This window comes from Lolium rigidum, chromosome 7 (genome assembly GCF_022539505.1).
Source record: "Lolium rigidum isolate FL_2022 chromosome 7, APGP_CSIRO_Lrig_0.1, whole genome shotgun sequence".
NCBI lineage: Eukaryota > Viridiplantae > Streptophyta > Magnoliopsida > Poales > Poaceae > Lolium > Lolium rigidum.
Genome location: NC_061514.1, coordinates 284,903,697 through 284,975,785, shown reverse-complemented (window position 1 = coordinate 284,975,785; position 72,089 = coordinate 284,903,697). Strand labels below are relative to the sequence as shown.

Genomic DNA, 72,089 nt, shown 5'->3' with positions numbered 1-72,089 from the left:
GCACCATTTTTTCCGAAACTGGTTGATTTTTTGTCAAAGAAGAGTCACACGCCTTCTGAATGTGACAAAAAACCGTTAATGGAGTTGAGGATTTTTAGAATCTACTGAGATTAGCCAAATGAAAATGTAGCCGTAGATTTTCCATGCATGCATGCAAAGTCATCATTCCGCATTTTTTTGCAAATCTTTACTTTTTTTTTGTTGAGAAAAGGTAGCTCTCTTTATTACTTAATAAGCATGGGTACAATGTGTGTATCAGACTATCAGGTGGATTCAGCAGCCACAAACAGCGACCCTGATACAAATCCAAAGAGCTACGAGCTAGATCATGGGCATGCCCATTAGACACTCTTTTTCATGAATAAAACTAACCTCCATAAACTCACTACTAGAGATCCTATTTCATTCAAAACATTACTAAAACTGGGGCGGTAATTGTTCTTCAAAGCTGTAATCACTTCAAGGCAGTCTGAAGCGATCACATATTTAGAAACCTGAAGATCATTTGCCAACGCTAATGCCTCACGACATGCAATTGATTCAAGAATTGCAAGTTCAGAAATTCCTGGTCAAGCAAGGACTGAGGCTCTCATATAATGTGGATCAGGACTGCGGCAAATTGCCGCCACCACTCCACGATTTTTCGTCCGGGCAACTGCAGCATCAACGTTAATTTTAACTTGATCACCTGGCGGAGGTATCCACTTAGGGGCTGAGGAACGAGCAGACCAATCAGGCATCGTAGATCGAACTTTTGCACCCGAAAAATTCAGGTCACATATAAACTTCTGGATGAATTTGAAAATTGCAAAAGGACTTTGGTAAATCTCCACGTGGATGGCCTTTCTCCTTGTAGTACAAATGGACCAGACTGCAACAAAAGCTTTCACGAACTGACTATGGTTTAGTGATTCTATTAGGAAGAATATCCACTCTTTGGCACTTCTACATTGATTGACAGAAATGTGTTCAACGGGCTCTTCATCCAATAATACCCAGACACTGCGTGTCATGGAGCAATCAAGCAGAGAATGCCTCCAGTCATCTTCCAATGCGTGACAGAAACAACATTCAGAAGTAACTGCCATATTCCGGTGAAAACGAACTGAACGAGTGGGAATAGATTGGTGAGCTAGTCTCCAAAGGAACACCCGTAATTAGGTTTGGAACCTTCACCTTCCACATCTTGCACCACACCTTCTGTTCTGAAGATGATGAGGAGCTGGATTGTATACCTTCAAGCCAATCTTCTAGAGTCTTTTTTTCGTTCACTAAAGGTCTAAAGCTCTATGCGCAGATAGGACAGAGAAAATTCCAGTCTTCTCAAAATGCCAAGCCCATGAGTCTTCTTGAGAAGTTGTACATATCGGTATTGATTCAATCACCACAATATCCATTGGTAGAAAATATTGCTGCAACATATCCGATTTCCAAGTACCTAAGGCGTGATCTATTAAATCTGAAACCAGAATAGGTGGCTGGTTTTTTAGCGCAACAAAAGGCCGTAGCCTAGTACTTCTTGGAAACCAATCTTCTTGCCAGATTCTTGTACTTGAGCCATTACATGTCCTCTTAATCAGCCCCAGATTCAGTTGCAAATCTTTACTGATAAGGATAATGAAAAGGTTGGACAGAGCAATCCATTGCAAGTGTGCAAGTTCAGTGAACCGCCTCACCGGCCACGGAATCTAAGAGCATCCCCACTCGTTTGGGCTCCCCACGTCCAAATCCGGCGAAATTTTCGTCCGGATTGGAGGAAGATTTGGCGTGGGGAGGCCCATTTTCCCAGCCGCGAGCCCAGGATGGATGCAACGTAATACGACGAATTCAGACAAAATAGGCGAATTCGTTCAAACATAAGCGAAATTTAATGATATTTAACATATAGAGGCGAGTTCGTACATAAATAGGCCGAATTCGTACATATATTTGAATTTGGCGATTGGCAAACTAATACTAAAACTAAAAGCGGCCTCCTACATGCCGAAATGGCGGTAGAAGGTCGTGTAGTCGCCGCCGTCGTCGTCGTCGCTGGAGCCGGCGTCGTCCTGGGGCAGCGGCGCCTCGTACCAGCGGCTCGTGCCCTGGCCAGCGTCGCCGGCCGGTAGATGTCGTCGTCGCTGCTCTCCTCGAGCTTGATCACCTCCCTGGGCGCGGCGTTCCGCGAGGACGACGGTGCGGCGGCTGAAAGGACACGGATATCGCCTAGAGGGGGGGTGAATAGGCGGTTTAAAACTTTTACGAGATTGGCTTAACAAATGCGGAATAAAACTAGCGTTTACTTTGTCAAGCCCAAAGCCTATATACTATGGTTCACCTATGTGCACCAACAACTTATGCTAAGCAATACAAGCAACTATGTGATAGCAAGATATATAACTTCAAGCACGATGGCTATCACAAGGTAAAGTGCATAAGTAAAGAGCTCGGGTATAGAGATAACCGAGGCACGCGGGAGACGAAGATTTATCCCGAAGTTCACACTCTTGCGAGTGCTAATCTCCGTTGGAGAGGTGCGGTGGCTTAGTTCTCCCGAACGCCACAAGAGGCTCACCTTGAGGTGTGGTTGCTCGATGCACACCAACGCCACAAAGGCCTCACCCCAAGATGCGGTACTCACACCACACACCGAACGCCACGAAGGCGCCTCACCTAAATCTCCGGTGACCCTCGCCACAAAGGCCTAGGTCACGGTTCCACTAAGGGATTTCCTTCGAGGCGGAAACCGGGCCTTACACAAAGATTGGGGCACACATCCACAACTTAATTGGAGGCTCCCAACAAATCACCACAAAGGTCTAGAATCCGTCTAGGGTTCCAAGAACCCAAGAGTAACAACTATCTTGCTTTCACCTCGACGAATCACCGTGGAGAACTCAAACCAATGCACCAAATGCAATGGAAAGAACACCACAAAGATGCTCAAGTCCTTCTCTCTCAAATTCCAACAAAGCTACAAAAGCTATTGGGGGAATAAAAGAGGAATTCACAAAGAACACCAAGATCAAGATCTAGAGAGTTCCACTCACAAAGAGATGGATTTGATTGGTAGAAATGTAGATCTAGATCTCCTCTTCCTTTTCCCTCAAATGGATTCAAGAATCATTGGAGGAGTAGAGGGATGTGGAAAGCTCTCAAGGTCAGCAATGGTGGAGAGCCAAAAAAGGAAGAAGAAGTGGGGAGAAAGAGGAGGAAGAAGGCCTTAAATATGGGTCTTAGATTTCTGCCCGTTGGGGCCAAAATCGCGACAGGCCGGCAGTGCCGGCCTTGTTCCACCGGCAGTGCCGGGGTGGCCGGCAGTGCTGGCCTTTTTCCACCGGCAGTGCCGGCCCGGCGGCAGTGCCGGGGTGTTCCCGGCGGCAGTTCCGGCCCCCCTGTTTTTTCCCAAACACCCGATACGAAAACCTCAAGAACTTTTGCATCCGGACTCCGATTTTGATGATCTTGGGCTCGTTTCGAAGCTAGTAACAAGCTCTACAAGATCATGCAGGGAACCATCATAGTCCAGTAAGGTAGGATATAAATAAAAGACGAAAGGTTTGACCTATCTAAAAAGGACATACCGGTAAAACCTCCAACCTCGAAAATGCAACAAGTTGAGTTAGGAAACTTGGATTTAGGTGAAACCAATTTTGTTGTAAAGAGGATGAAAAAGGCGACCCCACAAAGAGTGAAAATCTTAAGAACAAGTGGGGTAGGTTTTTCTATGTATTTTAGAGTGAAACCTCTCAATACGAAAAACCGAGAAAAACTCCAATATCGAAAACGCAACAAGTGATTCATGCGGAATCCGTTTTCGATGAACTAGAGTTTGCTATGGAAATAACCACAAGCACTAAATCACCTCATGGATAAGATCCAAATAACAACTAAGAAAGATGATGATGAACCAAACTCGAAAACGCAACAAGTGATCTATGCGAAATCCATTTTCGATGAACTAGAGCTTGTCATGAGAATAAGCATAAGCTCCAAAACATCACATGGATAAGGTCCAAATAACAACCAAGAAAGATGATGCAAGAATGCAAAGGTTTGATCTCTCTCCGAACGATACGATGGAGTTACTCACTCGAGAGCCCTCTTGATAGTACGGCAACTAAACTATAAACCGGTCTCCAACTACACTATGAGACCGGTGAGAAAGAAACTCTATCAAGAGCAAACCTTATACTTGCGCATTCCACTTGAGCTCGATGACGACGATCTTGACCTCAACAAGATGGAACGCCTTTCTTGCTTGTGCTTGCTTGACGAAGTCTTGTGGGTTGCTCCCCCATAATCCACCATGGGAGAGCTTCTTCTTCGGCGCATCTTCACATAACCATGATCACCATATGGATGGCAAGACTCAAGCAAAGGATCTCTTCGAGATGGCTCATCTTGAACTTGCACTTCATTTCTCCATGGCAAGCTTCAAGCTTATGAACTCTTCGAGTTGGCTCATCTTGAACTTGCACTTCATTCTTCATTCTTCATCATATTGATGTCTTGAAGTAACTTGAGGGCTCACTTCATATTCATCTTCAAGACATACTTGACACTTGATATCCTTCATCAAATTCTTATTATTGCAACCTTGAAGCCAACATATGGTTCAGGAATAGCCTATGGACAACTCCTACAAATATAACTCAAATGCAAACATTAGTCCATAGGGATTGTCATTAATTACCAAAACTACACATGGGGGCTCAATGCACTTTCAATCTCCCCCATTTTGGTAATTGATGACAATCTCTTTGAGAGGGTTTATATAAGGAATTTAAGAAACAAATAAGTTGAATATATAGAGCAAACTCCCCCATAATATATGCATGTGTGAATGATCTTGACTTTCATTGCATATATTGGCATTCAAAGCCTAGTGGAGTTTCCTCTAAATATTCAACTATGCAAAGCAACAAGATGCAATGCAATAAAGGAACATGCTTAAGCATAAAGCAAAGACATAAACCAAATTCCCTTAAACCCTCCAAACTTCTCCCCCATTGGCACCAATTGCCGAAATGGGTGAAAAATTTAGAAGGCCAATATAGTGAGAGTTCCTCCATAGCGTGTGCATTTCTCATAATTTGAGTGGAATCAAATGCACATATCCAGTGACGAATATTCGGAAGGAATCACACTATAAATAGGATCAAAGATTGCAAAAAGATAACAAAGTCAAGAAGCTTCAACAAATGAAGCAAGCAACCAAATGAACCACAAAGAAGATACCAAAAGAAAGATAGATATTTTGATAAGATCAAGAAGATTGCTCTAAATAATATGAGGAAGCTTCCCAAGGTTTGTGCACAAAACTAGACAATTTGCATTGGAGTATAAAGTGCACAAACATGGAATCATCACTCCCATAATATCATTAAAAAAACAAAAGATACCAAGTGAATCAAACTCTAATGATCACCAAAAGATAGTGCTCTAAATCAAATGAGGAAGCTCCCCAAAGTACATGCATAAAAAAATGTTGTATTTGAATACAATATGCATAACATGGAATCCTCACTTCCTCATTTAAAACACAAACATTTGTAATAGATCATAGATAGAAAAATAAGCTAAACACTTGCAACAAACAAATAGTTGAGCAACAAGTAAGAGGCACCATAATAAAAAGGCTCAACCAAGAGGATATGTGAAAGGCATGATAAAGCATATTATAAGACTATTTACAAGGATGAGCAAAAAGCATCATCATAGTCTTCAATGAATTATATTGCTTAGCATGACCAATCAACACGCAATAAATAAATAAGATATCAAAAGGAGATGTATCATCTCTTATGTGTATAAGTTTCTCTAAGTGGGCAATATCACAAAGATATTTATCCACAAAGAAACATGCACACACAAAATAGATACGCAAGAAAAATAGTATGATATCCAAGACGAAGTCATGCAATATACCAATAAGAATTTTTGCTTAATAGCATGGCCAAAGGCTCAATTTTATCTTATTGTACATTCATGAACTTCAACCACGAATAACTAAAATACATCACGAATATCAACAAGGGATAGAAGATAGTTGGGATGCATTTGAGAAAGGCAACAAGTATCACAAACGAGAATACCAAAAGAAGTAACTAAATTTGCACTTTCATCTATATTGCACATGTGAGAGCCTTGAGGAATTGATATGCAACAAAATTGCTAGATACGCATAGTTGGGATGGATGGATCATGAGCATGATTTAAAATACTTCCCAACAAATGCACTCATCTCAAATTACTCACATTCACAATAAAGAGGTTTCATTAAGACTTTTGCAAGAAGCACAACATTTGCAAATCAAGAGATTCATGCCAAGATGCAACCATAAGGTTGGATACAAGAAAATTATGCATGAGAAGATACTTGTTACCAAGATAGCATTGGTGTGGATGTAGTAGATATGTGTTCGTTGACCATCCTAGCTTGCCTCAAGTTACCATTGAGTCACCACTTCTTTCCAAGTGTGAGACAAGCATCCAATGCATATCCATTGTACCTAACACAAAGGTAAGTACAAAATGGTCCCCAAACTAGGGTCCGAAGTAGTTAGACACACTACAACATATAGGACAAACTCCACAATACTATGTGCATATAGATATGAAATTGAATTTCATGCACATCTTAGCCAAATTAGGATTTGATGGAGTTTACCCAATATATTGGATCAAAGAAAGTAACTCATGCCATAAGATATACATATACTAAATATGCATGCACAATACTTTCAAGAACCAAAGGAAGATACAATTTGGACAAAACACCAAATAAATCAAGAGACAATGGTTGCCCAAATTATATCAAAGAATCAAATCAACACAAGATTGACTCCAAAGAATTATCTCATTATAAGAAGCTAATTAAACCTAAACACAAAGGAATGAGATAACCAACTCCCAAGAGAGCAAGGTTCCAACAAATAAACCAAACCCTCGAATTTTTTTATGATGGCACAAAGTACCAAAAAGAAAATTTATGTCTCCCAAAACCAAATTTTTGATAATGATCAAGAGAAGTTTAAGCATTATAACAAATATAGGAGAGCTCCCCCAAGATTAGTGCATTATCTAGGATTTATAATATCGATACAAAATGCACAAAACTAGGATCATCACGCTAGCTATATCTACTAAAAATGCTAAGAAAGTTTGAATAGACAAATTAGATCCATGAGATGCAAGGAAGACACATGGGAGTCAAAGCACAACAAATTCACGGCAATAAATAAGGCAATTTTAAACACAAGAGCCAATGTAGATATGATCAATAAATATCTACCTCATCATTGATTACCAATGTTCCTAGGACAAGAGGTATTAGGAAATATTTCCCGGTGGTAGTTTGTAAGAATTCATGAGATCATATTTACAACGAATAAAGCATATGGTAAAAGATAAGAGTTAACCATCATGCAAAGATAGTTTCTTGATAGCTTCATTTAGTCATACCAACATGCAAGGAAATTAATAGTATTCATACCAACATGCAAAGCAATTAATAGTATTCATACCAACATGCAAAGCAATTAATAGTATGACTTGAAGCACATGGTTATCCAAAAATGTATTGAGGGACACGTTGTGAAAAACCATGCCAAGAAAAACTTTCACACATAAGATCCACAAAGATATTAGCAATGAAGCCATTTAAGCAAATTGGAGCTTGTTTGAGCAAACATGCCACATAGGAGAGAGATAAATTACGGTATCAATTCTATGTGACACAACCTCAAATGTTCACATTTTCTAGGCTTGTAATATGCACAAAGCTTATTACTCCCCCATAATGTGATAAGGAATTTATTTTCACAAGAGTCAAATAAGATCCAACTAGAGATATTAATGGACATTAGAATTTGAATTTCTCATGAAGATGACATACCACATAGCGACTAGATAATCTCGCAATATCAATTCTAAGTGATATTTCTCATGTACACACATTGTTTAGGATCATGAAATTCCCAAAGGAATATCACTCCCCCAAAATGGGATAGTCCATTAATGGCTCATAAGAGCCATATAAGATACAACAAGATGCAAAGAGGCTCCAACACAAACACAAATACATGGTGTGCAACCCAACATGCATAGAATTGATTTCTCAAGCAAAACAAGTAGGAAGCACAACATATACAAACACATGTTGGTAACAAAACTAACACATGCAAAGGGGCGAGTAACTTTCAATATAAATGAGTTGAGAACATGTCACCGCAAGGAGGAACATTGAATATATGATAGAAGCAAGATAACCAAAAGACTTGGCTTGAGATAATATAAATGATGAAGATCCCTTAATTCTTCATGATGTAGCCAAGTCTCCAATGCCCTCCAACAAGCACCTATTGATCAAGTTTTGGATTGTTGGTCCCCAACTAGGTTGGGTCCTAAGAGGTTTGTCACAATAGGCTTGGCAACCCAAATGGTTCTTTTCTTGACACCACTTTGAGCACCAACAAATTTGGCAAACACATTGCCACCCTCATCCTTACGAAGAGAATAAACATCATCAATGGTGATAGAGTTGGATGAGGTACCAATAGTGCAAAAGGAGGAGATGTGGCCCTTCTCGCGGCATATGTAGCAAGTTCTTTTTTTCTCCTTCTTCTCACTAGATTTCTCCACAATGGGAGCATTGGCTTGATTATTCTTGGGAAGTGGCATTTCTTCAACTTGAGGTTTAATATGAGTTTGAGCTTGAGGCCGCTTCCCTTTTTGCTTCTTCTTCAAAGGGCAAGATCTAACATGGTGCCCTTCAATTTTGCACTTGAAGCAAACAATCTTGGCCGGGTCTTTGACTTGTACTTGGCCCTTCTTGTTGTTGTTGTTGTTGTTGTTCTTGGACTTGTTCTTGTTGTTGGATTTGAATCCAAGTCCACTCTTGTCATTGGGGGATTGTTGCACACTTAACATCGTGTCAAGTTTGCATTTCCCTTCATGACTCTTTACCAAGTCGGTCTTCAAAGAAGTGACTTGGGCCTTGAGCTCTTTGATTTTCTCTACATGGTTAGTAACAACACAAGTACTAGAGGAAGTAGAACCTTCATTGTTAGAGCAACAAGGCAAGGAAGATAATTCATCACAAGATTTAGCAATACTATGAGTGGATGAATTACTAGGACTAGCACATGGCAATATAGCATTTTGGGTAGTAGTGCTAGTATCCACATGAGGCTCACAAGGTGTTGCCTTTGATATGATAGCCTCATGAGGTAACTTTAGCCTATCATGAGAGGCTAGAAGATCCTCATGGGAGCTAGAAAGCTTTCCATGATTTTCTTCCAATTTCCCATAATTGCTAGTTAGCAATTCAAGTTGAGCCCTTAGCTCAACATTCTCCTTCAAGATAGACGCTTCACAAGAAGTAGAGTTAGTAGCACAAGCATCATCACAAGACATATTAAGAAGAGAGGGTAACATAGCATGCTCTTTTAAATAGGTAGCTTGAAGTTGCTCATGGGACTTGGTGAGGATAGAGTGTTCGCTCTCCAAGACCTTGTGGGCCTTGTCTAGATCATCTAGATCCTTAACAAGTTTATCATGACCAACACCAACTTTGGGATTTTCCTTTTTAAGCATTTTTACTTGAGCTTTAGCATGGTCTCTTTCCTTAGTGAGTTTAGAAACTATTTCATTTTGAGACACTTCAAGGGTTTCAAGTTGCTCTTCAAGAGAGGCTATGGTCTCTTGTTCTTCTTCAAGATCATTCTTTAGGGATGCTACATCATTGGCATACTCTCGTTCAAGAGCACCCTTTTTATCAATGGTGTTCTCATGCATCCAAATAAGTTTTTGGCTCTCAATAGCGGTAGTCAAGATTTCAAAGAAGTGAGTGCTAGCAATTTTATCTTTGCAAATAACCTTGAATACGCTCTTACCCTTATCGCGTAGAGAGACAACCCAATCCTCTTCTTCATATCCATCCTCATCCTTATCACCACGAGACATATTAGGTTCCATGGTAGGAGGTACCATGGAACCCTTGGCCATAAGGCATATATGAGGACCGTGAGATAAAGATGAGGAGTTACTTGAGGCTCCTTTCAAGATCTTGTCTTGACCAATAGAATCTTTGGTTTCCTCTACATTGTTTGACACACAATAACTAGAGGAAATAGAATCATTTTTATCATGGCCACAAGACAATGCAAGCATATCATCATTAGATTTTTTCAAGCAACTTACACATGATATGCAAGGACTATCAACACAAGCATGTAAATCATTTCTAGTGCTAGATGTGTTTGAGTCCGTAGATGAAACATTGCAATGAGATAGAGATGAAGAATCATCAATAGAAAGCTCAATATCAACATTGCAATTTTCATCACCACTCACCATATCATTAACTTGTGTCTTGACACACTTTGGTGAAGTGGATGAAGATGAGAACATATCACGGCCGGAAGTGGAAGCAATGCAATCATCCTTAATAATATTGGACACATCATATTTATCTTGAATTTTTGTCCATAACTCATGAGCACTCCAAAAAGGCAAGTATGGAAAAAGACCTACATCTCGCAAAGCATTCATAAGAACATTAGAAGCTTGAGAATTGAGATATAAATTTTTCTCATCCTCTAAAGATAGATTTTGTGAATCCATAGGAGGAGAAAAACCTATATCTACAATTTTCTCCATATCGGGGTCAATGTCCCGAAAATGACTAAGCATGCAAATTTTCCAAACATCATAATTTGTGCCATCTAATATAAGAGTGTTATCGTGCACTAATCCTCTAGCCGACATCTTTACTCTCAAGGCGGTGAAGCCTAAGAATGAGAGACCTTGCTCTGATACCAATTGAAAGGACACGGATGTCGCCTAGAGGGGGGTGAATAGGCGGTTTAAAACTTTTACGAGATGGGCTTAACAAATGCGGAATAAAACTAGCGTTTACTTTGTCAAGCCCAAAGCCTATATACTATGGTTCACCTATGTGCACCAACAACTTATGCTAAGCAATACAAGCAACTATGTGATAGCAAGATATATAACTTCAAGCACGATGGCTATCACAAGGTAAAGTGCATAAGTAAAGAGCTCGGGTATAGAGATAACCGAGGCACGCGGGAGACGAAGATTTATCCCGAAGTTCACACTCTTGCGAGTGCTAATCTCCGTTGGAGAGGTGCGGTGGCTTAGTTCTCCCGAACGCCACAAGAGGCTCACCTTGAGGTGTGGTTGCTCGATGCACACCAACGCCACAAAGGCCTCACCCCAAGATGCGGTACTCACACCACACACCGAACGCCACGAAGGCGCCTCACCTAAATCTCCGGTGACCCTCGCCACAAAGGCCTAGGTCACGGTTCCACTAAGGGATTTCCTTCGAGGCGGAAACCGGGCCTTACACAAAGATTGGGGCACACATCCACAACTTAATTGGAGGCTCCCAACAAATCACCACAAAGGTCTAGAATCCGTCTAGGGTTCCAAGAACCCAAGAGTAACAACTATCTTGCTTTCACCTCGACGAATCACCGTGGAGAACTCAAACCAATGCACCAAATGCAATGGAAAGAACACCACAAAGATGCTCAAGTCATTCTCTCTCAAATTCCAACAAAGCTACAAAAGCTATTGGGGGAATAAAAGAGGAAGAACAAAGGAAATCACAAAGAACACCAAGATCAAGATCTAGAGAGTTCCACTCACAAAGAGATGGATTTGATTGGTAGAAATGTAGATCTAGATCTCCTCTTCCTTTTCCCTCAAATGGATTCAAGAATCATTGGAGGAGTAGAGGGATGTGGAAAGCTCTCAAGGTCAGCAATGGTGGAGAGCCAAAAAAGGAAGAAGAAGTGGGGAGAAAGAGGAGGAAGAAGGCCTTAAATATGAGTCTTAGATTTCTGCCCGTTGGGGCCAAAATCGCGACAGGCCGGCAGTGCCGGCCTTGTTCCACCGGCAGTGCCAGGGTGGCCGGCAGTGCTGGCCTTTTTCCACCGGCAGTGCCGGCCCGGCGGCAGTGCCGGGGTGTTCCCGGCGGCAGTTCCGGCCCCCCTATTTTTTTCCCAAACACCCGATACGAAAACCTCAAGAACTTTTGCATCCGGACTCCGATTTTGATGATCTTGGGCTCGTTTCGAAGCTAGTAACAAGCTCTACAAGATCATGCAGGGAACCATCATAGTCCAGTAAGGTAGGATATAAATAAAAGATGAAAGGTTTGACCTATCTAAAAAGGACATACCGGTAAAACCTCCAACCTCGAAAATGCAACAAGTTGAGTTAGGAAACTTGGATTTAGGTGAAACCAATTTTGTTGTAAAGAGGATGAAAAAGGCTACCCCACAAAGAGTGAAAATCTTAAGAACAAGTGGGGTAGGTTTTTCTATGTATTTTAGAGTGAAACCTCTCAATACGAAAAACCGAGAAAAACTCCAATATCGAAAACGCAACAAGTGATTCATGCGGAATCCGTTTTCGATGAATTAGAGTTTGCTATGGAAATAACCACAAGCTCTAAATCACCTCATGGATAAGATCCAAATAACAACTAAGAAAGATGATGATGAACCAAACTCGAAAACGCAACAAGTGATCTATGCGAAATCCGTTTTCGATGAACTAGAGCTTGTCATGAGAATAAGCACAAGCTCCAAAACATCACATGGATAAGGTCCAAATAACAACCAAGAAAGATGATGCAAGAATGCAAAGGTTTGAGCTCTCTCCGAACGATACGATGGAGTTACTCACTCGAGAGCCCTCTTGATAGTACGGCAACTAAACTATAAACCGGTCTCCAACTACACTATGAGACCGGTGAGAAAGAACCCTATCAAGAGCAAACCTTATACTTGCGCATTCCACTTGAGCTCGATGACGACGATCTTGACCTCAACAAGATGGAACGCCTTTCTTGCTTGTGCTTGCTTGACGAAGTCTTGTGGGTTGCTCCCCCATAATCCACCATGGGAGAGCTTCTTCTTCGGCGCATCTTCACATAACCATGATCACCATATGGATGGCAAGACTCAAGCAAAGGATCTCTTCGAGATGGCTCATCTTGAACTTGCACTTCATTTCTCCATGGCAAGCTTCAAGCTTATGAACTCTTCGAGTTGGCTCATCTTGAACTTGCACTTCATTCTTCATTCTTCATCATATTGATGTCTTGAAGTAACTTGAGGGCTCACTTCATATTCATCTTCAAGACATACTTGACACTTGATATCCTTCATCAAATTCTTCTTATTGCAACCTTGAAGCCAACATATGGTTCAGGAATCGCCTATGGACAACTCCTACAAATATAACTCAAATGCAAACATTAGTCCATAGGGATTGTCATTAATTACCAAAACTACACATGGGGGCTCCATGCACTTTCAGCGGCGCGGGCGGCGAGTTGTCGCGCGGCGGCCAGATCCAACATCCGCCGCTGCTGTTCCGCCTCCTGGCGCTCCCAGTCGCGCCTGGACTACTCCAGCGCGGCGTCGATGGGGAGGCTGTTGTCGGCGGGCACCAGGTCCTTCAGCGACCTGGCGATCGCCTCCGCCACCGCGGCATCCTCCGCGCGCTTCGCCTCCTCCTCGGCGAGCTGGTTGGCGGCGGCCGCGGCGGCCTGATTCTTCACCGTCTTCCTCTTCCGCCCGCGTTGCGGCGAGGAGGGCTGGTCGCGGATGATGAGCGCGCCGCTGCTGCGCCCTCTGGTCGGCGGTGGAGACGCCGGCTCCTTCTTCACGGTGGCCGGAGACGGCCACTCCTTCTTGACGGTGGCCGGCGTCGACCCGCCGGACCTAGACGCCGATCTCGAGCCCGACGACGAAGAGGACGGCGCCATCCTCCTCGGTATCCAGGAACTACCGTGCCGGCGCGACACGGTAGCCGCCACCGGCGGCGGCATCCCCAGGACAGGGGAGTTCCCGTCCTCGATGTGCGCGAGCACATTCTCGAGGGTGCGGTTGGGCGCGCTCCACCATCGGCGGCGGCCGGCGGCGTTGTTCCTTGCCGGAGGAGGAGGAGGGCCGTCGTAAGCGGCGAGTTCGCGTTCGTACCTTCGCCGGAAGAACGCGATCCACGCTTCGTGGTTGTCGGGGAAGAAGCGCGGATCCGCGCGCTGCTCGTCACTGAGAGTGACGCGCACCTCCTCGATCGCCGTTTCGAGTGCGCCGCCACCCGTTGGCGGCGGCGGGATCGGCACGCCGCCTGCGCTCAGCCTCCAGCCTCCCGGCGCGCGGAAGTCCGGCAGCGCAGGGTAGCCTGCCGCGTGCAGGAGTCGCCCCTCCCATTGGTGGAGAGAGCGGCGGCCGAAGCCGTTGTTGGCCGCACCGTCGTTCGCCATTGCTGGTTCCTTCGAGTTCGGGGATGATTTGGGGGAAGACGAGCGAGGAGGTGAATGCGGGGCAGCCGGGGTAGTTCGGCGATAAATAGCGGTAGGCGCGCATGAAACCGAGGCGACGGCATTAACTCGCCGCGTGGAAGCTACGCGTCCGGCGAATGCCGACCGGCGGCAGGCTTTTACGGCGCGCGGAAGACGATGCGATGAGGACGACGATCGGTGTCTCTCGCCGACAAGTTGGGGCCACCAGACGCGCGGGAACGTTTCGCGCGCTTTCGTTTCGTCCGGAGTCCCCGAGCGCGCCCCGGGGGGCCGGGGATGGCGTGGGCTCGCCGGATGGATGAAGGGCCAAATCCGGACGAAAACGAGGAACCGGGGGCGCGACTGGGCCGAATTACGCCGTACGGATGGAAAAAACGCTCGCCGGGGGGCTCGACGGGGGCACGAGTGGAGATGCTCTAACGTTGCTGTAAAAAATGAAGGCCCAATGGATATGTCAATGTACTTTGTTATGGACAGCAGAAAGGCCCATGAAAAAGGAATGTTAGAGGCTGCCTTTTTTCTGTAGAGAACGCGGCTAGAATTATTCCCAAACTGCGTATGGAGTATGGTCCGGTGCAAAGTTCATCGGGTAAATTCTCAAGCTACATGGCCTAACGAATTCGTGATACATGTCTCCTTGAGTAAACAGCAAGTTATTATGTTCAAGTAACTGATCCAAGAAGGATCAAATCAGCATGATCACACTTTCAAGGTTACACGGCGATAGAGATATATTCTTTTCCATTTTTATTTTCTTGTAATACAAAGAAATAAAGATCTTTATTATAGCCTGATCCAGAAATACATTACACATTACAAGTTGCATAGCAGAAGGCTAGCATAACATCATAATGTACAACGAAACAAAACATAGATAGTATTGAGTTCTTCGTCTTCACGTGGCACATGCGAGCATGTTAAAGATAGACTCGTAACCCTAACCATCAAACCTCACTTGTTCTTTCACTTGTTCTTCAGGACATCTTTTTTGGTAGTTGATGATCGTTTACTTCTCTTAGTGAAACACATAGCTCTCCGTCCAAACTTTTTTGCTAGTTGATCTTGTGTACAGGCCCGTATTTGAGGCATGTGCAGGGTGAGCGACCGCACAGGGCCTCTCAATTAGGAGGGCCTCCAAATTACTATTATTACTGCTAATGACCAGTTCAGTTGGGGCTAATCAATATTTTAGTAGGGCCTAATCAAAACGTTGAGCAATACTATGGCCTCGAAATCTGCCACCGAATTAACTCGAGAGGCCCCATGTCACCTACGCATCTATCTTTCTCTCTTTTCTTTGTTCAGTCTCCCTATCGCTGCTCCTATATATGCAGATTAATTATGTCGTTAGTTGGCAGAATAAATCTGTAGTACTCCATCGGTAGTCTATCATTGATTTCTTTGATGTTTTCTTCTCAATTCCACATATCTCAGCTAGTAGTACTTCTCAAAGATGGCAGTTGGTACATTTCTCCCAAAGTGTGTAATACATACTATCTTCGTTTCAAAAATAAGCGACTCTATTTTTTGTAAATACGGATTTATCTGGACACATGTTAATATGTGGATACATCCAAAACTAGATAATAAGCACTTATTTTGGAACTGAGGAAATACTTTTGAATTTTGGTACTCCCCCCGTCCCATAAGTGACTCAACTATTGTTAGATACGGATGTATCTAAAATTAAAATACATCTAAATACATTATCTACACAAAACCGAGTCACTTATTTTTAGAGCGGTTTAGTAGTAATAGGTTTTTAAGATGTAATTTCTTCTAAAAGTTGCACCACCAACATGAGATTTATTACAAAGCATGTTCTCCATTATTGCAAATAGTTACGCCGAGGGCCTAATTTCTTGTTTGGCACAGGGCCTCTATTTTCTCAGGTACGGCCCTGCTTGTGTATAACCTCTTCATCTATCACTAAATACTTTTGCCAACACTACTTTGATATATGTTTATCTAGTACTTAGATTTTTTCCCCCATAAAAAGTTGGTTTGGAGGCCAAACAAAAAAGACATTACCTAGGCCAAGCTTAAAACAAGGGTTAACCATAATTCTCACTGCCTATGTAGACTTGTCATGATTTTCTTGAAAAATATACGGCCTTTGATAGTTCCTTTTTTCTATTACACTTAGCAGAATTTACTACACAAAATATTATTTTAAATGGGACTATTTGGTTTATTGTCCACCTATAACCTTTGTCATGCCAGCAAATGGTACTAGCATTATAGGTGTGGAGTCTAGGGGTCAGCTAACCTAGTAAATTTAATCAGCAATGAGTCTATATTCATGAGCGAATCATAAAATTGAAGCTATAGTGAAATGAAAGCGAACCCGTTGGGATTTCAGGAAAATATAGTCATTTATTTTTCTATTTAATATTGTATTCCTTTCTCATAGTTGTTTTTCTCCCCTAGGAAAAGATAAATAACAAGAAAAAATATGCACCACAATGGAGGGAAATTGTGTCACAGTTACTCGCAATGTATATATGTTATACAACAAGTTTACCCTAAAATATCTTAGTATAAAAGTTCTAATAAATATCTTGCTATATATTTTCATACGGTGATTGTCTACATCTTAAAAAGTTGTGTAGGTAAATAGATCTAGTGTATAAGATGTGTACACGATGATGTAACTTTGGAGAATGGATTTTGTACACACCACATGGTTGTTGCGTGTTCTGGACCGTCGATTTATTCCTCGAGATTCCTGCTCGCCATGGCATATTAAAAAGTAGCTCTATCTTTCCGGACAGGGTGTTTCTGCACCCGGGTGCATATGCACCCTTTATTTAAAATACATATTAAATATATTTACAAATGTCAAAAAAATATAAATAAAAATGCCGCATGTATACCTTGACATGTTACATGCTCACAAAATTGTCTCAGCAAAAATCAAGATGTTTTGTACCCTGTGCAAAAAAGACAAATTTTTGGTGCTAAAATAGTCTATTTCTCGAGGCATTATTTGTCTTTTTTACACAGGGTATAAAAATTGTTGGTTTTATGTGAAACTTTACGTGCACACATAGAACATGTCCCTCTACATGCTAAATTTTTTTCCTAAATTTTTTATATTTTTGAAATATGTTTTATACATACCGGGTGCATATGCACCCGGGATCAGTTTTGGTTTTCTGTATCTTTCCTTCTTTTATTAGAATCTCAAAGAAAAAATCGGATGACGACGGAAACATCCACGCCCATGCGTGCAAGTACAAAAGTTTCTATGATAAAAAAAATCGAAATGTTCCTTGTGGGTTATGTAATCACCTATCAAGACATGTGGTTTGTGCGTTTTCTTTAAATATCATCTCTCAAAAAGAATAAATCCAGATAAAAAATAAATCTAGAAAATGTAAAATGTAAAATGTAAATTATGACGCAATATTGTGGAGGAAATTTTATTCTTGGTTTGATATCCTCCAATCCAGAGTCTACATAAAAAATTCATTTAAAATTATGAATGATTTGTATTGCAACACAATTGGCCAGGGTTGAGCCCGCCGAACCGACATAGGATCTTTAGCACCAGCCCATGCAAAGGTTTCTTGATATTTGCTATTGCCAAATACCCCATGGTCGAGTGTAACGGCTCAAAATATCTGTTACTGAAAGATAATGGCAAAAATACCCTCGCGGAATGTTAAGGAACTAAAAGGATACAATATAGATCGCTTATAGTGAGTGGTATCATCGACTAGCCTGCGGAGCATCCCCGCAAGGCCGGCCATTTACATAATTTTCTCATTTCCATTTTCATTTCGCTCCATTATGTTCTTATACTTATTTTCATTTTTCTCTGTTTTGGGTAATACATCCATACTTTTTATTATTTGTTATATTATACTTATTTCCTTGTTTCTTATTTCTCTTTTTAATTTCCGATTTCAGATAAAACTCCCCTAGATATAAGGTTTATAATTTTTTGAGGAAAAATTTAGAACATAGGATGTATTGCATTGCACAACTTGTTAGGACTTTTGTTAAGGGTATGGTCACATTTTATTGTCTTATGCAGACTCCTATATTGTGAGTGGTAATTTCTTCCAAATCTAGTGTACTATTCCCTCCACGTGCATTTTTATAAATTTCCGTTCCAAAATCTATATCCCTAATGATTAGCAATGGAGTGAGTATATGGATAGTTTCTTTCTACCCTGCAAAAAAAATTGTCCGGACCGATAAATTTTTTGTTTAAACCCCATGAACTCCTTTTTTCACGCTCGTGAATATTTTTTCTAAAACATAGGCATGTTTTCCAGGAGTTAACATTTTTAGATGCAAGAACAATCTTGAAAATACAAGAACATTTTGTTGCTTCAATCATTTAAACCTGTTTACATTTTTTTCTTCAAAACAAGAATATACTTTGAATTACATGGATGTTTTTGATTGGCAGAACCGTCGTTTTGTTACGTGTTTAAGCACATACCTTTGTCGTATTTTCAGTCTTTTTCCACCATTAGTACTCCCTTTGTTCACAATTACCCTTTTGGGTTTAGTCAAAGTTAAACTTTATAGAGTTTGATCAAATATATAGAAAAAGTTATCAATATGTAATATAAAATTAGTATTTTAGAATCATCGTAAAATATGTTTCATATTATATGAATTTGATATTATGGATGTTGATTTTTTTTGCTACATACTAGGTCAAACTCTACAAAGGTGGGCATTGACGAAACCCAGAATGCAGGGTAATAAAAAAAATTGATAACGTAATCATGTAAAAGTAGTTATTGAATATAGTTTTGGAGATTACAAAAAAAAAGCAAATATCATAATTTTTGATGGGTTAGAACAAAGCCGGACCAAAGAAAAAAGGCCGGTGCGAGCATTTGACATGAACGACTCATAAGCAATAGATACGAAAACCCTATGACCCGTCCCAAGCAGTGCAAGGGCGTCGCGTCGCGCACCACCGTGACCTACGGGTCTGGCCAGTTTTACATTCATGCTTGTTTTCCAGGTCAGTACATTTCACTTTTCCTTTCCTTTTTATTGTTTTCGTGTGTTCTTTCTTTTGTTCATTTTTTCTATTTTCCTTTTTCGTTAATTTTTTTCAAAAATTCAATATTTATATTTTTAGATTTTGACATATAATCATATTTTTAAAAAAATTATACATTGTTCAGAATATGTTCAAGATGTTTAAAATGGTTCACGGGTTCAAAACTAAAATCCACGCAGTTCATGTTTTAAAAAAAAAACTACAAATGGCAAAAACATGTTCACGATGTTTGAAAAAAAATTGTTCAAGGAAATTAAAAAATGTAATGGGATTCAAAAAAATGTTCGTGAAATTAAAAAATCACCAATTTGAAAATATATCCACAACATTTCAAAAAAAATGATCAAAAGTTGTTCAGTTTGTTTTGCACCAACGACCTAGATTTTTTAAGAAAATAAACCTTATATATTTTAGAATTTATTGAAAAATGTAAACAAGAAATAGGAAAGAAAAAAAAAGCAAGAGAAAAATAAACAGATAAATAAATAAATAAACAAGGAAAGAAAAACAGATGAAATCGCGGAGGTGTATAGAAGTTCCGGATTGATAAGGTTCCCTTTAACACTCAACAACACCGCTCACCTCACATTTTGAGCAATATAGAAAACCCAAACATTGTCTCCATATACAACCTTGCGGTCGAGTTACACTTATCATACGGAGTTCGACGCATTCATAAGGAACAACGAAGGGAACTCAAGCAGAGTCGCAGAGACATCCTAAACATTGCGTGACATGGAAAAAAAGGTATCGCCGATTTGAAAAATAATCCCATTTCAGCTCTCCATTTCTTAGCTCGACCGAGAGACCTCATTTCACACTGCATAGTAGGGGTGTCTCGTTTCAACATGATGCCTTGAAACGGATCGGATCTGTAGAAGGATAGAGAGGGAGAGAGATATGCGGAATATGATGGATATTGTATTGCGCCTCATGGGCGAGTATATATAGTGGTACAAGGCTTGGAGGCTAAGATAGCTCTCCTAGAGATATGGTAGGTAGAGATTACAAATCCTAGACTACCTAATATACCTATACCAAATATATCTCTAACACTCCCCCGCAGTCGTAGCGGTAGTGACGTGAACAACAGATGGCGTCGCGGACGGTCGGACCGGAGATAAACCGAGTGGACCCCGGAAGGTCGACACTCCCCCGCAGTCACAGCGGGAGCGTCGTGGACGGAGTTGCGTCGCGGATGCTTGGACTGTAGAGGAAGCTGGTGAGGCGCAGGCGAGGTGGTAGCCCTTTGTGCCGATGTCAAGGTAGCCGAGAGCGTGGGTGCTGCAACCTTGGTCGAGGGAGCCGCGCGAGGGATTGCCGTGGTCGATATCGTGGGCGGGTGCCAGTGTCGATGTAGCCGCAAGCGCGTAGTGCGCGAGGAGAGTGACGGAGACGCGTCGAGGCAGTCGTGGAGGTTGTCGATGCCGAAGTCGATGCAGTCCGAGCCGTCGAGGACGAGGTGCGGCCCTAGTTTTGCCAGAACCAGGCGCACGTCGGGGACGAAGGCATACTTCGGTTTTGCCAGAACCGAGTACACATAGAAGAATTCGGTGACGCGGTCGAGGCAGTCGTAGAGGCGATGCCGAAGAAGACGTTGTCGAAGCCGATGAAGACGAGACGTCCGGCGCGAGTTTGCCAGACTCGGGAACGTCTCGGGGACGAAGGCACTTCCGGTGTTGCCAGTACCGGGCATGCGAGGGTAGGGAACATTACAAAGTGCGCGCCATGTCGGAGTAGACTAGTAGAGGAGGTCTCGACGACGGGTGTCGGAGAAGAGGAGCAGGTGGTGTAGTCGGGGAAGAGGCGAGTCTCGACGACGGGTGTCGGAGTAGAGTAGCAGGTGACGTAGTCGGGGAAGAGGTGAGGACGCTGGCGGCGAAGCTGTAGTGTACGAAGACGTAGAAGGCGGCTAACCCAGCGGCGACCAGGGGTGGTCATGCTGGACGCCTAGACGGGCGTTGCGGTGGTCGGCGAGCTCAGCGCGACCTGAAGTGGTTGGCTAGCCCAGCGGCGACCAGGGGTGGGGGCGCGGCGGCGGTACACGAAGTAGGCGGGGAAGACCCAGCGGCGTGACGAAGACCATGCGCGGATGGAGGCGACCCGCGCCGAAGGGGCGGCGCTGTGGTGGCCTCGGACATCGACGCGCGGGGGACGGCGAAGGCGACCGCGTGCGGCGACGCCACGGCCTGAGGGGCCGGCGTAGCTGCAGGGCGCGAGTCGATGCAGCGGCGGGACGCCACCAGCGACGTACGTGCCTGAGAAGGCGCGTCGTTGCCTAGCAGCGTGGACCAAGGGCGGCGGCGCTGCGACCCGAAGGGGCGACGCAGCGGCACCCCGATGCTCGATCGGTGGTAGGCGCGTGCTCGGGGACGTGCTTGGCGTAGACGTGCGCGGGGTCGGTTGATCAGACCGACGGCGACGCGATACGCGCCATGGCATGGACGACGCGCAGATCGGAGTCGATGGCGACGTTGTCGACGATGTCCCGGGCGATGACGGTGGAGACGAGCCGGCGATGGAGACCGCACGAGCGAGACAGCCTGCTGCGTCGCACGTAGGGGCGCCCCGTGTGCGGCACGTCCGGCTGTGTCATGCGGTTGATGGCCGGTGCATGTCGATGCCGTTGTCGGAGTAGAGGCGCAAGTGGACGACGGCAATGGGCGACTCAATCCGATCTATGATCGGTAAACCAAAAAGGAAAAAACGCCGGTCGAGCGACCGGCGACGCAAAAAGAAAACCAATCTACAGATTGGAAAAAAAAGACTCGAGGGCAGCGGATCAACGGATCGGCGAACGAACCCTCATACGGATTGCGCGGCCCCCGGAGTAGATCATGGAGATCGACCTCCCCGGGGGCGGCGCGGTGCGGAAGCTTGGGCGGCGGCTAGGTCAAGGAGCGTGCCGCTCTGATACCATGTAGAAGGATAGAGAGGGAGAGAGATATGCGGAATATGATGGATATTGTATTGCGCCTCATGGGCGAGTATATATAGTGGTACAAGGCTTGGAGGCTAAGATAGCTCTCCTAGAGATATGGTAGGTAGAGATTACAAATCCTAGACTACCTAATATACCTATACCAAATATATCTCTAACAGGATCGTATCCCTTCCAGGCTCCCAGCACCACGGGTAAATAACTGGTTAGTAAGGCTGCTCATAGTGGGGAGTAACATAAGGTGGTGTCATGCATAAGTTACTAGTTCATGTTACTACCTTCATAGTGGAAAGTAACTTAGAGATGGTATCATGCAAAGTCTCATTTATTAGTTTGTAGACTCATTTTATCTTGGGGTGTGTGATGTTATGGTAACATAGCTAGTTAGACCTCTCTCTCTTTCTTCATTTATTGCTATGCCATGTCACCAAAATACCTTGAAATATGTGATGTTACTACCTAAGTTACTCCCACTATAAGCAGTCTAAGCAAGTAGTCAGAACGGTTTTAATCTCAGCGAAATTTGATCCGTGCTCAAAAATATGATCGATATTACACGAATACAAAACTCGAGGCATATGTAGGCCATAATTATTTGTATGCGTAGCTCCTGCACGGCAGTCGGCTCACGGCTCGGTCCATGTGAGCAAGAAGGCGGACTCGAAGACCTCGCGGTCATACAGAACAGGGGCACCGCTGCCGTCGTCGCGCGTGGCGCGCGTGAGCTCCTCGAGGGCGCTGCCGATCCCGTAGATGCAGCTGGAGCATGCGCTGACGCACTTGTCACCGTACCCCGCCTCCGCCTTCATCAGCGACTCCTGGATCCCGTGCATCGTCCGGGCCAACGGCGAGCGGTCCAGGCACACGTACACCTCGCCCGCCGGGAACCGCTGGGCGGCGCCGAACGGCGTGGGGTGTGCGTACAGCCCAGCGACCGCCTCCCTCGCCTCCTCGCGGACGCTACCCTTGAGGGCCAGGAGGGAGACGGAGCGGAGCGTGCTGACGACGGCGGCGTAGGGCGCCCAGCTGTGCGCGACGGCCATGTCCACGGACACCTTGGGGCTGTAGCCGCGGCTGGACGCGGCCGTGGAGCGCGAGGCGGCCGCCGCCGTGCGGATGACACGAGGGACGTGTGGAGCCACGGCGCCGTTGCTGGCGCTTGGAGAAGACGGCCTTGCGCGAGTGATGCGGATGTGCGCGCCGTCGGAGCCGTCGCTGAAGGCGTCCTCTGACTCTGAGAAATGGCTCATGGTGGAGAGCACGCGGAGGGCATCGTGGGGAACGAGGTGCCAGCCGGTGTGCTAAGACTACCCACAATGGGAGTATCATAGGTAGTATCATGCATTTCATGCATGCAAAATGCTGATGTGGCAGTGCAATTAAAGATGAGAGAGAGGGTACTAGTATCATAGGTAGATACTGTATCATAGCACATACTACTAGAAAAATTAATGTTAAGTAAATCGTGTACATATATTTGCATTGAGATTCTACAAAACAATTAATATATAGAGACTATGATACTAGTATATGACACCATGCATTGTGGAGATAGTAACATGTAGTAGTATCATACGCATGATACTTCTATATGATACTATGCATTGTGACTAGTCTAATATAACGCCGGGGAACAGCCCAACGGTTGACGTGGTTACAAGTCAACGGTAGCAGCGAATAGATCTACGGGTAGTAGCACAGTTGCAATCTCGGAAAATGATGCGTTAAAAGTTACGGCTCTGATTCATATTATCTGCGGCTGATATATATATCTAGACATATTTTAATTCTAGATATAATTAGAGCAAGTACAGTAAAATCTAGTCGAACACGGAAGCGCCTCCCCTCGCCCCCCCCCCCCAACCCCCTCCAGCCCCCCTTCTCCTCGCCACCGCCAGAGGGCGCCGTCGGGCAAAGCCCGTGCGGGGCCGGCGGCGGCGGGGCCTTTTCTTCTCCCACGCGCGGCGGTGGAGGCGCGGGTCTCTACGGTCGTGGTGGGCGTCCCGCTGACTTACGGCGCGACGGCGCGGTCGTCTCGGCGATGGCGCGGCGGCTCCGCGTTCCAGGCGACGTCCTCGTGGCGGCGGCATTCCCAGGTGCAGTCGTGGCGGCGGGCGGCGTGGGCTTGTGTCGGCGGGCTGGTGGAGGGTGTTGGGGTCGCCGCTGACCCGACACGTCGTGTTTTTCTCGTCCACCCATGGCGGCCTGGTGCGCCGGCGGCGTTGCGGTTCGCGGGCTTAGATGGGCTTGCACGGGCCCAGATGGGCTCGAGCGGGCTACTCCCCATCCTTGGCAGCGCTGACTCTGCTCTTTATCTGCGTCTACGGAGGGTTGTCCCCTTGGTGGCCCTCCGGTGGTGGTGGTGGCCGGAGTGCTCTGGCGGCAGCAACGACCCAACTACCAGGAGCAAGACCATATCGGTCTCGTTTCTGGCCGGTTTTGGGTGGCTGCTGCGTTGGATTTTGGTGCGTTTCGCCCTTCTCCGCCGACCTCTAGTTGCCTCCTGCTGCGGTGGTTCAGGCCGGCTTTTGGCGCATCTCCGTCTCGCCGTTCGGCGGTCTTTGGCCCGGGTGAAAACCCTGCTCGGTTCTTCCGTTGCGGACCACGATGACACTTGTGGGTGCCATCTCCCTCCTTGGAGGCGTGGTTTTGGGTCCTGGCCGTTTCTACCCTCGACGCCAGGGGAAACCCTAGGTCTAACTTGCCAGATCGGGCAGCGGCGGCGCGGCAACATCGTCCCCTTCTTGAAGGCGCTATTTTGGCTGCGAGGGATGGCTCTCGGTGATGGTAGCCTCGCCGGTGTCTGCTACTGCTCAAGGTGTGAGTCTCTGGAGCGCAATGTACGCCATCGCCAACATGCTTGTCGATCCATTCCCAAGTTTGGCCACACCCTGCCAATCGCTCGCTTCATCTTCTAGGTGTATGATGTGGTACGTTGGTCTGGGCAGCTTGGGAAGTTGGTCGTGTTGTTGGAGTTGGTTGTGACGCGGTTTGGAGTCTCTGTGCCCCGTCGCCTCGCCATTCATGGGTTGAGGTTGGGCAAGTTGTGCTTGGCGTCGGTGTTGTAGAAGTGTGTTGTAAGCCAAAAGGCATGAGTGGTGTTGTAGCCATTCTTTGACGTTTCTTGTCAGCTTAATACAATAACGCGCACGTTGTTGCGGGTTCTCGAAAAAAAATAAGATCCACTCAGCTAGCTATAAGAGATAAAATATTAGAAATTTGCTGAGTTGGAAGAGAAATATTAGGAGAGAGAAAGAAGGTGGGCTCTTATGCAATAGCTAGCTCTACCACGTGCTTCTAGGCACTATGTGAGACTAAAATGTGTGCTATCTATTGTAAAAGTGATATACTTTTATAGCTTACTATTGTAGTACATGCTAGCTATAAATTAACTGTAGATGATGTGGCAAAATGTTATAGCCGGTTGCCGACTAAACTATTGTTCTTGCTCTTATATTAGCAACAAGTAATACTCTATCCATACAGGTAGTAGCACAGTTGTCATGGAATCGCAGAAAATGATGAGTATAAACTGGAGGGAGTAAGTGATATACTCTTTCTGTATAGGTTTATTACGCTAGCACATAGTTTCAGAAAATATTTAATCAGAACCTTCATCAACAAAATATAAATTATACGTTATAAAAAATTATATCGTTGAAAACTTATTTTAAAATTGAATCCAATGGTAGATTTTTTGTGACACACATTTCATATTTTATTGGTTAAATTTATAATTAAACTTTTTTCTTTAAACTACGGGCTGATCTATAAACCGGTACAGAGGGAGTACAAATATCGTTGTGCTCCATCCATATCGGTTTATTGGGCTTACTGTGGCTAGCGTTACAACCAACGTTTCTAGCAATTGGGCGAGAAAGTCTTCCATTGTGTTGTGCAATCACTAATTAGACTACTCATAGTGGGAGTAACTAAGATAGTAACATAGAGCTATATGCATTGCCAACTATGCAAATTGATGACATGATATGATATTAAATAAAGAAGGAGTATGTTACCATAACATCACATTTTTTAAGATAGAATGAATCTACAAGCTAATTAATAGTACATCCATGCATGATACTACATCTAAGTTCCTATGCAGTATGAAGGTGGTAACGTAGAGTAGTATCATATGCATGATACTACTATATGTTACTCCTCACTATGAGTAGTCTTAAAGATGGGAGCTGTTGGCCGAGTGCCATGTTCAGCTAACCCAATCGCTGCTTACAATAGCATGCATCCTAATCACACGACGTATAGATCCAATGCATGCACGATACGGTTTATGCCATTGAAAGGGAGATACGCGAATGATGGTTTCTAGGTATCAAAATAATTAAAATATTCTATTAATTAGCAAATCTCGCCTAATTTCTTGGTATTTCTCTAATTTCATTAGAAACCCAATAAATCGGTATAGATGGAGTATTATATTTTAAAAAAATGCTAGTTGTTTACTCCCTCCACCCTCCATATTGTTTATTGGGCTTATTGTAGCCAGCGCTACAACCTCGATTGGGCGAGAAAGTCTTCCACCGCATGGTGTAATCCCTTGTTTTATTATCGATCAAATCACTAATTAAGGATGGGAGTTGCTGGGTCAAGTTAAGATCATGTTCAGCTAACTCGATCGATGGTTACAGTATCATCCTAATCACACGGCACATAGATCCAATGCATGCACGATACTATGTCCACCAGGCTGGAAAAAAATTCTATGGGGCAGGCCCTTACAGCATCCCTCTTGAGGCCCCTACTAAGATTCAGACACGTCATCTTTCTGCACACATCTCAAAGCTCCCTCATCCCCCAATCCGTACGTATCTTGTACCTGGCTCAAAAGGAAAAATGATACGGCTGTACAATTTATATCCTTTCCATCCCCGCCGCCCCACCTCGCCCTGCGCCGGTGACGAGAGTCGAGACCCGCAGGCCGCCCAGGCGGCGGGGTCGACGTCGTCGGCCATGAACTTGGGCGGCACCGCGCGCGCCACGGCCTCCAGCTCGCCCACCTTAGCGTTTCGTCGCGGCGCCCATCGCAGATTCGTCGTGGGGAAGCGGCCTTGACAGGGCACGCCGCTGGGATCCCACTGCCGGCGTCGCCTTATCCACGTCCGCGGCCTGTGCTTCCTCCTGTGGTTGATTGAGAACGACATACAACACATAGACAACAATTTCACTCCCGGAAGAGAAGCAGCCCATCTTGTCCAATCTGTGCAGTTCAAGCACCTTTGTGCTCTTTTTAGTAGCCAATTCAATGGTCGACTGAAATTGTTTCATCCAAGATACCGTATGTTTGATTCATGTTTAAAAATACTCTACATTATTTTCTATCATGATGATGCATGAGTACCCATTAGTCATCTGAATTTCTGTACATTCTTTTGCCCGTTTCACAGTTAAAAGTTCAAACATCTAATTGTAGCTTTGCCTTCTATAATGCAGCTCCTAAATGTTGTACCCATCTGTTTGTCTACTGCAAACTTGGCCATCTAGTTTGGAACTTACTGCACTCCAGGATTGCTGCCGATTTCCCTATGTAGAGTCCAGAGCTCTACAAGACTGATGGCTAATGGATGACAGTTGCTTGCTAGGAGAACAGATGCTAGTTCTATTACTGTTTATTGTCCAGGTTCCAGGTTGTTTGTTCCTGGTGTAGTGTGTCATATGTCATATGGTTCTGATTTGTCCCAGGTCCTTGCTCAGTATTCTCCGAGCTGTGACGTTGTACTTGTAACATACTCTTTTCTTATTAATAAAGATCAGCGTCTGGCCTTTGTTAATTGATTTTGGCAATGGGTGCCTTGTAGTGTGATGAAACAAGAGTTACTGGTACTATGGAGGCATGCCCTAAATGCAGAAGTTAGGCATGGCATGCTCTAGTAGCCTTTGTCTGAAGATGGTTGAAAAATGACAGAAGAACATGAAAAATGATGGAATTGATAAATGAATATCCTCACGGTCATGATCCAGTTCAATGGAACATATCTTTATGTTCTGAAACCAACTACATATATATATGGGTCACTGAACACAAGAAGAAATAATAAAAGGTACTACTTGTATGCCTACTACTTGCGTCCTGTAGGATTCACGGAATCAAAATCCAATCTTCTCGAAGGGTGCTGCAGCTCTGAAGTTTGATCAGTTTGAAGTAGAAGTTCTGTATATCCTCCTTGGATGAATGGACCAAGCATGTTTGACGAATCCCCGTGAAAATTATTATTTGTGAAGTGTGGTGTTGCAGTATGAAAAGTTGCGCTTGCCTCAAAGGGTCCCTGTTTCATAAAAAGGTAGCGGAAATGTTTAGAATTTTTGTGGTACAATTTTGTTGTATAGAACTATAAAAAAATTGAGTAATCTATCTTACTGTAAATTGTTGAGGAAGTTGTCCATGAAAATTATTATTTCTGAAGTGTGGTATTGTAGTATCAAAACTTGTGGTGGCCTCATAAGATCCCTGTGTCGTCAAAAGGTAGTGCAAATGTTTAGAACTTTTGTGGTACAGTTTTGTTATATAGAACTATAAAAAAACTCGAGTAATCTGTCTTACTGTAAATTGCTGAGGAAATTCTCCGACAAACATATTATTTGTGAAGTATGGTACTGTAGTATTAGTTCCTGTGCTTGCATCAAAATGTCCCTGTGTCATAGTAAGTATGAAAATGATAAGAATTTTTGTGGTACAACTGAAATGCCGTTCATGTGACCTTGTTTCAGCATTCTGTTTCAGAGTTTCATGTGTTGAATGAGTATGCCGTTCACCCTCATTGCTACAAACTATATGCTTCTTATATATTGTTTTATCTGGTCTCAACTTCGAGTGGCTCTTCCGAATACTAAAACCAATCTTACCAGCATATTCATTGTAAAATTCATATGCATCCTCTTCTGATTTGAAAACCATCCCAACTTTAGGAACTTTTAGTGATTCAGAGCTATTATCATCCACCTGCATTGAAATATATATAAACGGATCTGATCTATATAAACAATGATTTTATTTAATGCATGGATCAGCTTGGTACCTTAGCAGGGGATGACATTATACTTGAAGCTTTCAACGTGGAAGCAGTTGAGCTCGATTGGATCGTCGATGTGCGCGTGAGAGATCGTTCAGCGGACGCTTCCATTGTCTTATCTTTGTTGTCACCGGACATAGGCTGGGAGGTGAGCATGGCGAGATGATTCCCGGACGAGTCGAGTGCGGATGAACGATCCGGTTGTGTGCCGCCGCCGACAGTCGTGCTGTGCTGGACATCGCAGGTCTTGGCTCCTGTTGTCGCTTCATCATCGCTGGACGTCCGTACTACGGTTGGGGTAGCGTCGATATGCTGGACGGCGGACGTCGCGGCTGGCGGCGGAAAGTTTTCTGACGCCATGATCTTCCTCTTCAAGAACAGCTGCAATCGCCCAGGTCGTACGTCTGTTTGCAGATCAAACCTACAACGACCAATGAGGAAGCTACGCGATACGGCCGTATCGTACGTTTTCTTTATATTGGTACAGCGGCTGTATCTTCTTCATACGCATATGATGGGATTAGGGGATGAGGGAGCTTTGAGATGTGTGCAGAAAGATGACGTGTCTGAATCATAGTAGGGGCCTCAAGAGGGATGCTGTAAGGGCCTGCCCCATAGAATTTTTTTCCAACCAGGCTAGAGCTATTAAAGGGAGATGAGCGATCGCTGGTTTCTAAGAATCACAGTAATTAATCTCCTAGCAATTAGCAAGTCTGGCCTAATTTCTTGGTATTTCCTCAAATTTGTTACTCCCTCTATACCGGTTTATTAGGCTTATTGTGAATTTGAAAATATACCAAGAAATTGGGCTCAATTCGGTAATGAATACGTGATTAATTTCAGCAATCCCGCATCCTTGCATGCAAAACAAACGTAACCATCCAATGCATGCACTTAATTTGGAGGGAGCATTTAAGACAGCCAATGCATGCGCTCATTTTCAGTCAGGACGTTGGCATGACCCCGCTCTTTCCCCTTCTCACCTTAACTACAACATGGATCGACACAAAAGGCACAGGTACCATCATTCATAAATGATTAAGATTGCCCAATCAGTGATTACCTAGATCACAACGCTGGCCCTAATAAGCCCAATAAACCGGTATGGAGGGAGTAGAAGACCAAGGTTTCTAGTGATTGGGCGAAAAAGTCTTCCACTGCTTGATGTAATTTCTTGTTTTATTCTCGATCGAAGCACTAATTAAGGATGGGATGCATGATACTAGCTATGATACTCCCATTGTGAGTAGTCTAAGGGCCATGTTCAGCTAACACAAACGTTAGTTAGAGTAGCATGCATCCTGATCACACGGCATGCAGATCCAATGCGTGCATACGGTTTTAAGCCATAATAAGGGAGATAAGTGACGTGGGCATACCCAATCGGGTACCACAATTACCATACCAGGTGCGGTCCAATCAGAAATCCACAATTGGAAGTTACAAATAAGCTAAAGCTGAACAACCTGACGTGGTAGATGGAAAACTAGTGCTCTCTCTCCTTCTTTTATCAGAATCTCAAAGCAAAAAAAAACGAACAATGGCGGAAACATCCACACACACGCGTGTAAGTACAATAGTATTTACGATAAAATATTTTTTAACAGTGTTACTTGTGAGTTATGTAATCACCTATCAAGACATGTGTTTTGTGCTTATTGTTGAAATAGCATCTCTCATAAAGAATAACTCTAGATAAATAATCGATCTAGATAAATAAAATGTAAATTATGACGTAGTATTCTGGAGGTTTTATTCTGGGTTTGGCCTCCTCCAACCTAGAGTCTACATAAGATTCTTCATTTTAAATTAGGAACGAGTTGTATTAGAACACGATTGGCTAGGGTTGAGCCCGTCGAACCGACATAGGATCTTTGGCAGCTCCTTGCCATCCCTTGCAAAGGTTTCTTGATATTTACTTTTGCAAAATACCCCATGATCGAGTGTAACGGCTCAAAATAGCTATTACTGAAAGCTAATGCCAAAATACCCTGGCGGAATGTTAACCAACTGAAAAGAGACACTATAAATTGCTTATAGTGAGTGGTATCATCGACTAGCCCATGGAGCATCCCCGCAAGGGGCAGCCATTTACACCTTTCCTCGTTTTCATTTTCATTTCATTTTCATTTGCTCCTTTTTGTTGTTATACTTCTTATCATTTTTCTCTTTTTTTGGGTAATATGTCAAAAATAATCTTCTTTCCTATTTCTTTGTTTTGTTTCTCATTTCTATTTTTCTATTTTCTGATTTTGGATAATACTCCCTCTGTTCCTAGATATAAGGTTTATAATTTTTTTAGGAAAAATCCAGAATATAGGATGTATTACATTGCACAACTTATTTGGACATTTTTTTTAAGGGTCACATTTCCTTGCAGACTACTATATTTTCTCACATCAATAGTCAACTATGATTTCTTCTAAATCTGGTGTACTTTTTTTTCTCCACATGACATTTTAATTTTCGTGCTAAAACCTATACCCCTTATATTTAGCAACGGAGTGAGTATATGAACACTTTCTTTCTAACATGTGAAAAAATTGTCCAGACCGGTGTATGATTTGTTGAAACCCCATGAACTCTTTTTTCCAGATCCATGAATAGTTTTTTTTCTAAAACATGGGCATCTTTTCTGGGAGAGTTAACATTGTCAGATGCAAGAACAATCTTGAAAATACAAGAACATTTTCTTGCATCAACCATTTTAACCCATTTACATTTTTCTACAGAACATGAATATATTTTGAATGTACATGGACGTTTTAATGCTAGAATAGTCTTTTTGTTACGTGTTTAAGCACATACCTTTGTCGTATTTTCAGTCTTTTTCCTCCGTTACTACTCCCATTGTTCACAATTATGGTTCTGAGTTTAGTTAAAGTTAAACTTTGCAAAGTTTGATAAAAAAAATATAGAAAAGGTTATCAACATGTAATATAAAATTAATATTGTGTAGAATCATCATGAAATATGTTTCATATTATATGAATTTGATATTATGGATTTTGATTTTTTTTTTGCTACATACTAGGTCCTCGCATTTATTTCGGCACGTAGGGATAGGGTGCACGGTACAAGAACATTTCTCCTCTATGTAGGTCTTATTTGTACGGTAACTGGTATCCCCTTGCTCTCATCTTGCTAATTTTTTAAAATACTATCTTTTCTTCAGTTCTAAAAATAACATGTTTTACCCGCAAAAAAAATATGTTTGTTCAAAAAAAAAATCACAAGTAGTAATACGTCGTCGTCCTGGCCGCCAAAGGTGACCGGTAGTTATCGTCTTGGACGGCAGCCCGGTCAAAGGTCTTGCCGTCCTAGTTGTCGACGATAGGCACTAGCCGTCCTGGCCATTGACGACAAATTTTAGTCGTCCCAGCCGCCCCTTCGCATGCTGCCCGAACTGTGCTGCTCCAGTGCACGCGCGCGAAGCCGACGCCCGCTGCTGCCTTGCCTTGCCCGCGTGCACGCACGCACCAGCCGTTGGTCGCGCGCTCGCTTCACGGCCACCTCCCCGCCACGCCCACGCGCGCGCACGCTCGCCCACGGTGGCCTGCTTCCTTCCGCGCGTATTAAGGGGCTATGGCCGCATGGTGCATTGGTGCGCCCACGGAGAGAGAGGGCAGGCCGGGGTGGCAGACAGAGAAGGGTAGGGGACAACAACGATGACTTCGTACTCGTAGGGGCGGAGATAGGATGCATCATGCATGGGGCGGTGGAAGGCCGGAGATGGAGCTCACGCGGCCGCGCGGGCCGTGCCATTTTTCTTTTCCGGTGACCACGAAGCTAGCATCTTCCTCGACTATCAGATTATGTACACGCGGCTCACAGGTCCGCGCGTACCCTCCCTGCCGTTAGGACCCCTCCTGGTTCATCTTGGCGTCGTTCACCAACTGCCGCGACGGTCTCACCAGGCCGTTGCCGGCGGATCAGAGGATGGTGGCCAACATGTGCTAGCACCACGCGCCGTGGCAGACCGGTGCACGAGCATGAAGCGGTGCCGTTGTGACCTTGCTCCTCGCTGACAGTGCTCTCCATCAGTTAATGGATTTTGTTCACGTACGGATTCCTCCATCTCCATCACCGCAAATTGGGTGGAGAGGAATCTACGTACTTCTTTGAAGAGCAACTGACAGAGAGATATTCGTTATTTAAGTGGCCATAAGGTCTCGTCGACAGAGAATTGCATGGTGGTGGCGCAAGTGACATTGACTAAACATGGTCAGACCGTGTTTGGAACAGCCAAATTTTATCAACTTAGCAACCAGCTTTGTGTGTGCACATGAGTAACGAGAAACACGCAAGAAGAAGAACAATGTGCGAGTCTCTCCTGGTGAGACTGAAGGTTATAATGGAGCTGCCGCATATCAGGCGTCACAGCTCCAATAGTAATCCCATTTTATCGATCCGGTGCGCTGCCAAAGCTTTTCGAGTTTTATTCCTTGCATTACATGCAAACATAATGTACCTAATTTCCTTTGATGTGGAGGATATGTGAATGAGGGCACCTATTTAAATTACATTTCAATAGCTACCCAATCTACCCGAGAGGAAGGGCTTGTAGTTACTGAAACTACATGTCATGTGTCATGGTGTTGATCTCGATCCCCATAGTCAATGCAATGAGAATCGACACACTTCTAGGATGTATTTATAACTAAAACATACTAGACAAAGTTGAGCGGGTTTTTTTATGGACGGAGGGAGTAATATATCTCGATGTATGAGTGATGATGGTTGAACCTTCGTGGGTCGCCCATCTCACAAATTTGACCACGGGGAGCGTGATTACAGAGGGGATTCGCGGGGAGGTGGACGAACTCGAAGAACACTATACAAACACACGCACACAAATTGGTTGTACTTGTTGGCCCGAACCATTAACTGAATAGAATTGCCAAATACAAAGACCAATAGGTAGAATTCCTTGCAAAATATCGACAAACCCAAATAGAATTTCGAATAGCAAGACATCAATCAAAGACAGAGTTGCAAAGCAAGAGATCTTCAATTGATAGAGTTGCTAGAATGAAAAAAGTCTAGGTAAGGAGCCTTGATACAATAGATTGGGAATCTAAGGAAGGGGTTTTCCTAATCCACAAAGGGACAATAGGCATAAGCCAAGTTTCATCTCAATTTATCTCTAACCCTAGATTTGAGCCCACAAGGCTACTTATGCTAGTTGGTTCGAAGGGGTAAGTTACATGAAAAAATAGGTAGATTCGGGCATAACCACATATATAGCGGTAGTTCTGCTCAAAAGGGGTGGTAGTATCAGTCGGTGGAAGTTCTTGTGTTTTGGTGTGGTAGTACCGGTGGATGCACCTAGTGGTAGTACCGGCCATTTGGGGTAGTAGTACCACCCTGGAACATCCAGCTCCTATTCTTCCTTCTCTTCCATGCCTTCGTGAATTCGTCATTTCCTCCTTGAGCTTCCATGCTGCCCACTCTTCTCTACATTCGTGACGATGTATCCATACCATTGACACAAGGCGAATTATAAAGTAGTATACTATTTATGAGGGTAGCAATGGGACTCACATAGAGGATTGGGTTCACCTCTACTTCATGTGATGGCATTGACATACATGATGTGTTGAAGACCGATGGTCGAGCTACATCAACGAAGGTAACAAAATTTATAGCTCGTAGAAACGCACAGTCATTCAACCAATAGACGATTAGTATTTAAATAGAATGGCCACGTTGGGCCTGAACCACTAGTTGGCCATATTCGGCCAAAACGACGGTGTATTATATTATTTATTTATAAAATATCTATAACACGCATTATTTTTAAAATTAAAGAAAAAGTATTTCATAAAATTTAGGCTCATGCCATGCCTTCACGGCTCGGTCCACCTGAGAAGGAACGCCGACTCGAAGACGGCGCGGTCATACAGGACGGGGGCGGCGCGGTTGTCGTCACGCCTGACGCGCGTGAGCTCGTCTAGGGCGTTGCCGATCCCGCTCATGTAGCTGGAGCAGGCGCTGACGAACTCCTCGCCATAGCTGCCGGCCGCCTCCGCCTTGATCAACGGCTGCTGGATCCCCTGCATCTTGCGCGCGAACGGCGGGCGGTCCAGGCACACGAACACCTCACCCGCGGGGAACCGGCGGACGCCGCTGAAGGGCGCGGCATGGCCGCACAGCTCGGCGACGGCCGCCCTCGCCGCCTCGCGGTCGTCGTCCTTGAGGGACAGGAGGGAGAGGGAGCGGAGCGCGCGAACGACTGCGGCGTAGGGTGCCCAGCTGTGCGCGACGGCCATGTCCACGGACACCTTGGGGCTGTAGCCCTAGGTGGACGACCGCCTGTAGCGCGAGGAGGCCGCCGCCGTGCGGATGATGCGAGGGACGACATATGGTGGAGCCGACGCGGCGGCGCGTGGAGAAGATAGCCTTGCCCGGGTGGAGCGGGTTTGTGTGCGGTCGGCGGTGTCGTCGTCGTCGTCATCGCTGAAGGCATTCGCCGAGGAGTGGCTCATGGTGTGGTGACTTGCGCTTGAGAATTGAGATTCAGGGTGCAAGCGGGAGTGGTCCGTCCGTGTGAGATGCTCCCCGGACAAGAAACTGTGTAATTATAACGCTGAGAACGGTGGACATGCTTAGAAATGTACGGAAGTGACGGAGGAGGTAACGAGGCATCGGAATGGGCAACTTGCTAATTCTCCAGACAAGTGTTCTGGAACAACAGATAGATTTGCAGCTTTTTGTTCTTTTTTGAAAATAAGTTCACAGCTCCAACAACAATTTTATCCCATTGCTGCAGCCGTTCACTGCTAATATAATAGTGATGTGGTGTGTACTTCTATTTTATATGTGCACAGATAGTCCTATGGTTCTCAGAAGATCGCTCTGCAAAACTATCATTCATCAAAGCAGACAGAAGACTATAACAGAACTTTTATTATTGTATATATCTATTGATGATGACAATGCAATAGACAAACCAGCGTCCTTACCATTAATCATCCAAAGTACAAACTGATCATTCAAGGGTAAGGAAAATGGACAAGCTATGACAGACTAAGTAATTTCTTACAGCTTTTCAAAACCAGCGACACCCCAAGGACTGATCCTCTTACAAAACAAATATGGAAAAACTATTTGTCAAAACGTAATGTCACCCAGCTGAGAGACCACTTTCGGCAACAGGCTTCGGCAGAATTCAAGTATGATAACACATGAAGCCAGATAACATCTGTGTGCAGCCAAATCCCCAGAATCGCTAACACTAACAATTTGACAGCAGAAAAGGTGTATACAGAACTAGCTGCAGCACAAAGGCCACATGGATTTACATTCTGAAATTTTGCTTTGTCTTGATCATACGCTTCAATGCTGAGAGCCAAAAGTTGCACTCGTCCCAATCACTGGTTGTCAGTTGAATCTGCACCAAACAACATATGGAGATTGATATTCAAGTTCGCCAAAAATCAGCAACTTCCACCAATACATTGGCAAAAGAGACTAGTGCAGCACAGACAACAGAACTCTATAGATAGCGGAAACACCTGCTTACAGGCATTTCGTGGCTGGAATGCAAAGGTCATTTTCACACTTCATAATTCACTATTCAAATGCTTTATCAGTATGAAGGATGAAGTAGATACGGTGTCTAAACCTATATGAAGAACTACTGAGAAAGAGAAACAGCTTTCTGTCCCCCGCAAAAAAAAAAAAAGCTTTCTGTGTTTTCATGCAATCAGCACCAAAGATGAAATTGTGAAACATCAAAACATTATATAACAAGATGTAGCACCAGAAGTCAGATCATAAGAGGAACATTTGATCTGATTGCGCTGTTTTCATCAGAGCAGAAGCATGACTTATTTTCTGTAATGACACAGACAGGTCACCATTGTTCCCATGTTAAGAGTGAAAATTAACTTATTTTCTAAAACAAATTAGCATGCCAACACATGGGGCCATGGGAAAATCATCAGCTTCGCTGGGAAGAAATCCATGAGGTGGAAGCCGCAAAGTGGACGTAATGGTACTATTAATAATTAAAGTTTACCTGAATTTGCATCGCAGTGGCTAAGTCACTACTATCAAGTGCACTGCACATCTGAATGAGTTTTGAAGAAACATTTGGAGAGATATCCCCAGTGTTGAGTTTTGCAAATAATGCCCCAATCTTCTTTGAGTTGTCTTCAATTTCACGTTTTTTAGCTTGTGTGCCTCCGAGAGCTTTGGCTGTCTCATCATATAGTCTGGTGAGTGTTGCAATAACGGGCCTCAGCTCAGCTGCAAAATACAACCACAGGAGGCAAAACCACTGTAAGAACATAGAAGAGTTGCTTCGTGACACCCGACCCTTATTTGGTACTTCCTCTATTCCTAAATAAATAGAAGATGTTTTGGCAGTTCAATTTGAGCAGCCAAAACATCTTTTATTTAGGAACAGAGGGACTAGAATACAAATGTAAGATAAGGTGAATCATACATCTAGCAAAATACAGTGAATATACAAATGTCTGTTCCTATGAATATCTTGTTAGTATCACTTGACTAGGCAGAAAGAAATCAATTAGTCACAAAACAAATAAAAGGTTCAGATTCGCAATCCACATACCAGACACATTTGATGTATCAGCTGTCTGCACAGTTGGGGGTGGTGCAGGAGCGGCAACGGCAGGCTGCGCTGGTGGCTGCGCATGTGTTGGGCTCGACGGTTGTACAGGACTTGGACCTGGGTGCTGAACAAAACCTTGATTGTTTGATGGCATAAACCTGGAAGCTGGATTAGTTGGAACAGCAGGGGTGAACATCTGATTAGGAGTTGGAACAGCAGGGGTGAACATCTGATTAGGGTTTGTTCCTGGTGCAGAAGGGACAGGTGGAACAGTCGGGTACTGAGTCGGCGGTACAGGCTGATGGTATGTGGTGGGAGGTCCACTTGGGTATGGGGCAGATGGTCCAGGCATAAATGACGAATTCGTAGGAGCCTGTTTAGAACAGAGATATCACTTCACAACTGACATTACATCATAAACATGAGATGAAACTTGGAGTCTCAGTCTAACATACCGTGTAAAGCTGGGAACCCAAGGTACTTGGCTGCTGATATTGATCTACCTTTTTTAGACTCGGTACGTTTGCAGGAGTAAAACCCTTCACCGTATGTTGTGGGACCGGTAATGGGGTTGGATTTGGCTGTTGAAGGAAAAATTAATTAATTGTAAACAACATGCGTAATATTAAAGCAAATATAAAGAAAGATGAAGATTTGGTGCAGATGAGCACCAGTGCTCTCGTTTTTTGAAATATTTGAAAACTGTATTTTTATGTTTCAAAAAATTATAAAAATTATTCTATAAATACATACATATGTCATGAATACTTGTGCGAAGTTTCGGTAAAAATTATGTTGTATTTTTAGCTACAGAAAAAAACAAATTTATGGTTGTGTATAGGGACCATTTTTGTCAGAAATTTGTATTTTTTATATAGTTCATAATACAACATGTTTTCTTCCGAAATTTTTACAGTACATTCAGAAGATTTCTATGTATGTGCAGATTTAAGCTCAAATTCTTTTGGAATCTCAGAAATTTGTTTTTTATAAACCGGGAGCACTGGTGCTCATGTGGCAAAGTCACTTTTCCATATAAAGAATCACTAGAACAAAGGGAAAGAAAGCACTGGACTAACTTTGTTACAACTATATGGAGAAATACTATCTGTTCAGAAATTACACATGATAGTACTGCATTTTATTTTGATATTTCATAATAGAACAGAATGGACAGCATCATGGCAAATGTACTACATACTTTCTGCAACATCCCCAGTCAATTCCTCAGAAACAATTCTGCCAAGCATAATTGGCATGGCTAGTTCTAAGTTTCTAACACAGGATACTTCACCCAAAAAGAAAGGTTCCAGCATCATAAAGTACCTGGATGTCCGCTGGTGTGGTCTGAGGAACAAACATATTGGTGTGTGCTTGATGTCCACTGCTGAATCTTGAATAGGTTGTATTAGGTTGTTGCGGGTAAACATCTTGATATGCATTGCTTGGCGCATTGCTATATGGTTGAGGGACCTGCAGTTAGTCAGAACAGGACATTAAGAAAATGCATATCTTCATCAAAGATAAATATTTCATTTTAGAAATATTGCAAGGCCAAAACTATTACGCAGAAATGATTTTCAGGATGGAAAGGATGTATAAAACCTTATAAGGATTCTGAGAAGTGTCTGTGATGTAGCTGTTGGGAACCTGGAAACCATTCTGAGAAGGGTCTATGGAGTAACTTGGTTGATTTTGACTGTAGGAGGAACTGTTGTCACTGCTCTCAGGAAGAGTACTCCTTGCAGCATCATTCTCTGGAAAGCGTAGTTCTCATCAATACTATGATATGAAATATCAAAGTCTATACACTATCATCAACATGCAAGTAACAGCACTGCAGCATAAAAATATGTTCTATTCTAGTAAATACAGCAATAGGTTTTTTTTTCAGACATGATAGCATCACCTTTGACCATGAATGAACCCCACGACAGTAAAGGAACATAAGCAAAAGTGAAAAAGTTTGCCAAATCCAGACTTTAACTCAACATATGGAAAAGAAAGGAGCATGAACAAAAAACAATGTAAGACAGTTTGACAGCCTGCAGAATATCAAGTCATGTAAGTTTGCAGAAACCTTCTGTGGAATAGGCAATTCGATCTCTCAGTATTGCTAGCTCATGTGAATGTTCATCTGATCCCAAAAGCTTCAAGTACTCCATTGCAGTTTTAAGAAGGCCTTGACTGGCCAAGAGCTCAGCATAGTTCTCAACAAGCTTAGATAGAGATGCACTAAAACTCTTATGACCCGTGGCAAGGGCAAGAGTAATGGTCTTCTCCATCAAATCCTGCAATTGCACATTAATTGATTAGGACTAGTTGCCACACAGACAGAACAAAGAAGTTCTATTGTCCATTTGTACCTGGAGAAGATCAACATAAGTCTTCCCACCATCCTCAGACCTCAAGTTGCGAGACCATATTTCAACAGCTTTATCAATATTTCCAGCACAAATATAACATAGTGTCGCAGCTAGCATATCACCAACACCCAGAAGTCTAGATGCAAGAGTGTCACATAAAACATTCCACTCCTCTTTCCGTGCAAACTGGTGCAAAGTTGCAAATTAAGTTAGCTTATAAATACAAGCTCATATAATGCCATAGTTTTGAAAACTGGACCAGTAATCGAACGCCCAACAGCTGGTTCGCTCATTGAAGGGTTAATCCTATAAAAAATGATGATGATCCATAAATTCTATACTACAGAATTTTAGAAGCTATATGTTTGTTTAAGATAAAGTGAAGCTACATAATAACCAGGTTTTGTTTCAATAACTAGGAAAAATACACCCCAAAGCAACATGAAGGTAATAAGTAGGTAACACACACATAAGAAGAGTTGGTCTCTACAACAATGCACTAAATACATGCAAGATAATAATAAACAAAATGTAATGCCATTTTACAACTACAGCGGAAGCCTGAGACCAGCATGAGGTGATTAATCTACATGGAAGATTTGCGCTAGACAATAATAAATAAATAATAAATAGCAGAGCAAGAAAGCTGATACAAGAAAAGATAAGTAGCAATACATAATGCCACAAAGATACTTACTGTGCACAGTAGTGCAAGTGTTTCCTTCCATGCATTTAGTGGCCATGTACTCACAAAACTCATCAAGTCATTGCCAACCATAGCAGAAACAACCTGAGTTAAAACCAATAGAAAGATACATCATGGTAAGTAGGTAATAAAAGTATAAATTTCAGAAATAAGAAAAATAACGAAAATCAATAACCAGATAAGACTTCAATACCTTTAAATAGGGCGAGACACTGTTTTTAAGATATTGATTTCTGGTGCTTTCCCATAGAGCAGAACCACCAGCATGGGCAATGACCAGAGCATCAGCCATACGATTTGCAGCAAGGCACTGATTAACTGCTCCTTTATAGTCCCCAACTACCAATGCATGTTGAATACTTTTGTCAACTGATGGATCAGATGGCACAACACTTTCAGGTATTTCCTGCTCGATCTCTTGGCCATCTGCAGATATTGACTCCTCAGCCAAGCTTGTCTCTGAAGGTTGAGGATTGTTAAAAAAATCATCACCGTTATCAACAAGAAATTGGGCATCCACATTATCAGTTGGTGTTCCGTGATCAAGATTAAGTGTATCAGCCAATGTTTTGCTCAGTTCATCAGTTGCATTCTCAGTCGGTTCTTGAAGTGGATTGAATCCAAGATGAGCAAGCAATTTTGTCCTGGCAGTATCGCCATCCTCAAACATAACCCTTAAGAAGCTCCACGTTTCTCTCTCTTCATCGGATCTATTTAAAAATGTAAACATCATTAGTTGTTAGGCTAAGGCTAGCGGTTGCTGGGCTAAAATCACGAGAACATACAAATATTCTTGTGATTTTTTGTCACACAAAGCACGCAGGGAACTTTTGTCTCCATTCTGCATTGCAGCTTCAAATTCAGTTGACCGGCTTACTAGAGTCTGCTCAACCACCAAATTATGTACATGCACCTACAAAAGGAACACATGCATTAAGACACAGACTTGAAAAGAATAGCACAGCATGCAGTGACGCAAACTTACCTCAGAAGTACCCGCTTGTGTGCCTTGTGCCGGATGGAAAGAGACAAGTTTACCCCCAAAGCCAAAAGATGCACCGGTGGGGCATTTCAACCATTTCGGAGCTGGAGCTCTTGGACGTGCTAAAGATAATTTTATTATTAATTAGAGAGGAATACCCATAAAACACTTCATATTATATATAGTTAGCAACAAATAACAGCGTCTGAAGGTTTTCAATTGGTGCTTGGCCAATAGAATAAATGTAACTTTTTCAGGCCATTGTTTCTGTTTATAAATATACAAGAGCACCAATTTTGACTGTTTATATCACGCCAACTTTTCTCGACTCTGGCTAAGGCTTGATAGCCGCCTAAAAAGCACACAGGAAAATCAAAGAAATGGATAGGCACGAGCCACTTTAGAGCTCTGGCACCACTCCGTTCGACCTATCAGCTCCCCAATGCTTAACCGGACGGACTGATTCTATAGTTCTGTTCTGTAGTGCCCGGTTTGTCTTGATTGGTGATTGATAAACAAGAAGGAAAATGGAAAAGTAGAAAATCTACATAAGCTTCCGTTGAGGTCCTTAGTTTAGTCAAGTAGGCGAGGGCATTTCCATCGCGAAGGATTCAATCCAAAAAGAAGGATCAAATAAGGTCGTTTGATTTGTTTCTCGGTGGAGAAAAAGAAGCAATAGTAATACTTAAACAGTTTGCTACAATAGTGTGGAAATAAATTATTATGCAGAGAAAATAGTTACAACGCTAAATGTAGAGAAGTGATATTTGACATGAACTTAATACAGAAACATGGCATTCCATTTTGTCGTCAAATGAAGGATTGACAAAACATAATGTAATCCTTTTCCAGAGATAATCTATACTTACTGAGAGTTGACAAACAAGACTGAAATCACAGTTTCAAGAAGGTAAACAGTTGGTGGTATTCTAATTTACCTGAGGCACCAACAGCGCCATCACCAGCTGCATAAAGGCCAGAGAACTGTACAAAAAGACATAAGATCTTCAGAGAACTAACTAGCTTCGTAGGACAATCAAACAAGAAAGTACTGGTGCATCCAATCAACATTTCAAGCACATAACCTATTTTTCAACAAGCTAACATGGGAGTCATATATATAGTGAAATTAGAACCCTATTGAGTGATCTTTAGAATAAAAGGCAGAAATCATTAACTTCTGTATTCAAGAAAATATATAATCATCATACTAATAATTATCTTCAAACAGAAAAGATGTGGTGAAAACTAGTCTAATGTCTAACAGGGGCTTACTTTTTCAGTTAATGGAGTGACACGTAATTACTTCTGTAGCTCTAAGATAGATCCAACAAATATACAATTTAGACAGCACGCTTCAATGCAATTTATAAGCCATGAGAGAGAGAGCATAGAACATAATTCTCATGTCACCAGTCACATTACCTCCAAGTTGTGTAAGCCAATTTTACCATCAAATGAGGATGCTGCTACGACACCTGGAATTTTGCGGTACCAGTGAATGTCGAAGTTGCCGTTAGAGCTTGTCGGTAGCTCACTGATAATCTGTAGCAAATAAATGAAAGGAACAGTGGACAGTTATAAACTCATAAATATGAAAGAATGAATGTGCCATCGTATTTCAGCTTTCCATGTAAAAATTAAAATATACCTCTCCGCTAACTGTATCCCAGCATATTGTTCTATTATCCTTGCCGCAAGTAAGCAAGAAAGAACTATCATAGGGGCACCATGACATAGCAATTACACCTGATCAAAGTAATAATTTCAAATCGGGTAAGTATATAGTTAAGTTTGATTTGCATATATATCATCATTCATTTGATGGAAAAAAAAACAGGAGAATCACAAGGGAAAAGAAACCTTTCGAATGTCCAAAAAGTTCCCTTACAGGTGCAATAGTTTTCCTCACATCCCAAACCTAGTAAAAATATATAAGCAAAGTTAATGATATAAACAGAAATTCAAAACAAGAAGGATCCTAGTGTGAATTCAACTGAAGTAGCGCCACCAGAATTAAACAGACTTAAGAGTTGGTAGAATGAATATTTGTTCGGGTTAGAGTAGCAATGAGCCTCATATGCACAACAAGAAGTACGGAAAAGGAAATAAAAGAAATAATAGAAATAGAAATAATGGCCATTACTCTCAAAGAAGGAGAGTTGTCATCATCTGATGCAGCGATGAGCTGGGTGGACATATCAGGATTCCACTGCAGGACAGAACAATTCCTCCTATTTGAATCTGAAAAGCTATTTAAAACATAGAAGCAAATTTAGTAACACAAATTACAGAACACGCTGGTTTTCAATTGGCAACACACAAAGAAAATGCAGAAGTTAGCCAAATCAATTACCTAGTTAATGGCTTCTGGTTTCTCAAATCCCAAACAACTGCAGAGTGATACACAAAATAGTGAGTCAAACCAGTCAAAAGTCCAAGCACTGGTCATAGACAGGGAAACAGTTACAAAAGAACCCAGACTGTACTATACCTGTGATCCCATTACTAGAAGCTGAGGCTAATATATGCTGAAACTTGGGGTTCCAGGTCAAGCAAGTTATGTCAGCTTGAGCGCTCGAGCCAACATTCTGTCGGAAACCGCAACAATCATTAACCATGCAAAAAATGCAAGCATAAAAATGTAGACAGAACTAATAAGAAACTAAAATTTGTAATAGCACCTGAAACAAAGATGCATGTCCTTAACTAAGTAGTAGCATACAACAAGACGAACAATAAAATTGCTACATCATGTCCTTCCGAAAAAACTTGCAGGAAGGTCATGACCACACTTCTATTTCACTGTGTACACCTTGGAGTATCGGTTTTTCATTCAAATGGAGATCCAAAACATGTATTAGTCTCCCTCACAGCGAAAAGGGATTAGATGCATTAACACCCCACATATAAAACGCATGCTGACAGAAAGGGGGTGGCAAATGCACGATTTACTTGCATAAACAAAATAAACATCGGTAGAAAGAACATACAGAAAACAATTCTCATGCAAGATGTGAGTTCCAGGCTATAATAAAACGTAAACTATTTGCAAAGCCTGTCGTAGGTAGTGTTTTCAGTTCTGGTCATATATTGAACCCAAGTTGGAGGTGAGAATGGTGCATTACAATTACGGCTCGAAATGTTCATATGTACTTGGAGGAACCATGCTAGGACCCTCACAGATACACGACACAGGATCATCATGCTCTACTAAACACTCAAAAAATAGGTTGCAAGCAGCAGGGTTGCAGAGATCGTGCATAACAAAGGTTAAGAGTAGGGATGCAATCATCTTCTAAGTCAACAACCCATTTGGCAGACAGACGATATACCTTGAGTGGCGGGAACACTTCGGGCTCGCTGGGGTTTTTGAGATCCCAGATGCGAACGTCCCCCTCGTTAGCCCCTGAAGCGAGCCGATTCGGCGTGAGCTCGCTGAACTCCAATCCGGTAACCTGCCAAAACCCAGCAGACACAATCAGAGCCGCGGGGACGCAATTCAATCCAAGCATCAGCAGCAGCAGCGGAGGCCGGCCAACTCACCGCCCCGTTGTGCTTCTCGAGGCGCGCGACCATGGCGTCCTCGGCTAGGCCCTTGGAGCTGCAGCAGCGAGAAACAGATCAGGACATGAGCAGATCTCGGTGTGGGGCGGGATGGGCGTGCGGATCCGTGCGAACCTGATCATGCTGAGCGGGTTCCAGACCGCGACGGAGCCGTCGCTGAGGCCGCCGGCGAGGAGGCCGAGGGCGAAGGAGTCGCCCTCGACGGCGCCCGGGCGGGACCAGCAGAGGCGGTTGAAGCGGTCGGGGGAGGGCGCCGCGGCGACGACCCGCAGGTCGGGGGAGTCGGACTGGAAGTCGAGGCTGAAGATCTCGATGTTGGCGGACGCGGAGAAGTCCCTGTCGACGGCGCCGCTCATGGTGCCGGCGGCGAGGTAGGGCGCGTCGGGCGCGAGCGCCGTCAGCGCCGCCCGCTGCGCGCTCTTGATGCACGCCATCTCCGGCGACCGCCGCACCAGATCTGGGTGCCCCGCGCCGCGCTCTCGCCGGAGGACAGAGGCGTTGCAGGGAGGGAGGGGTGTGGAAAATTGGACGCGATCTGGACTGGTGGTGCGGCGGGCGTGGGTTATGCTATGCTGCCCAGCCGGCTCGATCTGTCGCGGGCGGATCTCCGATCGGGTTAAAGCGGGCGCGTGCGTGCGCGCTGGTTCGCGTGAGTTGCAAGGACTCGCCCGGCCGCGTCATACGTTCGATCACGGCCGTCCGTTTTGATCGGGTGCGACACTGTGCCCCGTTGGATTTGAAGATGTTTTGCATTTCTATTTTGCGATGATGAAGATGTTTTTTTTTAGAGAACGATGTGCGTTTATTGATCACAGAAACATAGAGTCAATGCAAATTGTCTCTCGGATACTAATCGGAGGCACACCACGCCACACCGACTTACAAGCAAGCTCCAATGATCGAGCTAAATGTGCGCAGCATAGTTCTGCACACGGCCAACATAAGAGATTGAACACTTATTAAAATTAGCAACCAAAACTCTAATGTCTTGGATTACAACACCATATGCCAAACGGTCTCTCTCTACCGAATTAAGACGTTGGACGGCGGACAGGCAGTCAGAAGCAACAATAAGATTGCCCATGCCTTCCTCGCAAGCCCAAGAGAGAGCAAACCTGATTGCAATAGCTTCGGCTAGCTCTGGATTCACCACATGCTGAAAACTGTTACCAGCTGCTGCAACAAAAGTACCGTGGTGATCACGAGCAACAACACCAGCACTCATGCTTTGGGACGAAGAAAAGAGAGCCGCATCATCATTCAAGCAGAGAAAATCTTCCGACGGCGGAGACCAAGATGCTACTCGGCTGGTCTCACAACTGTGGTTGGAGTCCGTTGATGTTAGATGCGTCAATATGAAATCAACATGGCCTTGATCCGTGCAGCAACACATGAGAACCTCTCTTGCCTTCTTCTCGGATCTTATTTGAGTATCCCAAATGTGCCAAAAAGAAACAGCCAACACCGTAGACTGGATACCATTGCACTTGGACATGAAATCGAGAAGCCAAGTTTTAGGTGGAGTAAAGAACTTACGGTTCAAATAAATGTCGAATGCCTTCTTCACATCAGCCCACACCTCCCTCGCAAAAGGACAAAAAAACATGGCATGCTCCACACTCTCCTCTGCAGAACAATGAACACAATGAACACATAGCGGGGAAGCCGGGATGTGACGTCGTAGAAATTGCTGACCTGTTGGGAGGCAGTTGTGTGCAAATCTCCATAGGGTAATGCACATCTTCCCAGGGGCCTTGATCGCCCAAAGATCCTTCCAAAACTTTGTGTCAGCTTGAGTATCCGATGACATACCACGACCATTAGCACTGCGACTCGCAGCGACCAGTTCCGATCGCGCCAAATGATACGCAGAACGGCCCGTGTAGAGACCGAAACGGCTATGTGGCCAAGACAGAAAATCATCACCGCCATGGCGACTCAATGGAATCTGCAGAACCAGATTTGCCACATCGTCCTCAAACACGGAATGCACGCGTGTTACATTCCATGACAGTGCCTCCCCTTCGAGCAAGAAGTCCACAGTCTGCCCATCAGTTAAAGGCGTCAGGGTACGTACCATCTCAGGTTTGATTCCATGTATCCAATTGTCTTGCATTATCCTGATCTTCGAGCCATCACCAATACACCATCTGATGCCTTGTTGGACAAGCTTCTGCCCATGCAGAATACTCTGCCATGTGTATGAAGCTGAATGTTTGAAGTTGCATATATGTCGGTCGGAAAAATTGAACCTCATCTACGTGTCTTGAGGGAGGATCTAACCCGACTATGTGAGGTTCTTTAAAAATGACAGTATCTTCAGTTCGATTTAAGTCGTTAGGAAGAAGAAAATTTGAACTATGAAGTTATAAAGCTTCTTCAAACATCCTGATCTGAAAATGATATTTGAAATCACCTGAAAACTTAAACATTCAAACTAAAATGAATTCATTCAGTTGTCCATCAATAAAAAGATTGAGTGAGCTCTTACAACTACCTTGAAAACATCAACATAATGAAGAAAAAATAAATAAAGTGCAAGGTCAACATGAGTCATCTTGAAGAGATCATATGCTTAAAACTTGTTGTCCATTTGGTGATGATTTATATGTTAAAATTCTGAAAAACGGGCTCTCCCATAGTGAAGTATGGGGGATGCTCCATCTTGAAGCGGTAAGATCGTCATCATCTAGCTCAGTGAATGCGCAAGGATAAGGATTGATCTTGATAGGGTTTCTTTTCACCGATCTCGTGTTGTTAATTGGGAGAATAGTTCACGGAGAGGTCAAAACTTCCCATCTTTTGCATAACCTTTCTTAGTTTTAATTTGGGTCGTACCATTTGATCTTGTGGTTACCTTCAAGACAAGATCAAGTTTCGAAAAACGGATTTTGGGTGAAAAACTTATTGTGCTTTTTGGTTTTGGAGTGGTTCATCTCTTTTAGAGAGAGCAAACTTTTCATCTTGTGGATTTATCCTCCTTTTGAACTATGTTGTTTCTCTATGTGATCTTGTAGAGCTCGTTCTTATCTTCGAAACTAGTATCCATCAAAATTGGAGTCTCTATGCTATAGTTATGGTTGTTTTTGTATTTATGTTTCAGACGGTTTTAGGGTGGCTAGAATTTAGGAGGTGTACACTATTTCCGGCCAAAATATCCGCGGGGCTCTAGAAGTTGCACCACCTGCGCCTGGGTGGCATGGGTGCCCCAAAAATTATGTGTGCGCAATTTCCGCCCTAGGACCAGAATATCCAGGGTAAAATGGTTACAACGGTCATATTTTGTTGGTAGGTATAAAAGGCGCCCTTCTTCTCCATTTGGTGGTTGGTTATTCCATTTCCTCTATCCTTCATTGTTGACCTTGAATAACTTGCCATTACTCTCTATCCCTCCTATTAATCTTGCATCTTTTTGAGGGAAGAGAGAGACGAGATCTCGATCTACATTTCCACCAATCAATATCTTATCTAAGTGAGGGACCTATTGGATCTAAATCTTGGAGAAATTCGGTGTTCTCTTGTGTTCTTCCTCTCTTATTACCGCAACAGCTTTTGTGGCTTTGGTGGAATTTGGGAGTGATGGACTCGAGCTCTTGTGTTTTTATCATTGAATTTGGTGCATCGATTTGCGTTATGTACAGAGATTCGGTTAGTGAAAGTTCGTGAGCTAATTACTCTCGGGTGCTTGTACCCGGAACTTGTTCCTCTTGGATTATTGGAACCCTAGATGACTTTGTGGCTTTGAGACCTTAGTGGTGATTACTTCGTAGCCTCCAATTCTTGTGGAGTTCTCCACAAGCTTGAGGCCTTTTGTGGCAATTACTTGGGAGGATCCAATTGGTGTGCATGCACCGCAGTTGGTGAAGTTGTTGTCGATGCAAACATCGATGTTCCTACGCGTCTCACAACTGGTCGAGTCGAAGCTAGGGGCACCGCTGAAGCTATTGCGGGCCTGGACGTGGGGCTAAATCTCGATGACCATGCCATATCCCGACTTGTGCATGGGGCACCCGCCGCCATGGCGTCCTCATCAAAAAATGATTTTGGATGAAGAACTTATAGCATTTTTTTGTTTGGAGGGTTTATTGGTTCATCTCTTTTCGAGAAAACAAAGTTTTCATCTGATTTATCCTCCTTTTTGGACTACGATGCTTCTCAACATGATCTTTTAGATCTTTTTTTATCTTTGAAATGAGCCTAGGTTCATCGGAATTTGAGTATGGATGCTCTAGTTATGGCTATTTTCAATTTAGTGTTTCTGCCGGTTTCAAGGTTGCTAGAATTTCCAGCCAAACTATCCGCAGGGGTCTAGAGAGTTACACCACCCGCACCTAGGTAGCCTGGGTGCCCAAAAAAGTTTCTGAGGGGGCAGAATTTGTACCCTAAGATCGGAATATCCGGGTAGCTGCAACAGCCATATTTTGTTGGGAGGTATAAAAAGCCACCTCCTTCTCCGTTTTTTGTTGGTTATTCCATTTTCTCTATCCTCCATTATTGATTGATGTCAGTGACGAGGGATCACCTCGCTAATGCCTACGTATTGTAGACTTGGGTTTCGGGAGAGAGCGACGATGGAGATTCCGGGAGCGAGATTAGGCACACGACGTACCCAGCTTCGGGTCCCCTCGGTGGAGGATCCCTACGTGCTGCTAGCAATCTGTTATCACCGGATTTTGGCCAAATCAGGAGATGGGCCGTAAGTGAAGATGGGCTTTGAAAGACATACACGTGGAGCATCTTCGAAACGGCCTTGCGCTAAGAGTTTGGGCTAAATTGCCCGTGTATCTGTAATATAGTAGATCGTATCGTGTTTAGAATTGACAAGATAGAGTCTGGCCCGTGCACGGTTAGGTGCACGCCTGAATTAGAAAGTCCCTTGGACTATAAATATGTATCTAGGGTTATCGAGAAAGGAGGACAATCACGTTTACAACAAACACAAATCAGGCGCATCGCCACCCCTTCCTTCGAGGGTTTCTTCCGGTAAGCATCATGCTGCCTAGATCGCATCTCGCGATCTAGGCAGTACACGTTTATTCGTCTACCTTGTGCTGCTCGTGCTGAAGCATTGTTGATGGCGAGCAGCACTACTTATCCTTAGGTGTTTAGGGGCTTGCATTGATGCTTTCTCGTGCATATCTGTGTGGCAATGCCGTCCCTCGACACCTAGCTGCCCTTACACCTATCTGGGTGTAAGGGCAGCATCTTGCTTATTCGTTACTTAGTAGATCCGATCTGTTATAGTTGCTCCTTGCTCTGCAAGGATTAGTTTAATATCTCGCATAGTTAGGCCTTATGCGTCGGGGTCGGACGATCCGGTAGTGCGTTAGGTGTTGTTTACCGTTCCTACAAGGGATGTTCCGGGAATTAACGTTATGTTGGTTTTTAGGCCTCTTGTAGGGGTAGCTTGCATCATCTTCCGTATCTGCTAGGCCCGACTACACGTAGGACGTTCCGGTTATGCGGTGAAAACCCTAAACTATCGTAGATCGGTTTAGCTTTGTTTTGATCAAGCAGGATCCCCATGTCATTGCAAATCCAACGTGAACCATGGGGCGATCGGCTCTTTGAGCCGATCCACAGGGCAACCTGAGAGCCGATAGGGCTCGTATTTAATGTTTACGTGTCTACCATGCAGGAACAATCGAAGCAATCTAACACCTTCCCGATCGGGTCTAGGTCGGGTGGCACGCCCTAGCAACCGCCGTGACGTGGCCGGAAGACTTGCGGGACGACGCGAGGTGCCGTGGTCCACTAAGCGGCCTTGGGAGCCTCCCGGCTCTTCGTGTTGCTTAACCATTGCCCGCCGGTGGGTTTTGGCAGGTAACACATTCCGCACGCCCGGTGGGACATCTTCTCGCAACATCTACGTCAACACCGACATCCGAGATGGCAGAGGAACAGATCACATACGAGGATCTCCTCGCGGAACACAAGAAGAAGTACGATGAGCTGAAGGCCATCGTTGAAGCCGAACTCATCGGCTCCTTTGAGAAGACCCGTTCGCACGGCATCAGGTTCAAAGGATTCACGCCACAAGGCGTCCACGAAGGGTTGGATCTGTCTCTCCCTTCAGAGGAACGTACCAGAGCCCTGCGACAGGAAATCAACTACGTGGTGGCTCATTCGCCGCATCGGCATTCTGAGAGCCTGGTAAATACTTTGGAGCGCGTTGCGCTCCAGGTGGTGCAAGAGATCATGAGGCATCAGTACTCCCCTTCAGGACCTGCTCTAGGGACTCACCAGGGAGAGGTGCAACTCCACACTAGGCCACCAGTGCCGTACGCGATAGCAGCTCCGCAGCAACAAGGTTCATCGGCATACGTTGTCCACAAGGTTGGAGGTGATCCGGGCGACTATCAATTCTTATATGAGCCGCCCAAGGAGATCCCGCACGGATACGTGTGCACGTTTGTGCCGGACTGCAACAACTGGACGCAGACGATCCAGGCTCCGACAGGAGGGATGGCCAGAGCAGGAGCAATTGTTCCGGCAGGAGGAACGGCCGCAAAGAACGGGGAGTTTGGGGGCGGACGCCGAGAAACAGAGCGTGGCTAGCCAAGTATGCCACCGCACCAATTCATGAAAGCTCGGCTGCTACTTCCTCCACCACGGATCAGATCGGCGCAGCCCCGAGAGACCAGCTCGGCATCCCGCCGAAGAAGAAGATAATCGGCTATTCCAAGCCGTACCCCAACGAGTTTGACCTCGATCCCACTACCACCTAAGTACCGGCTCCCGGACTTCACCAAATTCAGTGGGTCGAAGGATCTAGCTCAATCGAGCACGTGAGCCGATACTTGGCCCAGCTTGGGCATGGTTTCGAAGATCGGATCGGCTACGGTGAGGTTCTTTTCGCAATCCCTCACCGGTCCAGCTTTTGGATGGTACACCTCGTTGCAGCCAAATTCGGTGCGATCATGGAAGCAGCTAGAGGAACAGCTTTCACACACAATATCAATCGAAGTTACTGAAGCCGGCATTGCCGAACTAGCACGAGTTCGGCAAAGGCGAGGAGAGACAAGGTCCGAATACATTCAGCCGTTTTAGAACCGTCAAGAACCGATGTTATTCGGTTCATTTATCCGAGAAAGAAGCGATCGAGCTGGCCGTGGCAGGCCTTGCGAGCGTCATTCAAGGATCCGACGTTCCAAGTGGAGTACAACTCGTCGGCGCACATGGTCCAGAGACCGACCTTATATGAACAAGCGTCATCCGGAATTGTACCAAGACAAGTTCAAGCGCGCGATAAGCCCGGTCAATGCCGATGAGGATGAAGATTCCGCGGAACATCGGAAGTCGCAGAGAGCTGAATGGACTCGAACGGCAAGACATGTGTCCCGCAAATGGGTGAACCCACCAGGGCCTCCAAGAGGGTTTGACTTTGATGTGAGCAAAGCTGAACAGATCTTCGATCTGCTACTGAAAGAGAAACAGTTGAAACTACATGAAGGCCACAAGATCCCTACGGCACAAGAGATGAACAAAAGGCCATACTGCAAATGGCATCATACATTCACGCACGCCACCAACGACTGCAAAGTATTGCGCGCACAAATTCAGATGGCGATAGAATCAGGCCGATTAACTTTCGGACGCTTTGCCATGAAGGTAGACATGCGTCCGTTTCCGGACGTCAACATGGTGGACCTAAGCCACTCCATAAGGGAACCAGGGTTCTCTTTTGATGTCAATATGGCAGGGCTTATGAGCCGCCATGGCAAAGATAAAGCAGAGAGCAGCCACTCTCATGGCAAAGATAAAGAGGAGGCCGTTCCACGCGACCGGCCCCAAGATGATGATAGACGATACCTAACCGCGGAGGAGGTGAGAAGCATACGGTATCAACGCCCACTATCCGTGCATCTCCTCAACAAATATGAGCAGTGATACGTCCAATTTGCATCACTATTTTGTATCATAATTTGCTGTTATTCATTGATATATTTCATATTGGGACACAATACTTATGTTATTTCATCTATTTTGCATGTTTCATCATTATTGGAGGATCAAGCACCGGAGCCAGGATTCTCGCCGGAAAAAGCGCCATCGTAACGCAATATTTCGAAGATCAATCGTGGAAGGGAATTTCACGAAAATTCCTATTTTTCCGGATGACGGAGGGAGCCGAAGGGGAAGAAGAGAGGAGCCATCGTGGGCCCGGACCATAGGGCGGCGCGGCCCATGGCCCGGCCGCGCCACCCTATGCTCCGGGGGCCCCACAGCCCCTTTCGCCTCCTTTTCTTCGCGTACTCCTTCGTCCCGAAAACCTAAGCCACGAGAGGACCTCACGAAGGGTTACAGCCCGCCTCGCGGGGCGGAGAACACCGGAGAGAAAAGAGCTCTCCGGCGGGCAGGAATCCGCCGGGAAATTCCCTCCCGGAGGGGGAAATCGACGCCATCGCCATCGTCATCGAGCGGGACATCATCTCCATCATCATCATCATCATCTCCACCATCTACACCGCCATCACCACCGCTGCACCTCGTCATCGCTGTAGCAATTCGGGTTAAATCTTGATTGTTTGATAGGGGAAACTCTCCGGTGTTATTCTATACTTGTTGTAGATGCTATTGAGTGAAACCATTGAACCAAGGTTTATGTTCGGATTGTTATTCATCATCATATCACCTCTGATTGTATTCCATATGATGTCTCGTGAGTAGTTCGTTTAGTTCTTGAGGACATGGGTGAAGTCTAAATGCTAGTAGTGAATTATGGTTGAGTAATATTCAATGTTATGATATTTAAGTTGTGGTGTCATTCTTCTAGTGGTGTCGTGTGAACATCGACTACACGACACTTCACCATTTATGGGCCTAGGGGAGTGCATCTTGTATTCGGTTGCTAATTGCGGGGTTGCCGGAGTGACGTAAACCCGAGCCCCCGTTAGTATATCGATGCAGAGGGATCGCAGGATCTCGCAGTTTAAGGTCGTGGTTAGATTTATCTTAATTACTTTCTTGTAGTTGCGGATGCTTGCAAGGGGTATAATCACAAGTATGTATTAGTCCTAGGAAGGGCGGTGCATTAGCATAGGTTCACCCACACAACACTTATCAAAACAATGAAGATTATTAAACCACATGAAGCGAAAGTACTAGACTAAAATCCCCGTGTGTCCTCAGGAACGTTTGGTCATTATCAGTAATCAAACCGGCTTGTCCTTTGTGCTAAAAAGGATTGGGCCACTCGCTGCAATTATTTCTCTCGCATTTTATTTACTTGTACTTTATTTATCTCGCAATATCAAAACCCCCGAATACTTGTCTCGTGAGCATTTACGTAGATCCTCCATCGAAACCGCCGCCAACACCTTCTCGCTCCTCGTTGGGATCGACATTCTTACTTATCGAAGATACTACGATACACCCCCTATACTTGTGGGTCATCAAGACTATTTTCTCGGCGCCGTTGCCGGGGAGTGAAGCGCTATTGGTAAGCGGAATTGGTAAGGAAATTTACCGTTTGTGCTGATTTTATTTCTGCTCGTCGCTATAAATCATTATGGAGAGATCTTCTCTTCAATTTCTATTTGGGAAATCTACTACTACTGCAAAGGTAGTGGATGAAGCGCCAGGTGAGGAAGTAGTACCATATAAAATACCTATGAAAATTATTGAACGTGTCATGGATAACCGCTATGAAGGGGATGGAACTGTCCATCCTGGTGATCATTTACTGTTTTTGCATGAATTATGCGGTTTATTCAAATGTGCAGGTATTTCTATGAATGAAGTTAGGAAGAAACTATTCACTATATCGCTGTCTGGTAAAGCGGCGCACTGGTATAAATTGCTGAAGAATGGTGATTCTATTGATTGGGAGGACATTGTGCCTTTATTTTATTCCAAATTCTATCCTCCAAGTGAAATTCACAAAGATCGGAACCGCATATATAATTTCTGGCCTCATGATGGAGAGAGTATTGCCCAAGCTTGGGGGAGATTGAAGTCTTTAATGCTCAAATGCCCCATTCATGAGCTTCCCGGTAATGTTATTATTGATAATTTCTATGCAAGACTTTCTTTTCAAGACAAGACCTTGCCGGATACTTCCCGTTCCGGATCATTTACACGCAAGAATGAAGAGTTTAAAAGGGACCTTCTTGATCGGATCCAAGAAAATACCGAAGGATGGGAGAACGACAAAGATAGAGAATCGGGTATAATTTATGATTATAAATGCATTGAAGCTTTTATGGATACCGATAAATTTCGTAATATGAGTGCTACATATGGTCTTGATTCCCAAGTTGTTGCAAATCTTTATAAAGCTTTTGCCTCTCATTATGAACTGCCTAAGAAGAATTTTGATAAGTATCATGAACCGTATAAAGATAAAGTTGATTCATCCGTAAACAAATGTGTAGTGGTTGAAACCGTTGATAATGTTATTCCCGAAGCTTATATTGAAAAAACTCCTTTCCCCGCTAAAATGAAGGAGTACTCGTCGTATCTAGTGCGGTTAATAAAAGTGAAAAGAAACCTAAAGAACCCGAAGAACAAATTAAAATTGAACCCGTTGTTGCAATAGTTAAAGATCTTGTGACCGAAAATGTGGAGGATGGTCATATTATTTTCTCGTGAAGATGCTTCTAATATTGTTTCACATCCTAATAAATCCAAACAAGTTAGTGTTCCTATGCTATCTCGTTAGAATTGGTGATCATTGCTATTATGGTTTATGTGATATTGGTGCAAGTGTTAGTGCTATTCCTTATGAGCTTTACACGGAGATTATGCACGAAATTGGTTCTTGTGAACTTGAAGATATTGATGTGGTTATTCATTTGGCTAATAGAGAAACTATTTCTCCAATTGGTATTGTTCGAGATGTGGAAGTTCTATGTGGTAAGATTAAATATCCCGCCGACTTTTTCGTACTTGGTTCTCGTCGCTAGTGATCATTGTCCTATCATTTTTGGTAGACCTTTTCTAAATACTTGTGGAGCTATTATAGATTGTAAGAAAGAGAAAATTTTGACTAGATTTGCTCGGTGAACCTTATGAATTTAACTTTTCTAAATTTACCAAAACTCCTTATAAAACCGACTTGCCTAGTAATGATTTTAAAATGGAGCAAGGGTGCATCTATTGTTCTTGTTCCTAATAATCCTTTGCAAGCAACATTTGGAGAATAGTGAAAGTGAAGCTTTTAGGAAAGAAAGAGATGAGCTTGAGGAAATTTTTCTTCGCCAACCTATTCTCAAGCATGATTTACCGGTGGAAGATTTGGGTACAAGCACCGCCACCAAAGGAAGATCCTGTTTTTGATTTAAAGCCTTTACCCGATAATCTTAAATATGCTCATATTGATGATAAGAAAATATATCCTGTTATTATTAGTTCTAAGCTTTCGGAAATTGAGGAAGAAAGGTTATTGGAAATATTGAAGAAACACCGAGGAGCTATTGGCTATACTCTTGATGATTTGAAAGGGATTTCTCCTTCTATTTGCCAACATGCTATTAATATGGAAGATGATGCAAAGCTCGTTGTTGAACATCAACGTCGTCTAATTCCGAAGATGAAGGAAGTGGTAAGGAACGAGGTATTAAAACTCCTTGAAGCCGGTATTATATATCCTATTGCCGATAGTAGATGGGTTAGTCCCGTGCATTGTGTTCCTAAGAAAGGAGGAATGACTCGTTGTGCCTAATGATAATGATGAGCTTATCCCTCAAAGAATAGTTGTAGGGTATAGAATGTGCATTGATTTTCGAAAAGTTAATAAAGTTACTAAGAAAGATCATTACCCTTTACCCTTTATTGATCAAATGCTAGAAAGGTTATCTAAAAATACTCATTTTTGCTTTCTTGATGGTTATTCTGGGTTTTCACAAATTGCCGTTAAAGCTAAAGATCAAGAGAAAACCACGTTTACTTGTCCTTATGGAACTTATGCTTATAGGCGTATGCCTTTTGGTTTATGTAATGCTCCTGCTACTTTTCAAAGATGCATGTCTGCTATTTTTCATGGTTTTTGCGAAAGTATTGTAGAAGTGTTCATGGATGATTTTTCTGTCTATGGGAATTCTTTTGATAATTGCCTGCGAAACCTCGATAAAGTTTTGCAGAGATGTGAAGAAACTAACCTTGTTATTAATTGGGAGAAATGCCACTTTATGGTTAATGAAGGAATTGTATTGGGACATAAAATTTCCGAGAGAGGTATTGAAGTTGATAGAGCTAAAGTTGAAGCAATTGAAAAGATGCCCTACCCGAGGGATGTTAAAGGTATTCGTAGTGTTCTTGCTCATGCTTGGGTTTTATAGGAGATTTATTAAAGATTTCTCTAAAATTTCAAAGCCTCTTACTAATCTTCTTCAAAAAGATGTACCTTTTGTTTTTGATGATGATTGTAAGGAAGCTTTTGAAACTCTAAAGAAAGCCTTAACAACTGCTCCTATAGTTGAACCTCCTGATTGGAATTTGCCTTTTGAAATTATGTGTGATGCTAGTGATTTTGTTGTAGGCGCTGTTCTTGGACAGCGGGTAGATAAAAAATTAAATGTTATTCATTATGCTAGTAAAACTCTTGATGCTCGCTCAAAGAAATTATGCTACAACCGAAAAGGAATTGTTAGTCGTAGTCTTTGCTTGTGACAAGTTTAGACCCTATATTGTTGATTCAAAAGTCACAATTCATACCGATCATGCTGCAATTAGATACCTTATGACAAAGAAAGATGCTAAGCCAAGGCTTATTAGATGGGTACTTCGTTGCAAGAATTTGATTTACATATTATAGATAGGAAAGGTGCCGATAATCCCGTTGCCGATAATTTGTCTAGATTGGAAAATATTGCTTATGATCCCGTTCCTCGTTAATGATAGTTTTCCAAATGAACAATTGGCTGTAATAAAGGTGAGCTCGCGAGAGATCCCTTGGTATGCAGATTATGCTAACTTTATTGTTTCAAGTATTTGCCTCCAACCTTTTCAACTTCAAGAAAGGAGGAAATTCTTTTATGACTTGAGGCATTATTTTTGGGATGACCCACACTTATATAAAGAAGGAGTGGATGGTATTATGCGAAGATGTGTTCCCGAATATGAACAACAGGAGATATTGAATAAATGTCATGGTAGTGTTTATGGAGGACATCACGTCGGAGATAGAACCGCGCAAAAGGTTCTACAATCAGGTTTTTATTGGCCAACACTTTTCAAAGATGCAAGGAAATTTATTCTATCTTGCGATGAATGTCAAAGAGTTGGTAATATCTCTAGACGCAATGAAATGCCTATGAATTATACTCTTGTTATTGAACCATTCGATTGTTGGGGATTCGACTTTATGGGCCCTTTCCCTTCTTCGCACTGGTAACACTCATATACTTGTCGCTGTTGATTATGTTACTAAATGGGTAGAAGCTATACCTACGAAAAGTGCCGATGGTGAGACCTCTATAAAAATGCTTGTAGATGTTATATTTCCTAGATTTGGAGTACCTAGATATATTATGACCGATGGAGGTTCTCATTTCATTCATGGAGGTTTTAGAAAAACTCTTGCTAAGTATGGTATTAATCATAGAATTGCTTCGCTTATCATCCTCAAACTAGTGGTCAAGTAGAATTATCAAATAGAGAGATTAAAGCTATTTTAGGAAAGACTCGTTAATAAATCTAGAAAGAATTGGGCTAGTAAATTGAAAGAAGCACTATGGGCTTATAGAACTCGCTTATAAAAATCCTATGGGAATGTCACCTTATAAAATGGTTTATGGAAAAGCTTGTCATTTACCTTTAGAACTAGAGCACAAAGCTTATTGGGCTGTTAGAGAACTAAATAAAGATCCTAAATTAGCCGTAATAAGAGGTTGTTGCAATTAAGTTCTCTAGATGAATGGAGAAGTGAAGCTTATGAAAATGCTAAACTCTTTAAAGAAAAAGTTAAGAAGTGGCATGATAGAAGGATCATCAAAAGAGAATTTAATGTTGGAGATCAAGTTCTATTGTATCGGTCTCGTCTCGCATTCTTTGCAGTGGAAATTACTCTCGAAGTGGGAAGGACCATATGTTGTTGAGGAGGTGTATCGTTCAGAGCAATTAAAATTAGCTCTCTCCAAGGCAATGCCACACAAGTGGTGAATGGACAAAGACTCAAGCATTATATCTCGGGCGATTCTTATAATGTGGATGTTGATATTATTCAAGTGGAAACACCGGAGGCTTTCATCAAAGGACAAATTGACAATCCGCCGTAACCGGATTTTGAATAGGTAACAAGATAGGTAATAAAAAGTCCGCGTTTACCTTTCCGAACATTATTTCTGCTGTTTTTAGAAAATATGAAAAATTACGAGTTCGAAACGGAGTGGAAAGGACGCACGAGGGCGTACCACCATAGGCCGGCGCGGCCCCACCTCGGCCGCGCCGACCTATGGTCCGGCCGCCTCGGCGTCCCGTTTCCACTCGTTTTCGGCCTGGAACCTTCCTTTTGTCGTAAAAATATTTGCTATATAATCCCCCGGACCCCTGGAGGTCCGTAATATCGTTTTCTCGTCGTGTTTTGTTTCGAGCTGTTTTCTGCCAGATTTGTTTTGATCTAGAAGCACCATGGTCTCCAACAACAAAGACAAGGGGCCTTGGAGGGAAGAGATGGATGAAAGGATCAATAAGGAGAAGGAGAAGATAGCATCAAGAAAAGGAGAGTGGGAAACTACGAGGAGTAAGCCAATCTTGGTGGGATCGGTTAACACCGGGCGTTCTTTTTCTCATAACTTGCAGAGAGCTCTTCCGCCCGCTTCCGGACCTCGACTCTTTCCCTTGTGTGGAGGAAGCAATACGGGTTGCCGATGAGTTTTGTGATCAATATCGTGCTCTCAAAAGGGAAGTGGAGATACTTCAGAGGAGAACCGACGACTTCGCGAATGTCGGAATATTACTCAAACCTCAAGCACAAGGCCGTCACCGCCACACTCGGGTAACAATGAGTCTCTTCAGGTTTTGGTGCGTAATTACAAGATTGAGAAGCTGAAACCGAAGGAGATCCTTATGAAGCGCGAGAGGAATCCATCACCACCATCACCGAAGGAGTAATTCATCATCGGTATTGGCATCCCCTTGGTTTGTTCCAAGCTTGGGGAGTGCCGCGGTATCACATCATCACCACCTTTATCTTTTACTATCAAGTAGTGTCATATCATGAGTAGGGAAGTTATCATATGGAATAGTATGCAATGTGGAAGTATCTCTCTTAGTTAGTTATCTATGTATCCGTTGGTGTGAGTTATCGTTATGAAATATTAATGAGAAGTCTTATCATTTACTTTTTGCACACCTTATTTTAGTTTGCAATCTCCATTATATGATTACTCTTGACATGAGTATCGATATCACTTTGGGAGCATCGAGTAAATCTATTTGGTTTTGGCAAACTTAGCATTGGTCAATAGCAACAACATATTGATGTTTAATAGAAGAGAGAAATACACTTAGATACATTACTCTATTATCTCTATGCTTAGTATTCTGAAGTTAAAATTGCTTGTGCTTATGAGAAAGATGCATGATTGTTTCTATCATATGTATATTTGTTTGTTTCCCTCAACCTTTATGCTTGCTATCAAACCTTGCTAGCCAAAGACCCGTATCGAGAGGGAATGCTTCTCATGCATCCATAACCTTAGACCAAACCTATGCCATTTGTGTCCACCATACCTACCTACTACATGGTATTTTCTGCCATTCCAAGTAAATACTTCATGTGCTACCTTTAAATAATCCAAACTATACTACTCCTTATTTGTGTCAATGTTTAATAGCTCATGAGGAAGTATGTGGTGTTTTATCTTTCAATCTTGTTGGGCAACTTTCACCAATGGACTAGCGGCACATCCGCTTATCCAATAACTTTGCAATAAGAGCCGGCAACGGGATTCCCAGGTCCCAAATTAATTAATCAAAATAGACACTCCTCCATGGTATGTGATTGTTGGACGGCACCCGAAGGATTCGGTTAGCCATGGCTTGAGAAAGCAAAGGTGGGGAGGAGTGTCAACATAATAAAATAAAAATAAAAAGGCACTCCTTCATGGTATGAGATTGTTGGCAGGCACCCGAGGATTTCGGTTAGCCATGGTTTGTGAAAGAAAGGTTGGAAGGAGTGCCACCCAAAAATAAAATAAAATGGGAGCCGCTCTTTGAGAGTTTGTCTGGCAAGGGGGTTAGAGTGCCCGCTACCATTCGTTGACAACAACAAACACCGCTCAAAATCTTACTTTTATGCTCTTTATATGATTTCAAAACTTGAAAAGCTCTAGCACATGATTTAATCCTCGCTTCTCTCTGCGAAGGGCCTATCTTTTACTTTTATGTTGAGTCGAGAAACCTATTTCCTTCCATCTCAAGCAAGCAATTGAGTTGTTGTGATCCAATCATTTATGCTATGATTCAGTTGATCATGTCTTTTATACTTTCTTGTTTAGTACCAATTTTATCTGAATGAATATGACTTTGAAGTTATCAATGATTATGAGGAGATTGTCATGCTTGAATATGAAGGCTCAGCTATAAAATCTAATATGAAAGATTTGCTTAGAAGTACAATCTGTTAGTAGTTCTCTGACCAAGAACAAAGTTTGCCATCACCAACTATGATTTCTTATGCACCTTTACTTGTGATTTCTCTTTACTTATTTCGAGATGAGTTATATGAGGAAGTTGTTTACTAGAATGTCTTGTGTGAATGGATATGATGCTTCTTGTCCGTATTTTATTTATCGACTCTTCACTCCATAAACATGTGGTCTTGTTTATCGAGCCTCGGCTTCGCTTGGGGACAAGCGAGGTCTAAGCTTGGGGGAGTTGATACGTCCAATTTGCATCACTATTTTGTATCATAATTTGTCTGTTATTCATTGATATATTTCATATTGGGACACAATACTTATGTTATTTCATCTATTTTGCATGTTTCATCATTATTGGAGGATCAAGCACCGGAGCCGGATTCTCGCCGGAAAAAGCGCCGTCGAACGCAATATTTCGGAAGATCAATCGTGGAAGGGAATTTCACGAAAATTCCTATTTTTCCGGATGACGGAGGGAGCCGGAAGGGGAAGAAGAGAGGAGCCACCGTGGGCCCAGACCATAGGGCGGCGCGCCCATGGCCCGGCCGCGCCACCCTATGCTCGGGGGCCCCACAGCCCCTTTCGCCTCCTTTTCTTCGCGTACTCCTTCGTCCCGAAAACCTAAGCCACGAGAGAGGACCTCACGAAGGGTTACAGCCGCCTCGCGGGGCGGAGAACACCGAGAGAAAAGAGCTCTCCGGCGGGCAGTGAATCCGCCGGGGAAATTCCCTCCCGGGAGGGGGAAATCGACGCCATCGCCATCGTCATCGAGCGGGACATCATCTCCATCATCATCATCATCATCTCCACCATCTACACCGCCATCACCACCGCTGCACCTCGTCATCGCTGTAGCAATTCGGGTTAAATCTTGATTGTTTGATAGGGGAAACTCTCCCGGTGTTATTCTATACTTGTTGTAGATGCTATTGAGTGAAACCATTGAACCAAGGTTTATGTTCAGATTGTTATTCATCATCATATCACCTCTGATTGTATTCCATATGATGTCTCGTGAGTAGTTCGTTTAGTTCTTGAGGACATGGGTGAAGTCTAAATGCTAGTAGTGAATTATGGTTGAGTAATATTCAATGTTATGATATTTAAGTTGTGGTGTCATTCTTCTAGTGGTGTCGTGTGAACGTCGACTACACGACACTTCACCATTTATGGGCCTAGGGGAGTGCATCTTGTATTCGGTTGCTAATTGCGGGGTTGCCGGAGTGACGAAACCTGAGCCCCCGTTAGTATATCGATGCAGGAGGGATCGCAGGATCTCGGAGTTTAAGGCTCGTGGTTAGATTTATCTTAATTACTTTCTTGTAGTTGCGGATGCTTGCAAGGGGTATAATCACAAGTATGTATTAGTCCTAGGAAGGGCGGTGCATTAGCATAGGTTCACCCACACAACACTTATCAAAACAATGAAGATTATTAAACCACATGAAGCGAAAGTACTAGACTAAAATCCCCGTGTGTCCTCAAGAACGTTTGGTCATTATAAGTAATCAAACCGGCTTGTCCTTTGTGCTAAAAAGGATTGGGCCACTCGCTGCAATTATTTCTCTCGCATTTTATTTACTTGTACTTTATTTATCTGCAATATCAAAACCCCCTGAATACTTGTCTGTGAGCATTTACAGTGGATCCTCCATCGAAACTGCTGCCAACACCTTCTGCTCCTCGTTGGGATCGACATTCTTACTTATCGAAGATACTACGATACACCCCCTATACTTGTGGGTCATCAAGCAGCAGTACGACCGACGTCGGCGCCACGATGAAGACGATGAAAGATATCGTCGGTCAGATGCAGCGGACATGAGGTATCGTCAGCACGACAGAAACAACGACGGGTATGAGCATCACGCTAGAGGGAGGTCAAGGGAGCAAGACAACATGGATAAGCACTGGAACTGTCCTTTCTTCAAACATTGCCGGGACTCCGAATGAGCCGATTGCCAACAATCGAGAACTCGCCCGTAATGCAAACAAAGAAGGAGAAGGACAAATGAGGTTTCGCATGTTCGAGCGTCTAGGACCTCTCCCACTTCATAATAAACGAGCTGGGTCATCTCAAGAAGAAGACTTTGAGGAGTCAGATGGAGAAGAAGATAGGTATCACCGGCCAAGGTGGTGCCCTGATGGACTTAGCCATTCTCAGAAGCGTAGGGTGCAGCGGCTGCGAAACCTGGAGGAAGCCGAGGCACAGTACTTGTACACGTTGAGGAAGGCGCAGCCCGATCTGGCCGTGAAAATTCAGCAAACAGTGGAGACGAAGGCGCGCCCGCCAAAGAAAGTATGGTGCCCTAAACAGACGAAAGCCGATGCACAGGCATCGGCTGATACAAACATGGTGTCCATAATCCCTACGGAGTAGCAACATCCATGACCATGGACGTACGTGGCGAGGCCGATCCCTGCGATCGGCCATCAAAAAAATGAAAAGCAAAGGATCTTATCTCCAGCATGTCACGTAGCTACAGTGGGAAACCAAGAAGTGCTAAACCTTCACGAAGCATTGCAATGAAAAGGGAGGCCGATTCCCGCAATCGGCCAAAATTATCCTCGACATACGATTTGTCTCAGTAATCAAGATTGATCCAACAGATGCCTGAAGAGCCGATACCATCAACTACTTGACAGAATCGGCTCGGGGGGCACATAGATGGATGATACACGAGGATACGAAGCTTGGAGGGGATATCAAATGCCCAGCAGAGCAACTCAAGTATGGGGGCCGAGGCATAAACAAGTCGGCCGTAAAAAATGGAAAATCCAAAAATTTTGGGCATAGCCGATGCGTGGACATCGACTTAAGAATTAAAAGCCGATGCACGGCCATCGACTCAAGGGATACAATTGTTACAAGCAGAAGCCTAATGGAGCAGTCATCGAGTTATGTAGCAAGGCTCTACTGGAGGAGCTCCTCAGTGGAATTGTTGGCGGCTCCGTTAGCAAATCTTCAAGATCAGCAGCGCCTGCGTAAGCATGCAGATCAGGTTAGGATCGTGAGAACAACCGATGACCATCCAATTGGCTGTGACGTTTTCTCCTGGGGCTTGACCAAGGTGACAACTTCATCAAACATCCTCACCAGAAGCTGCACCAGTCTGCCCGAAATGATGAGCCAATCTGAGCTAGGAGGAGTTCGAGGGCCACTACGTTTGAGGCTTCTTAGTTCAAGGGAGCTGCTTATCCTTCCAAAGCCGTCCTAGTACATTGGCTCCTCGGGCGTAAGCTTCCCTGCCCTGTTTTGATGAAAAGTTGGAGTGGCTCGGGGGGCAGCTCGCCCTGAAATATCGATGATCTGGAGAGCCGATTTTGTTGGAATCGGCTGACGCTGCACTACAGTTGGGAAGCCGATGATGGTCCCTTTGGCTGGTCCACTTTTATCCTCGCCTTAACTGAGGCTCGAGGGGCAGTGGCCTTGGAGATCCGTGATCAGGTTTCATGATCCTGTTGAGGAAATCAGGCCAACTGGGAGGAAGTTGAGACGGCTCATGGGTAAAAACTGCCGATTGCTGTCGTCATCGGCAAGGTTGTCAAACACTGAAGGGGACCAGATTTTCAGAATTTTAGGCTCCTGATAAGGAAGTTCTGGGCCATCCTGATGCCTCTTTAGAAAGATTGATGCGTTGCCATCATCACGTTAAGGCGTCAACCACTTTTGACGGTCAGAAAATGGCAAGATATGAGATCGGATGATTGGGAAGTAAGAGCATCTGCATCTTCATTGATTAAAAAAGGTGATTTCTTACAAAGAGGAGCCGATCGCTCAACAAGAAGGGGAACAAATTACTACTGCTAATTTTATGCTAGCAATTCCCTACTCTAAGGACTATCGCCGTCTTCGCCGTCGCTGGGGTAGCTGCCATCATCGCTGCTACTGTAACCTTCGGTGGGGGATTCGTCTTCTTCGTCGTCGTTGTCATCATCTGACCAAGCCCAGCCACGGATGCGCTTTGGCGGTGGTTCGTCGGAGGAGGTGTCGTCCTCCTGTTCTTGCTCCGTGTCGAAGGAGACATCTTCGTCTTCTTCGTCTTCGTCTACCTCTTTGGTGGAGGAGGTGAATTTGCCCCGGAAGGGGGGGTCGTCGCTGTCGCTCTCCGCCTCCAGCTCTCCGTCGATCAAGAACTGAAGGTCATCTTCCCCATCGGTTAGGGGCATATCGCCATCCGACCAGACGAGGTCTTCGGGTCGGCCCTCGGGCACGAAGTCGAAGTCAAATTCTTGTTCATCCCAATGCTCGGGAGCGCGGCGGTTGTACGCTTCCATCTGGTTGACCTCCGGCTCTCCTTCACTTGAGGAGGAGGATTGGGAGGAGGAGGAGGAAGACATGGCTACGGAGGAAGAGGGTTTTTGGGCTGACGGCTGGTTTGGAGCACGGGGATGAGGAGGAGAACTGTTCGATGCGGTTAAATAAAAGGGTATACACTGAAGATTCAATGCTCGAGCAGTTTCTGAAGAGGTGGTGCCAATATTGTCAGATTGTGCAGAGAAGGTGAGAAGGCAAAACGTCATGATGAAGAATACTGCGACGGTTCTGCTCTACCACGACATGACCCCTCGAAGGAGAAACAGATGGTTTTGAAATTATCATTACCAAAACCAGGGGGGCATGTGTTATCACCGGATTTTGGCCAAATCAGGAGATGGGCCGTAAGTGAAGATGGGCTTTGAAGGACATACACGTGGAGCATCTTCGAAGCGGCCTTGCGCTAAGAGTTTGGGCTAAATTGCCCGTGTATCTGTAATATAGTAGATCGTATCGTGTTTAGAATTGACAAGATATAGTCTGGCCCGTGCACGGTTAGGTGCACGCCTGAATTAGAAAGTCCCTTGTACTATAAATATGCATCTAGGGTTATCGAGAAAGGAGGACAATCACGTTCACAACAAACACAAATCAGGCGCATCGCCACCCCTTCCTTCGAGGTTTTCTTCCGGGTAAGCATCATGCTGCCTAGATCGCATCTCGCGATCTAGGCAGTACACGTTTATTCGTCTACCTTGTGCTGCTCGTGCTGAAGCATTGTTGATGGCGAGCAACACTACTTATCCTTAGGTGTTTAGGGGCTTGCATTGATGCTTTCTCGTGCATATCTGCGTGGCAATGCCGTCCCTCGACACCTAGCTGCCCTTACACCTATCCGGGTGTAAGGGCAGCATCTTGCTTATTCGTTACTTAGTAGATCCGATCCGTTATAGTTGCTCCTTGCTCGCAAGGATTAGTTTAATATCCGCATAGTTAGGCCTTATGTCGAGGTCGGACGATCCGGTAGTGCGTTAGGTGTTGTTTACCGTTCCTACAAGGGATGTTCCGGGAATTAACGTTATGTTGGTTTTTAGGCCTCTTGTAGGGGTAGTTTGCATCATCTTCCGTATACTGCTAGGCCCGACTACACGTAGGACGTTCCGGTTATGCGGTGAAAACCCTAAACTGTCGTAGATCGGTTTAGCTTTGTTTTGATCAAGCAGGATCCCCATGTCATTGCAAATCCAACGCGAACCATGGGGCGATCGGCTCTTTGAGCCGATCCACAGGGCAACCTGAGAGCCGATAGGGCTCATATTTAATGTTTACGTGTCTACCATGCAGGAACAATCGAAGCAATCTAACACCTTCCTGACCGGGTCTAGGTCAGTGGCACGCCCTAGCAACCGCCAGGACGTGGCTGGAAGACTTGCGGGACGACGCGAGGTGCCAGGGTCCACTAAGCGGCCTTGGGAGCCTCCCGGCTCTTCGTGTTGCTTAACCATTGCCCGCCGGTGGGTTTTGGCAGGTAACACAATCCACTATATGATCATATGTATATTTACAGGGTGCCGCCATAGGCGGAGCTATGTTGTCTCCTTCTTCTCTGTCTATATCTTGGCCCCCCGGTGGGTGCCCTGGCTAGCTTTATATATGCAACCAGCCTAGGGTTTTACAAGAGTCCTAGTCGACAACTTCTTCGGGTTGCCTTGTTGGGCCTTCTCCATATTGGGCCGAGCCAAACCAGGTATACTAATAATGGGTACCCGAAGGGTATGCCCATGTCAGTAGCCCCCGAGTTTATAGGGAAGTCGAAGACTTGCGTAGAAACTCCAAGCATAACCATCTCCGAAGTCGAAGAAATACAAGGCGAGGTCCATGTCGTAGATCATGTGTAGCGTAGATGATGTCGACGATTCTTGAAATTATCGGGTGCGCGGCAGCGCTCCCGATGGGAGTAGCCCCGAGTCTATGGGCAAGTGCTTGCATTTGGGCATAGACTCAAGTTGTACTACTCGATGAAGAACTTAACTATATTTCCGGAGAACTTGATGAAATCCATGTGCTCCCGATGGGAGTAGGCTCCACTCGAGTCGTAGAATCGAGTTGAGTCTACAAACCTTGATTGTCGTAGATGCTGTCGAAGTTATCTTTCTATCGGGTGCGCGACCAGCGCTCCCGATGGGAGTAGCCCCCGAGGCTACAGCCAAGTGTTTGCACTTGGGTGTAGACTCAACTTGCTTTTAATCGACACCACAATTTTTCCTCTTTCTTGTATCTTATCGGGAGGGTGAACAATACTCTCGATAAGAGTAGCCCCCGAGCCTATGGGCAGGTGCTTACACCTAGGCATAGGCTCAAGTTGTACTACTCGATAAAGAACTTAACTATATTTCCGGAGAACTTGATGAAATCCATGTGCTCCATATCTATATTGTACAGGGATAATGGTAATTGGGGCTAGTTCATCTGACGGATCAGGTACTAGTTAACTGCTCTAGTGGCAATCCGCAAAAACCTACTTCAAGATCACGTCCCCGGACATGATCCCGGGATACCGGTGTTAACTCGACAGGTGCCGCTTAAGGTCTTACCATTCTGTCTAGTCCCGGCCATGTTTTATCGGGTACCTAACGCGTCCGTTAGGATTTTTCTTCGTATCTGTTGATACGGAAAAAGCAGCAAACCGACGTCAGAGACGGTGCCACGCCGCTCAGAACGGATCCGGGGTCTTACCTTCGCAGAGTTTTGCGGCATTCAGAGATTATTCGTGACTTTTAGCGCTCTGAGAATATATTGTCGAGTGCCTTGTTCGGCTGATGCAATGACCCATTTTGCGGGTTATTCTATTTTTCTCTCGGGCTTGATGAGTCAGCCGAATATATTGCGTTCTTCTATATTGTCGTCAGGCATATCACCGATGTTCTTGATCGGAACAAATGACGAGTCAATGGACCCGAAGATTTGTCCATTTTTTTTGGTTCCTCCTTGATGAAAATTTCATCGAGTTCCTCCTTCAGGAAAATTTCTTCGGGTCCTCTTTGAGGACAATTCTTCGGGTCCTCCCTGAGGACAATTCTTCGGGTCCTCTTTGAAGACAATTCTTCGAGACCTCCCTGAGGACAATTCTTCGGGACCTCATTGAAGATAATTTTTCGGGACCTCCTTGAAGATAATTTTTTGGGTCCTCCTTGAGGCAAAATTCTTCGGGTCTTTCTTCAGGCAAATTCTTTAGGTCCTTCTTCAGGCAACTTCTTCGGGTCCTTCTTGAGGCAAATTCGTCGGGTCCTCCCTGAATAAGATTTCGTCGGGTTCTCTCTTGAAGACAATTTCGTCGGGTTCTCTCAAGATTTCGTTGGGTTCTCTCTTGATTTCGTCGGGTTCCTCCCTGAAGAAGATTTCGTCGGGTTCTTTCTTGAAGACAATTTCGTCGGGGTTCTCTCTTGAAGACAATTTTTGCAGGCACAGTTCTTCTTTTGTCAACCTGAGATGTATAGTGAAGAAATATGGCGCAGCCCCCGAGTGTCGGGTGCGGCTAAAATAAATGATAATCAACTTTGTGTAAATTAAAGGAACACTTAGCTTATTGCGTACGACGGAGTCGACGCGCGATGAAGTCTTCGAGTATGGAGAAGAAATCGAGCTGAAGTAGAAACCACCAAATAGCAAAAATAGATGCCGCCAAATTATTGATGAAGAAATAGCCGAGCCCCCGAGCGCTTCTGGGGTGATATCATGATTATTACTTGGGCGCCGTGTTGCAGTTGTGACCCGGGGTAAAGTTGCTGTCGAGCCCCCGAGCGTTGCTGAAAATACTGTGCCGAAGTAGTAGTCGCCTGGAATATTACGTTGTAGTTATGCTCGGGGCGAAGTCGTTGTCAAGCCCCCGAGTATTATCCGTGTCGCCGAAAGAAGGCCATTAAGGGTGAAATACTAAAGATGAAGTCCGAGATGAAGTACTTGAGATGAATCCATATTAAAGATTAGACCATCATATATTGAAGATGAATCTGCCGATATCATAGAGGATGAATCCATTGACCCGAAGAATCCAGTAATAGCCATAAAAGATGAATCCGTTGATATCATAGAGGATGAATTCATTGAGCCGGAGAAAATAGTTCCAGTAATAACCATAGAAGATGAATCCATTGACATGAAGAATCCAGTAATAACCATAAAAGATGAATCCGTTGATATCATAGAGGATGAATCCATTGAGCCGGAGAAAATAGTTCCAGTAATAACCATAGAAGATGAATCCATTGACCCGGAAACGCGTCGGGTAATATTGTATAAGTGAACCAATAATAACCCAAAGAAAACCAATTTATTAATCCAGAGAGAATAAATCCACTGAGCCGAAGAGGATAAATCTATTAAGTCGAAGAAAATAAATCCACTGCCGAAGAGAATAATTCCACTGAACCGGAGAAAATAATTCCACTGAACCGGAGAAGATATATCTAAAGCCGAAGAAAATAAATTCACCAAGTAACCGAGTATATTTGTGGTAACGAAGTAATGACACAACCACGAGTATCGGGTGTATTTGCTGTAATAATGTAATGACGCAGCCCCCGAGTATTCGGGTGTGGTGAAAATAAATAATAATTGACTCTTTGAAGAGGAATACTTAACTTTTTATCGGCTGCGGCGTCGCCTGATCGGAAGTAGTCGATGCAGTCGCACGGCGCCTGGCCGAAGTAGTCGATGTAGAGCACGCAGTCGGTGTGGCGGATCCGTGCGGCATTCAACCGAAAATATTCGACACAGTGGAAGTAGTCGGCATGGAGGAGAGAATCGTCGAGTACACGACGGGCGAGCCCCAGAGCACGCGACAGCACGCGGTGAAGTAATCAAGACTTGTTCCGATCCGGAGTTGTATTACAGCGCGAAAATCTGCGCGTAAATAACAGCATAGGCGAAAATGTTTGGCTAAAATAAATTTACAAAAAATAGTTAACTGGAAATATAGCACCTGATGATTTTCATGTCGGATGAAATCGGATCGTCGCCCCGTGAATTCGCAAGTTCCGCTCCTTAGTTAATCTGTATTTTTTCCCTCTCCGTATAGGAGTTGATCTCTGGTGCGTCTTTTGATTTTCCTTTGTAGACTTGAGCCACGTACATTATTTTCTTCCTTCTCAGAAAACTAGTACTCGATCAGGATTTTGTTCCTTGAAACTTGCAACGTCCTAGCGCAGATGCTTGACCCGATGCATCAGGTGACTTGGCCTGCCGGTCGGCCACCAACAACTCGAGGCTGCCGATGCTTCCAAGGCTTTTCGCTGTAGATTGGATCTTCCGAGATTGTGTGGCCGCGTAACACGTGATGGTGAACGGCCTGGCGACGAAACTAACCAGGTTTTTTGCATGAAATTTGAAGTAGATGATCCAGCCAGATGCGATCTGGCCGCTGATGTCGACGAATGATCTCGCCCGAATGATAAAATCCAGCCGCCGCAAATTCCCACAGACGGCGCCAATTGACGAGGGATCACCTCGCTAATGCCTACGTATTGTAGACTTGGGTTTCGGGAGAGAGCGACGATGGAGATTCCGGGAGCGAGATTAGGCACACGACGTACCCAGCTTCGGGTCCCCTCGGTGGTGGATCCCTACGTGCTGCTAGCAATCCACTATATGATCATATGTATATTTACAGGGTGCCACCATAGGCGGAGCTATGTTGTCTCCTTCT

General features: G+C 44.1%; 2 protein-coding genes and 1 pseudogene across 3 annotated transcripts; all 3 read right to left on the bottom strand.

Annotated features, from left to right (window-relative positions):
- Positions 1 to 22,837: 22,837 nt before the first annotated feature.
- On the bottom strand, positions 22,838 to 23,558 carry LOC124672894. Its single transcript, XM_047209052.1, has one exon. It carries the CDS (start codon positions 23,556 to 23,558, stop codon positions 22,935 to 22,937), a length of 624 nt encoding a protein of 207 aa, XP_047065008.1. The 3' UTR covers positions 22,838 to 22,934.
- An 11,630-nt stretch (positions 23,559 to 35,188) lies between these two features.
- LOC124672893 lies at positions 35,189 to 35,827 on the bottom strand (annotated as a pseudogene).
- Positions 35,828 to 36,226: 399 nt separating this feature from the next.
- LOC124677612 (protein transport protein SEC31 homolog B-like) lies at positions 36,227 to 45,990 on the bottom strand. Of its 2 annotated transcripts, XM_047213585.1 has the most exons (23): positions 45,656 to 45,990; positions 45,521 to 45,578; positions 45,310 to 45,432; positions 44,469 to 44,565; positions 44,331 to 44,367; positions 44,121 to 44,226; positions 43,838 to 43,895; positions 43,626 to 43,723; positions 43,400 to 43,519; positions 42,913 to 42,958; positions 41,978 to 42,096; positions 41,778 to 41,905; positions 41,186 to 41,702; positions 40,984 to 41,076; positions 40,287 to 40,472; positions 40,001 to 40,211; positions 39,526 to 39,677; positions 39,247 to 39,393; positions 38,376 to 38,501; positions 38,150 to 38,293; positions 37,921 to 38,116; positions 37,363 to 37,592; positions 36,227 to 36,732 (listed from the first exon to the last, which is right to left on the bottom strand). In XM_047213585.1, exons 1-23 carry the CDS (start codon positions 45,973 to 45,975, stop codon positions 36,640 to 36,642), a joined length of 3,405 nt encoding a protein of 1,134 aa, XP_047069541.1. In that variant the 5' UTR covers positions 45,976 to 45,990; the 3' UTR covers positions 36,227 to 36,639. The 2 variants fall into 2 exon arrangements, with proteins under 2 accessions (XP_047069541.1, XP_047069540.1); XM_047213584.1 differs by having other exon boundaries at positions 37,921 to 38,293.
- Positions 45,991 to 72,089: the final 26,099 nt, after the last annotated feature.

Excerpts from the sequence above, each read along its gene's own strand:
- LOC124672894 (XM_047209052.1), bottom strand. The coding sequence starts at position 23,558 with ATGAGCCATTTCTCAGAGTCAGAGGACGCCTTCAGCGACGGCTCCGAC.
- LOC124677612 (XM_047213584.1), bottom strand. The coding sequence starts at position 45,975 with ATGGCGTGCATCAAGAGCGCGCAGCGGGCGGCGCTGACGGCGCTCGCG. Across the intron at positions 44,566-45,309 it reads AAGTGTTCCCGCCACTCAAG|AATGTTGGCTCGAGCGCTCA; the intron begins GTATATCGTCTG and ends GGTTTCCGACAG. Across the intron at positions 42,097-42,912 it reads TGGCGCTGTTGGTGCCTCAG|CACGTCCAAGAGCTCCAGCT; the intron begins GTAAATTAGAAT and ends AATTATCTTTAG.